The 72089-nt window shown below is 34.0% G+C and overlaps 4 protein-coding genes and 1 pseudogene across 6 annotated transcripts; 3 read left to right on the forward strand and 2 right to left on the reverse strand.

Moving 5' to 3' along the window:
* Positions 1-17347: 17347 nt before the first annotated feature.
* LOC108458147 (ribonuclease 2-like) lies at positions 17348-22309 on the forward strand. Its single transcript, XM_017757434.2, has 9 exons — positions 17348-17669; positions 17784-17812; positions 18163-18236; positions 18804-18905; positions 19024-19027; positions 19707-19798; positions 20812-20973; positions 21742-21811; positions 22056-22309. The coding sequence occupies exons 1-9, from the start codon at positions 17479-17481 to the stop codon at positions 22109-22111; spliced, it is 780 nt and encodes a 259-aa protein (XP_017612923.1). The 5' UTR covers positions 17348-17478; the 3' UTR covers positions 22112-22309.
* LOC108458141 (60S ribosomal protein L5-like) lies at positions 22059-25691 on the reverse strand (annotated as a pseudogene).
* Positions 25692-35060: 9369 nt separating this feature from the next.
* On the forward strand, positions 35061-41937 carry LOC108452851 (auxilin-related protein 2-like). The gene is made up of 8 exons (XM_017750628.2): positions 35061-36057; positions 37501-39220; positions 39314-39446; positions 39547-39647; positions 39746-39811; positions 40582-40671; positions 41053-41229; positions 41369-41937. Exons 1-8 carry the CDS (start codon positions 35492-35494, stop codon positions 41405-41407), a joined length of 2892 nt encoding a protein of 963 aa, XP_017606117.1. The 5' UTR covers positions 35061-35491; the 3' UTR covers positions 41408-41937.
* A 108-nt stretch (positions 41938-42045) lies between these two features.
* Positions 42046-44785, reverse strand: LOC108452857 (uncharacterized). Of its 3 annotated transcripts, none has more exons than XM_017750641.2 (6): positions 44454-44785; positions 44225-44317; positions 43479-43707; positions 43220-43311; positions 42810-42911; positions 42046-42480 (listed from the first exon to the last, which is right to left on the reverse strand). In XM_017750641.2, exons 1-6 carry the CDS (start codon positions 44547-44549, stop codon positions 42319-42321), a joined length of 774 nt encoding a protein of 257 aa, XP_017606130.1. In that variant the 5' UTR covers positions 44550-44785; the 3' UTR covers positions 42046-42318. The 3 variants fall into 3 exon arrangements, with proteins under 3 accessions (XP_017606130.1, XP_017606124.1, XP_017606138.1); XM_017750635.2 differs by having other exon boundaries at positions 42810-42917; positions 44454-44783; XM_017750649.2 differs by having other exon boundaries at positions 42810-42917; positions 44225-44322; positions 44454-44782.
* Positions 44786-46371: 1586 nt separating this feature from the next.
* Positions 46372-49432, forward strand: LOC108452648 (transmembrane 9 superfamily member 12). The gene is made up of 2 exons (XM_017750453.2): positions 46372-46647; positions 46995-49432. Exon 2 carries the CDS (start codon positions 47072-47074, stop codon positions 49049-49051), a length of 1980 nt encoding a protein of 659 aa, XP_017605942.1. The 5' UTR covers positions 46372-46647; positions 46995-47071; the 3' UTR covers positions 49052-49432.
* Positions 49433-72089: the final 22657 nt, after the last annotated feature.

Genomic DNA, 72089 nt, shown 5'->3' on the forward strand with positions numbered 1-72089 from the left:
AGTAAGCTTCATAACCCTTTCTTACATACTTTTGAGCTAACATCGAAGATATCACTGTCGATAAACCATTCAGATCATTAGATTCAATCCGAATAATCTCATCATTTTGGCATCGTAAATCAATAATCTTTCTTTTGCAATTTACAACAGCATCGTGCAAAGTCAACCAATCCATACTCAAAATTATATCGAACTCGTCGAATGGAAACAACATCAAATCGACCGGAAAACACGAATCTTGAATCATCAAAGGACAATTCTTACACACTTTGTCAACCAGAACACACCGGCCCAAGGGGTTTGATACTCTAATCACAAACTCACTAGACTCAACAGGCAAAGTCTTATTGAATACTAGGGTCTCACACACATAAGAATGAGTCGAAACAGAATCAATCAATGCAATTACACTAGTATCATAGAGAGTGAATGTACTAGTAATAACATTTGAGGATGAAGCCTCCTCACGAGCACGTATAGCATAGGCTCTGGTAGGTGCATGAGCCTCGGATCAAACTGTTGTATCTTTAGTCCCTCTCTGACTGCTACTCACATTACTCGTATTTCTAGGTGGTCTACCTTGAGCTGTAGTGTTACCCGATCTTATATTCTGTATTGGATTTTGTTCAGCTAACTCAGGGCATTCACGAACGAAATGATCTATCGATCCACATTTAAAACAAGCCCGATCATGCAACCTAAAACTGCCAGGATGTCGTTTACCACAATGTTTACACTCAGGTTGATTCAGTCTAACATTACCAACACTGGCTACCGAGGTAGCTCTCGTGCTCACAGCTGTTTATCTCGATCACATCTCATATAACCCGTAGTAGCCTTTGAACGGCTAGAATCATCCCGAAATCTCTTTGATGCCGACTGAAATGACTTACTCGATGATCTTTTACGTGAATCTCTAGCTTCAAAATCAGCTTTTCTTTTCTCTTTCCCGAGCTCTTCGATTTTGCAGGCTCACTCAACCAGTACTAAGAACTCTTTTATTTCAAGTATGCCAACTAGCAGTTTAATATCTTCATTCAGCCCATCTTCGAATCTTTTACACATTATGGCCTCAGTCGAAACACACTCTTGGGCATATCGACTGGGTTTCACAAATTTTCGTTTATATTCTATCACAGTCATGCGACCTTGTTTCAATTTCAGAAATTCTTTGCGCTTCTGGTCGATAAATCTCTGACTGATATATTTCTTACGAAACTCAGTTTGAAAGAACTCCCAGGTCACTCATTCTTTCGGAACCACCGATACCAGTGTATTCCACTACTGATATGCGATGTCTCGAAGCAAGGATTTTGTACATTTCAAACATGCATTCAGAGTACAAGATAGCTCATCAAACACACGGATAGTATTATCAAGCCAGAATTCAGCTCGTTCAGTATCATCATTAGTAGCTCTGAATTCTTCAGCCCTGTGTTTTCTGATTTTATCAACAGGAGGCTTATGTAATCTCAACGGATCACTCATTTGAGGTATAGTAGGTATCAGAGAAGGATTAGTCAGGGGTGGAGGTTGTTATGAAGCCAGATTAGTCCGGATATACTGAGTAAACCAGTCGTTCATGATTTGGTAAAAGGCTTGTTTAGCCTCACTCTCTAGGTTACTTAAAATCGGTCAAGAATCAACCAGTGCTGTCCCTTGCGCGGGAGCAAACGCTATACTTTCGACATCATCAGCTACGGCTCTATTTACTATACGAAAGTACATTTTCAAATGTCAGAAGTCATCACACTATCGTAGTATATAATATGGCATGTATAGCTAGACTCACACGCGCTACGTTAGTCCTAGAATCGACTAAACTGTAGCTTTGATACCAATCAAATGTAACACCCTTAACCCTTATCTGCTGCCAGAATGGGGTTACGAGGTATTACCAGTCATAACACAGTTCAATACAATCATTCAGTTCAAAACATGCATAAAAGTTATACCAACTTATTTATGATAATTACAAAACTCGATTAGTAACCATTTATTCAATCATAAAAGTCACAATCACATACATAAGAATTTTATTTATTATTTATTTAATCACTTATTCGATCCAGCTAATAAACACCATATCATAATACCTATACATTATTACTCCAATAGCTGAACCATATGACCAATAATCATAACATTCAAATTTCTAAATAATAATCAAACATGTTTCATAATATCCATTTGTAAACATCTATTTCACAAAAAAATTACTAATCATGCCACATATATATACTTAAGCACATTCACATATGCCATTATGATAAGTCACATTTATGGTATAATATACAATCAAACATTTACGGAACATAAACATATATCTTCATATGGTCAGATATTATTGCATATTTTACCAAGTTCATACGCATTTCACCATATCAACATTAACCATTTTCGGACACAAATAACAATTCATTTCATATCTAATTCACAAGCTAAAAGTTATATCTAAACGTTATACCAAATTACACATATACACGACTAATTCACATGCCAAAAATTACCATATTTTAAAATGCAAACACATAACCAAGACGCTAATCAAGCTCTAAACACAAGTCATATCCATTTCATATTTTACTTCTCATACACAATAATTCATACACAAAACCATTCATCTTTCAATATATATATTCGAACATCCTTAATAACTTCCTTATGTAACATTTAAAGTATAAACACTCTTTACCATACTAAACCGAATCAAATAACAACCATTCATCATATTTCATGAGTATAAATTTCGAATCACAACTAGTTCATAGCTATCACTTATATTTTATCACCTAACCGAATACATAAGTACATAAACAATCTATAATCCAAACACATTCATCAACCACAAATATATATATATATGTCAAGCTTTTATTATTATTTTTTATAGAAGTAATCATAATCCATATACTGTTATTTCATGCCAAAACATATATTATATCATGCATATCACAAGTACCATTCATCCATGGCATGTAGCATTTTAACCAAAATAAACTTAAACCATGATCAAACATAACTGAATTCAAGTATAGAAATCAAGCCATTTTCGCATGGCTTAAATTATATACATACTTCAAACTTAACCGAAAACAACCTAGCTTATACATGCCATAGATTCAAGTTTAAACTTATAAAATACCAAAAATGGTCGATAGTGTGATAGACTTTGTTGACGATCCACGAGCTCGTAAGTTGAATCCAAAATTTATAAAACAGAGATAAACATACACACAGAGAGTAAGCTATCATAGCTTAGTAAGTCATAAGCAAGTAAACAATTCAATGACATAATTAACTCATTTAAACAAAACCAAATTATACCATCATTATCACATTTAATCTCAAACTTACAATTTCATGTATATCATATACTTTCACATATAAACGTTAACTTGGCGAATTTTCATATATATATTAACAAAATATCATTAAATTTTCAAAGCCAAAATATCATTATATAGCCAAGTATACTCACATTCATATACATAAACTCATGAATCAAAATATAACATTACATGTAGACACATAGCATATGGTTGAATATACTATACAAATGTACATATGTTTTCATTAGTAACTTGTATACTTTGTAATTCATATCAAATAGCCAACTTACCTTATTTTCAAATAGGTAATCAACTAACTTGTACCTGATCGTTTTATCTCATTTTACACTTTTCTTCACAACTTATCATTGCCCGTTGAACCATTCGAAATTGAATAGGATACTCAGATAATCATATATATCATACAATGCCAACGTCCCAAACGTGGTCTTACATGCTATCTCATATCGATGCCACTGTCCCAGACAGGGTCTTACACAAATCAAATACAATGCTGATGTCTCAGACATGGTCTTACACGTAACCACATATATCGATGCCAATGTCGCAGACGTGGTTTTACACGAAAACACATATTGGATCCTATCTCATGACATATGTATCCTAGGTATTCCTAAGGTTCGCATGGGGCTTTCGGACGTCATAACTTGGTCGAAACAAATTCATAAACATAGCTCCCAAGTTTATTTACATTTGGCTAACACATATATATTCTCACATATTTCATTTCAGCATATAAAACTCATATTTATTTAAAATAAACAATATCTGTTTGCTTATAAACTTACCTCAGACGATGAAAATCGGAACGGGACGGCTAATCGACAACTTTAGTTTTCCCCCGATCCAAATTCGATTTCTTTGGTTCTTGATCTAAACATATTTAAATTAACCTCATTCAAATATATTTCACTCAATTTAGTCCAAAAACACATAAATGGGTAAATTACCATTTTACACTTGACATTTCACACTTTTTACAATTTAGTCCAAATTGCACAAAACACAAAATATGCAAAATTTGCACATACCATGCTTAGGCTGAATACTCCCATGTTCATACAAGTCCATACATTTCATTTATTTTACATTTTAGTCCCTCAATTTATTATTTTTACAATTTAGCCCTAATTACTCAAAATCATCAAAAATTCCAATACAAAACATGTTAATCTAAAACATGTATTTCATATTTCATCAACTAACATCACAAAACTCAAATATTCATCAATGGAATAACTCAAAATATTCATCAAAATCAAAAATTCAATCATGGGCTTTGTACATTACACTACAACGATCACAAAAACGTAAAAATTATCAAAAACCGGGCTAAAACTCACCTTGAATCAAGCTTGCTAATGGCTGAATGCCTCAAACTTTTATTCTTTTTCTTTCTTTTGTTATTCGGTCAACATAAAAAAAAGATGAACAATGGCTTTTAATTTTAATGTTTTATTATAAACATATTATTTACCATTTTACATATTTAACCTTTAAAAATTAATTACTAAAACACATATTCTAAGGTTACTACCGTACATACCATAATCTCATGGTCAAATTGCATTTTAGATACCTCAAATTAATAAAACAATAGCAATTCAGCCTTTATACATATAACCATCAAATTTTTATTTTACGCGATTAAGTCCTCTTTATTAAATCGGACACTCAAACAACAATATTAAATCATGAAAATTTCACACATATAAATTCACACATAATAAACATAGAAAATAATTTTAAAATATTTTTCTAACTCATATTCGTGGTCCCGAAACTACCGTTTCGAATATGGTCTAAATCGGGCTGTTACATGATTTATCCTTTAAAAACATACCAAAATGTACCATATATAACGTACAAAAATTAGCTCTAAATAGTCATATAATTCATACATAATTTGTGCACTAAAATACCATATTCACCTACACCATAATGACATTTAACATTTGTATATTTGAACTATCATACCGTCATCCAATATTCAAACAAACCAACTAAGTACCAACCACAAAATAGGCTATTAACATACATACCAAACTATGCTATTATGTCATCAAAGTACCAAAACTCAACCAAGTTAATTGGTCATTTCAACATTCAAGCTCATAGGCTATCATTAACCAAAATACCTATATATGTCATTATAACCAAAATTAAATATCCTAAAGTGCCAAAAGAGCCGATGGATAATGTGATATAGCTCTGAAAAGCTTCCAACCCGAACGAGCTTCTGATTCTCTATAAAACGCATAAAATAACACAGAGTAAGCATTTAAGCTTAGTAAGTTTGTATAACATAGAAGATAACTTACCATTTAGTCACATATTAGGTAAGTTAACAAAGCATATCCCAACACAATTTAGCCAAATGCCTAAGCACATATTCACCAACCATATTAGTCATGTAATCACATATATATATGTCAATAATCATGGATGAACACAACAATTTATCAAGTTCCAAATACATGTATCACCCATTTTATATAACTATACATCATGTAACATCATTTCTATGTATTTCATGTATATACCTGTAATAGTTTGTATCGAACTCATATCGTTTCATAACAGAACGTTGCTCGTTGAATTGGTTAGAATACCGTTGGATATTCGGGATAGCTCACACATAGTGTGCTAGCTCATATAACTGAAATCCGTTAATTCATGCACATATATGCTCATGTGAGCTGTGAATCAGTATGCTCATTTGAACCAAAGATCGGTATGCTCTCACGAGCTATAAATCGATATGCTTTCACGAGCTATCAATTGGCATGCTCTCATGAGCTATAAATCGGTAACCCTAATGGCATGTCATTTGTATCCTACGGATTCCTATGGTTCAAATGAGGCTCAATAATCGTCGTACGTCATTGGATATGCAATCGATAATTATGTAGGACAATTCATAACATTATATATATTTCAATTAAAAACATATGAACATGATTCAATTACACAACCTTACCTCGACGAGTATACGTAGATACGGAGGCGATTAATCCAAGACTTTCTCTTTGCCCCGATCTAACTCCGTACGAGGTCTAACTAGATCTATACGGATAAATTTAACTCAATTCAACATATAATTCATTCAATTTAATCCAAAACATATTTTGGAAAAATTACCATTTCGCTCCTATACTTTTAATTCTTTGCAATTTAGTCTCTAGCTCATAAAAATAGAACAATTTCACCACAACCCATTATGGCCAAATATCAATTTGGTCCCTAAAATGTCCTATATTTAATTTATTTCACAATTTCACCATGTAGTATTTTTTATTTTTCAATTTAGTCCCTAATTGACGATTTCATCAAAAATCTCTTTACAAAAGTTGTTTATCTAATAGCAACCATTCATTTTCTATCATCAAACTTCAAAAATCATGTATATTTAACAATGGTAAAACCCTAATAGTTTAGAAATTTCTCAAATTAGTCCCCGGGCTAGCTAGATTAAGCTACATCAATCCCGGAAACATAGAAATCATTAAAAACGGATTAAAAATGCATACCTAATCAAAGAAATAAAGATGACCAAATGAAGCTTCAACAATGGCTTCTATTCTCTCTAATTTTTGGTTGAAAATGATAATGGAAGATGATGATTAATTTGATTTTATTTTAATTTATCATTTATTAATTATTTACTTAATTAACCTTTAAAATTAATCCAAATTTCAAAATTGCCAAGCCATCATATTCTACTATCTCATTATGGTCTAATTACCATATAAGGACTTCCACTTTAAAGTTCTATAACTATTTGATACCTTTAACTATTATAACTCAACTTCTTCACTTTACGCGATTTAGTCCTTTTAATCAAATTGAGCATGTAAACGATAAAATTTCTTAACAAAATTTTTATACGATGTTACTATCATACTGTAGGCAATAAAATAATCATAAAATAAATTTTCTAACTTCAAATTTGTGGTCTTAAAACTACTGTTTTGATTTCACTAAAAACAAGCAGTTACAATTTTGTTTCCCACTAAGGAACCAGCCGGTGCCAACTTAACAGAACTAGAATTGAGGCCTAGCTATTTTTCATTCAGCCAATAAAATTTCCATATTTTCCAATAGAGTCCTTCGAACCTACTATTTCTTTCAAATAACTCCCAAATCTTTCTTAATTTCCAAACCTTAATGTAAATCAGGTGTGACAACTCTCCTATCCTTAAAGGAAATTTTGTCCTCAAAATTTCTTTTTTGACCAAAACCAGAAACGAACTTAAAGTAATACTCTTCTCTTCAATAGCCTCCTACTATCACTGAGGCAAGCGCCTCTCACTTTGCCTTGATTCTTTTTTTATTGTTTTCTATTTCATTGATTCACCCTAAACCTACTCCACTTGATTGGCAAATCCATTTGTACTCAACTCGAAGCGGAAAGCTTGCATATAACCACGATTACCCTGGTGGAAAACTATGGCTTACACTCTTAGCCAGATGATTGCCCAATCAAAACACTCCTTAGCAGACACCCTACGGGCGAAAACCAATTGGCGGATACTTTCTTGAAAAATTAATGTTGGCGAATGTTCCAATTTTTTTTAATACTAAAGTGTTTAAGAAAAACCCTTCCAGGGGATAACAAGTGTAGGATACTGATTGGAGGACTTAAACGATTTATTTCAAATTTGAAAACTTCTTGATTGGGGATATATATCGAGTTGTAGATAAGGGACATCATTACATCTGAAATCACTTTTTTCCCAAAATTTCCTTTCCGTTTAAGTTTCTTTCTGAAACCCTAAGTTTCATTCCTTTCATTTTTCTTTCTTTGCTTTCTCCGTTTTCATGATTGGAGTCTTGCTTTCCTTCTTCCTCGGATAAGTACTCAATTTTTTTCTAGGTTATTTTTCAATCTTCTTTTTTTTTTTTTTTTTTTTTTTTGCAACTATGGTTAGGGCTAAAGACAGTCACCATGAGGGTGGAAAAAATCACGATAGTCACAGTCAGAGGGGCCGTAGGGTGGTTCTACAGTGGGTGTTGGGGCTGGACCCAACAATCGAGAGGTAAACACCTTAGTAGAGACCTCTTTCTTTTAGTGGTCAACGACCAGAGATGAGATGGTCAGACATCTGGGTGTTCGAGGAGTACAAATATCCAATTTTTCTTATTACTTCAATATAGTCCGGGGAGAGTGTCGGCTTAATGATAGCATTGATGGTATCATCCTTCTCCTTTATCTGTTCGAGGCTGGGTTTCACCTCCCACTGCATCCATTCTTTTGTGTTGTTCTGAACAAATACGGATTTGCATTGTGACAACTTGTCAGTTTATCTTGGTGGGATCTCATTGCATACTTCATTGACTATAGTCTGAGGAATTGGCCACCCATTTTGGCATATTCTAACAAATTTATCAATTAAAGGTTACCACTCGAGGTGTCTTAGGTAGAATGGTACACTTCAGTACTCGCCAAAGACGTGAACCAATCGTTAGGAACTAGGCTTCAAACATCCACCTCAACAGAAACAAATTTATCCGTGTGAGTAGGCTGAAGGGTGGGTTTGGTTTCCCGAGACAGTGGTCCATCCCCTGAGAGTTCATCTGTTCTTGTAAGCAACCACTTGACAATGAGGTTGTTGAGGATCAATTTAATCGTCTGAAATTGGGTTGTTTAATAGAGTTAGAGGAGCTCATCACCATTAGGAACGTCTTTTGTTTCTACTTAAAGAATCAATGCCCTAATAGCTATAGGCCCGCGGATCTTGCAGTTGGGGCGGATCCCTAGGTAGTACTATGCGTTGAAAAGGCATGACCCTGTAACACCATTGACGATTTGGCCGCCATTTTGGTGGGAAGGAGAGATAAACCCCCATACCTTTTCTACATAGCTTGCAGGCTGCGTGTACGACGCTGGTCTTCCTCGCCAGTGGTTGTCATAGGTGAGTCTTCTGGTAAAGGCTTGATTCCCGGTAGGGATGACTCTAATCTTGTTGTTGCAGCCACAACACCCAGTGCACCTAGTAGCAGTCGTGTGCCTCTGATCCTTTCGCACTATCCTATTCACGCCCTTGCTCCACGCATACCAACCTTCCACCTTACCGCATGCACCCTTGCGTTCCTTGCACCAAGTCACTGCCACAAATTGTTGCACATCTTGCCGCAACCTTCAAGCCACCACACTACCATCTTCCACCAATCAACCCTAACCCGACACCAATTGTTTCACCTTATTATTATTATTATTAAGTTCTTATCTATTTAATTACAAAGGTGGTAAGAATTCCCAAATTTTAATTTGATTTAATTATTTAACTTTTCAATTTTATGAATTGTTAATATTTTATTCTAATTAAATTTTGAGAAATTATCATTTGTTTCTATCTCATGTAGTATTTAGGTCGAATCATGTCTTGTAAAAGAACTCGATCCTTGGTCCAAGTCCAAGAATCACAAAACAAATTCCATCCCAAAGAAGCCAAGGCAAGATACAAGAGCATATTTAAAAATCAACAAATGCTTCTAAAATCACAAAACAAATTCCATCCCAAAGAAGCCAAGGCAAGATACAAGAGCATATTTAAAAATCAACAAATGCTTCTAAAGAAAGGATTTACTTTGAACGAAAGTAACTATACTGATTTCACGGCGAGCATTCGAAAAGTTACTTAAGCTTTAAAGCGGGAAGTGTTTTGTGAGAAAAGACCAAGTGAGGATAACAAGTTAGTTCGGGAATTTTAGGCAAATTTGACCTCAAGTGCCTTAACTGAAGTTTTCGTCTGAGGAATTAAAGTACCTCTAAACTCGAGTTCTATTAATGAATTTTATGGTTTACCTGATTTCAAAGACGACGAATATTCTTTCTTAATAGAGAATATTGAGACAGAAAATTGCAAGTTATTCTACAAGAACTCATAGTTTTGGGTTCTAAATGGACTGTGTTGAAACACGAGACTCATACCTGTCACAGAGAATACTTGACGCCATTAGCGAATGTATGATTTTATTTTGTCCGATTTAGTCTTATGCCTATCTCACATGAGACTACGATTTAGTAGAACGAATGGTCTTGCTATACTCGATTATGACAGTAAAAACCCTTAAATTAGGCAAGATCATTCTTAAAGAAATTTGAAGCTATGCCGCTAGACTTTCTGGTCCAGCTTATTTTCCCTTTATGATAACAATTTTATGTTTGAAAGCTAAAATTTGTGTGAACGTAAAGAAGATAGGATATAGTCAAGGCACAATCGTAGATTGGGACCTTTTTCGAGTAGCAGGAAATTCTATCTTTCAAACTTAAGCTGAGTCGATCAATGACATCGAAGAAGAGCAAATTCCTATAGAATCAGAACCAGTGCAACCAGTTGAAATTCCTGACTTGGCAGAGTAAACTGAACCAGTTGTCGAACCTGACATGGCTACCCCAACATTTAGAACTCTTTCATCTCACCTAAATCATCGAGATGAGTTGTCAAAGTTGATGGATTTAATGCATCATATGCAGTGGTAGTAACAAACTTATTGGAGATACTAAAAAATACGAGATGACCTATTTAGAGATGCTTTTAAGAAAATGTTTCACAACTTATTTGTTTTTGTGCCTGAATTTCCAGACTTTATATTTGATCCATGGAGTCCAGTATCGAAGAAGGAACGAGGCGATTCAAGCAAAAACAAGGACGATGAAGTAGAAGATGGGTCAGATTCTGAAGGGTCTACAAATAAATAAAAATGGGGGATCTTTTCTTTACTCTATTTTATTTTATTTTTTAGGATATTTTAAGTTTTTAGACTTAGGCGTTCTTAGGATATTTTTTATTTCTCGCATAATAAAACAAGAGGTTGAAATCATTAATAAAATTGAATAATTTGCAAAATAATAAGTGTGGCAATAGATATGTACATGTCTAGGATTGGATCTGTCTATGAAAAACTTGGTATTTAAGCAGTCAAACTTGACTCACCTCCTTTTCCTGGGATCTTACTTGGTGTACAGTATCTATTCACTTCTGTATTTTCATTCCTTATTGTTTTTAACAATGGAGACATTATTCATCTTATATAGGGGAGACTAAAAATTGAAATTGGTTTTTTTTTTTCAGAACTCATTCTTCTTATCCAATTATATTTTGTTCAAAAATGTGAATTTTTGTTAATTATGTTAAACTTTAGTATAAACAAAGTTCTATTATCTCAATAATTGCTATGTTAGCTAAATTATGACATAAATATTACCCTTAATAAAGTATGTAAATTGGACCATGAATTTTTTTCTTAGAAAAGCTAAGCATGCATGAAAGTTTAAGTCTCTAGAATTGACTTAGTAATTTCTTAAGGTGAAATCCTAAGAAGCATGAAATTTTGAAAATGATTTAGGAAATCTTTTATTTGGAATTCAGCCTTTCAAGCCAACCTTAATGAATATTTATCCCTTAAAATCCAACTTTGAGACTATATGGCCTGATTTTATTTGAACCTTGCAATAATAAGTCATCCATTCTCTCATAATCATCTCTAAATTTTCCTAAATACTAGACTCACTCTATCTAAAATATTCTCTAAAATAAGTTTGGGGGAGTTTAGAAAAAGTATCAAATGCTCAAAATTGTTGTACATGCAATAATATGCTCGAATGTGAAAAAAAGAGAGCATATGTACTTGAAAAAATAGATGTACAAGGAGCATGTGTACTCAAATGCAAAATTAGTTGGTGAATTTGAAGGTATTTTATTTTGAAGGTTTGATGCAAGATGAGTTTAGGGTTTTTAGCTTAAAATTATCCATCTTTTACCTACCCCGAGCCAAGGCACATTACAATCTTTTTAAAAAAAAAAAAACATATTGATTTAGATTTCTATGCTGACTACATTAGTGGAGAGAAATTGCTAAACTTAACTTATGAATGCATAATTAAACTTAGGGATTGCAATTTAGTCTTAAATGAAGAAATAAAAGTTAATTGGTAAGAATTTAACATATCTTTATTGAGAAAGCATTTAGATTATTCTTACTATCATGATAATAATTGAGAATAATTCAAACAATATGTATACTTGAGTTGCATAATTTCAAAATTCTTGTTCTTGAGCATAATTACATTAAACTCATAATTGTGAGAAGAAGTGATTTTTGAAGAAAATTTTCAAAGGTGATTTCTTATGACATCTTTCACAATTTGTACATTACTTGGGACGAGCAATGAATTAAGTTTCGGGGTGTGGAAACACAAGAATATATAGACTTTTTTGGCACATTTTGAGCACTAATTCATGCAATTTCTAAGTAATTTTTGTCGAATTTCAAACTTTAATTATAAAATAATTAATTAGCACTCAATTTATGAAACATATTGAATTTTAATTATTTTTATAATAAATTTTCTTTGATCTATTTTCAACAGTTTTGGGTGAAAAATCAGCTTGACAGCCACCTTAAGAAGATTGGACCATCGAAGTGCTTTTCGTATCAATTGACCTAAGAGGATGGTTGATTATTTTCTAGCCACAAATTATATTCCTTGAACACATTTAATAATTATTTTTGATCCAACACAAATTGGGTTAAAATTTATGTGCTAAGTGAAGAGGACTGATCCACTAAGAAAATGGCAGCTCAAACTGTCCAAATTAGCTAACCCAATCAGCTGGTTTTTAGCTTATTTTTACACTTGCAAATCAGCCCTTGAACTTTTCCTAAATGTCGTTCAAACCCTTCCCCTTTTCAAGCATTCTATTTTTAGCCACAAGCTAAAAATAACAAATTTAAGTCAACCACTCCTTCTACCTAGCATGGTCAGCCATGGTAAGGGGGATTGACTGTTATTTTTAACTAATTTTAGCTGTCATCTCCCACTATAAAAAGCCCCCTTCACTCCCTCATTTTTCATCCCTCACTTCACACATCTCTCACACACATCTTTTCTCTCATCTATTTTCTCTTTTTCCCTTCTAGTTGCTTTCCAATTTTCTTTCTTCCCTATTTCCCCTCTTGAAAAAGAGCTAGCACGCCCCTTAAAGCAATAGAAATCGAGTGTTCTTGAAGGCCTTGGATCAACAGAATGGGCAGAAAAGAGAGGAGCACACTAGTCTAGCTTTAGAAGATCATCAAGATTTGTTTTTCTAGTTCCCTTCTCTTAATCTTTTCAGTTTATGTTGTGATCATGATTATGAATACTTGATGCGTTGATGTTCTTGAATTAATTAAAATCACTTAAATTTCATTTGTGTTATATTAATTGCATTTTGTCCACTTACTTTGTTAAAATCATGTTTGTGTTGTTATAAGCCTTAGTAATTTGTTCAATTAAATAAAATCATGCCCATGTTATGCTTTCATTTTAATTGTAAGGTAACAAAATAATTAATTATTAACTGGATTGAAATAATAATTAATTGACACAATATTTAATTGGTGCATATTTAATCTTCTAAAATAGTTGAGAGTTAAATTACGATGGTATTAAACAATACATTAGCCTTGCATATATAACTTGTAAGATTATTATGATTAAATTGTTTCAATATAGGAATATATCGTTACCTCACTTTATCTTGTACTTGCTTATGAAAGTTGATTAACTTTTGAATTGACATAGAAATATGTTTAAGGGATTAATTGATTTAGTATGTATGTGCATTAGTTAACAAAAGACCAAGTTCCCATGAAATTCTCCATAACAACATAAACATAGTTTTAATAATTCTATGTTAAAGAATGAAATTGATCTAACACATTTCTGTCATATTGATTAAACCTTATTTTTTAGAAATCGTGCATTGAAATTTTATTTTATTAGTTAATCACTTAGTTAAATTATTTTTATTTTTAGATCACCTCTTCTAAACAACATATTTTTCATCACCAAATTGTTTAATTTTACATTTCATAAATATTCGTTTGCGCAGTCCCTGTGGGTACAATAACCCGACATTACTTGTTACTTTATTACTTGTTAACGATTGTGTACACTTGCACATTTCCATCGTTCCAGTTAGGCCGTGTGGGTCACACGGGCTAAGCTAATTAGACCGTGTGGGGTACACGGGGCATGTGAGCCCATTTTTGGTAAAATATCGTTAAGGCTGTATTTGAAATGCGATTCGAAATTACTCATTTCGTAGGTTCCAAAATGTGTTATGTATGTATTATGGATGCAAAATCTAATATTCTGCCTCTGTTAATGTGATTTTTGAAAGCATGATGGTATATTCTGATGCGTATAGCATGTATGACTTTTATATATGAAATCTGAAATATTGATATTGTATGCATAACGTTTAAGAGCATGTCTGTGTTATAATTTCTGCATCTAATCTGTGATTTGAGTAATCTATTTAAGCATGATTCATTTATGTGCATCTAAGCATGTAATATATTTTGACATGTGCATTGGGGTGGGATAATGATTTGATGACAGTTTAACTGCATATTGATAAGCCATCGTTGCCAGGCAACCCAGGATGGCGAGTCATGGTTGCCGAGCAACCCAAAATGACTTAATTGGTGGTTTAACCACATATTTGTTCTGGTAGATTAACTATATTTATCTGATTTTGGCGGGTTATCGCATTATTTCTAGCAGCTTGACTGCGCTATTCTGAAAAGTGACATACGCTTACTTATAGGCGTGCGGGGTTGGATGAGTATTTATTACCCTAATTGGTGTGTAGAGATTGACGAAGATGGTATGTAGCGAATAGGGATAGGATCTGAATGTGTATATGTATCAACATCTGTAACTATATTTGTATCTGTATCTTTATTTGCATCTGCATCCGTATCTGATCTAATTATTTATGTTGCATTGCGTAGCATGTTATGTTGTGCATTCTGCACGATTTTTTATTTCTATGTGATTTTGCTATCAGTATTGCTTGTTTGGGCTGAGTTACACACTGAGCTTCTAAGCTCACCTAATTTTTCTGACTTCTCAAGTATCAGCAATATTAAGATCGGTCGGCGTGCAAAAGCTCAGATTGGTTTTACTTGCGTAAGATAATACAAATTGATTATTAAATAAATTTTTTGGATTATTGGACTTTTGAATTAAATTTTTGGATTCTATTTTTGGTTTGATTTTCTGTTGGATTTTTAGTTAGATGTTTTTTTTTGAAAGTTTGTTCGATTTCTGCTTATATAGAAGATGTTTGATTTTCAAAACTAACTAAGTTATGGATTTTTCTGCTGAGAATCAAATTGCAAATTAAGTTTTAAAAAAGACAACCAATTTAATGATTCGACTTTTTTGTTTTGAAAGATAAGAGGAACATTTTGAAAAAAGAATATCAATGGACTATAGATGGGTTTTCTGATAAATAAATAATAACAAGTTTCCAAAAAGTAATTGATAAACAATGATTTGAAAGACAAACAAATTGATTTCGAGAAATTAATGTAACCTTCAAGATCCGATCGTAACATTTAGATTGGGTTTGGGGTGTTACATTTAGTATCAATTTTTATGGGGAAGATTCAAGCTTCTTGAAAATTAAACAATATGAGTTTTTGATACTTAAGTTTGATTTGAGTTTTTGATTTGTTTTTTTTTTTCTTAAATTGTTAAAGAACTTGAAAATTGAAAAATATGAGTCTTTTGATGCTTTGGATTTGACCTAGTTTTCTAAAATTTCTTTCTTAATTGATTTTTTAACTTTCTTTTACTATTTTTTTTTTGTTATTTATTCCTTGATTCTTTTTAGTTTTTACCCACTGAAGATCTCATCTTTTCTTTTATAACAATAAAGAAGAAAGAAAACAAAATGAGGAAAAAAAATTTGCCACCTTCGGTTGATTAGCCATGCATTTCTTAATTAGCTTCATGATAAAGTTCTTGCCTTTTGATACTTTTTTTTATTTATTTGGGTATTGTAATGTACTAGTTTTAGTTTTTTGAATTTTTTTTAATATTTAAATTTATGTTTTCTTTTCTTTTCTGTTTTTGTAATGATTTTAATACAAAAGATATTTTTTTCCCCTGTGGTTAATGGGTGTTCATAAAATGTAGTATACTGTTTTCCTTTATTTTTGATTAATGATTTGTTTATTTGGTTGCTTGTGTGGGATTTTTCAAGCATCCCCGGAAAGTTTTTTTTATTTGGTTCTTCAAGTGTGGAGATGATTTATTAGGTTTTATTTTAAGTCGTTAATTATATTTTTCTCTTTTGACGAGAAATAGATTAAGTCCAGCCATATTTTCCTTCTTAATGGTTGTTTATAGTTTTGATTGGTTTCTTGATTTTAATGAAACAAAAATTTTAAATTAATTTTATATTGTTCAGCATCATATTATTTTAACTTTTTTAAAGAGAAGATAAAAGGAGAGAGGGTAAAGGCAGAAAAAAATGCAAAGAGACTAATTCATGGATTAGAAGAACCATTTTTTCTTGTACAATTTATTATAGGTTGGATTCATCTAGATTGATATCTTTACATTTCAATCTACAAATTATTCGATAAATCCATTTGTAATTCTATGATTGTTATTTTTCTTTTGCTTGTTTTTCAAATTTCTAATAAATTATTGTGGTTTGAATTTTTTCTTAAGACGTGTTGCATTTAATTAGATCTGAGTTTTCTTTTATTTTGCAAGTAAACTTGATTGTATACTTTGAAGATATAATTTTGCTCTATGTTATGGTCAATCTTATTATAAAGATTGAATATTTTAATAAATTCTACGACAGTTAGATGTATTTAGATATCGTAAAAGTTGTTTAAAAAAGATGTTCAACACAATTTTAGGTATTTTACTGCCCATTATATTATGAAATGATTAGAATGCATCACATTCTTCTGTTGCTTAATTCTCATTTTTATTTATAATTTAAATTTATGAATCACAAGGATGAAGAAGAATTTGGAGAGAAAGGAGACCAACGAAGATGAAGGAGATGTAGAAAAAAAAAGTATTTTAGTGTAATAAAATATAAAATATTATTTTCAAATTTCAGAAAATATAAAAATAAAATATTTTTAATATTTTAATATAAAATATTGCACCAAATAAAGCATATACCTCTCAATTATTGCACCAACCAGTTTTTGTTCGTTAAAGCGACAATGGCAAATGACAACTCTATAAAATTCCCCAAAGCCAAAACATTTCATTGATTTTTAAGGCGAAAAAAAGAGGAAAAGGAAAACGAAGAAAATGGCGTCCCTCTCTGCCCAAATCCCTCTCTGCTTGGCCTTAATGATGGCTGCCTGTTTGATGATAGGCATCAATGGAAGCATAGATGGAGCTCAGAGGGAGTTCGATTACTTTGCTTTGTCTCTTCAATGGCCCGGCACCATCTGCCACAAGACTCGCCATTGCTGCTCCTCCAATGCCTGCTGCCGAGGGTAAATCAGCTTTTCAACTTATTCTCTCATTTCTTCTTCTTTTCTTTTCTCGAGGCAAATTTCATTCTTAATTTATTGTATTAGTTTTTAATCTTTTCTTTTTCTACCTGGCAGCTCGAACTCTCCAACTGAATTTACCATTCGTAAGTGTTTGGTTTTCAATATATTAATTATTATTATTTAATCATAGAGACTCTTGATTGAAATCCAATGGATTATCCATAAAATATAAATTTTTGTGCCAAAATACTGCCCTCCGCAGTTTAATACCAGTAAAAAGTAAGAAGCGGCGACGAAATTAAAAAATTGCAATTGTAACCATATTTTAGGTTTCTTGTAAAGGAAGAGAGGTTTTGAGATAGTTTAGGTTTGTCAACTCTTCCATGGTCAATAATGAGCAGACCTTAATTTCCCCTCTAGATGTTAATCCATCACGGACATGAGGAGACTAGAAATGTGCTAATATATTTTTTTACTTTTATCTTCTTGATAGATGGATTGTGGCCGGATTATAATGATGGAACCTGGCCTTCCTGTTGTTACCGATCTCAGTTTGATGTCAAAGAGGTGTGTTGTTTCTGTTATTTAATTTGCAATTTCTTCTTTCCAAAACATGTTTGATTACTGCACCTGGATTGCAGCCTATGCCCTATAGCTTTTGTAACTTTATGGGATCAGCTTATGTATAAAGATGCTTTAAAGCCTGCCCGACAACTTTTTTTCATTCACTTATTTATGCGTGTTGAAGACTGACACCCACGTATAGTGAGCATTTCCTGATGACATAGACTACACCTTGTGATATTCTGTCATTGGTATAATTATTCAGTTCAATAGTTTCTTCCTTCTATTTTATGATATCCATTGTGTAGAGATGTATTAAGTTTATAGCAATAGCATAACTACCTATTTCGGTTTATTTGAAACTTAAAAAATTGAAATAAAAACTTCAGCTGTTATATTGGCACATATGTTCTTCTATATCCTGATACATAGGATAACATCTGCGCTTAAACAAATTCTCTTTCTCCATATATATATATATATATATTATCTCTCTACTTGTGTATTCAGTTCAGTACTTATGACATCTTTTGGCTCTTGTGCCTTATCATTGTTTCTAAATGTATGTAGATTTCAACATTGCTTGATGCACTTGAGAAGCACTGGCCATCGTTATATTGTGGCAAATCATCAACCTGCTTCAGTGGAAAAGGGTTATTTTGGGCTCATGAGGTGGATATTGTCTTATATTTCTTATATGTTTCTAAGTTATTCTCGACCAAGGCAGAAAAACTAATAATTGCTTCGTTCTTGAATCTATTGATGGCGAAATTGGGATGCGATCTGGAAGTGGGGTAAGTATTTTCAGCTTTGTATGATATGATTTTCTTCTTATGTTCACTTTATAGGTTTTCCTCCTTATTTGAAGTATGAGATATTTAAGAGGGCTGATGAGCTTATGTGCCTGCTGCACACCTGAACCCTCTTTGAAATATTTTCTGTTGGTGCAACTTTAGAGCCGTCAGGATGCTAGTACAAAATGACAGCTCTGACCTTATGAAATGAATGGCAGTTTATGAGACATAGGATCAACCTTAAGCAATCAGATGGGTGTAAAGGAAGGGAATCAAACGGAATGCTAATGCCTAGTAGTTGACTGTACTTAAAATGACCTATTTGCTTCTTTCGTTTTCATTGGGCTGTTGAGGCTTTAACCAAAAAAGTGAAAGTTGATTAACATGTTTTATAATTAGACATGATAGATTTTATATGTGATTATTGATCTTGAGAAATGATTATTTATTTTCCTTGATTATAATCTGATAGTACCCGAGGAAGTAATGATGATATTTTATTTAGGTATATTTACCTAACATAATGCTGCTTTCCTAATGAATATATCTACAAATAATTTGGTTAAATTTTGATGAACAAGCACTTGCAAGCATAAAATTTAGGGAGAAAATAGTACAAATACTCTTTTATCTCAGTATTTACCCTTGCTGTTTGTAAGTATTGCATTTTCACTTGCAGAGAAGCATGGAACTTGCTCATCTCCGGTTATTCGAGATGAATACAGCTACTTTATAACAACCCTCAATGTTTACTTCAAATATAACGTCACAGTAAGTTTTAGAAAATCATGTTTTGTCTTATACACCTTGAAATTTCCTACGTGTCTTTGTTGATCAGTTTGTGCCCTAAATGTGCATCACAATTAATTGAGTTCTGCATGTAGCTCTTTCTTTTGAGGGGCAATTTTTATCAAGAAAGCCAAACATATTAACAGTTACTAGTTCTTGCATTCTTATTGAGGTTAACACTAAAGCAGAGAAAGAGAGAGAGTATGAGATATTGGTGAACCTATAACTTATTTTCCGAATTCCTGTTAATTGTACACTTACTGAGAAAAACAAATTTCTTTTTGTTTCATGCCCATGTTCCATGTTACATATCTATGGTTCCCAGCCCTAAAGGATCTAATCTTGGGATTGTCTTTGAAGTGAAGGAGTATGACTGGTCTCTGCCTATTTGAGCAAGTTATTTAGCACTTCAATTGAGTCATGAATCTTCTGTCTTATATGGCTAGGTTCCTTCGAGATCTTATAGGTGCTGCTTGGTCCTAGTAAGAGTTGTTGCATATTTTGTACTCCAAATATATCGTATATTCAACTGGTACTTGTTAAAGTGACTCGTATCTACCTGAATATCAAATGTAATAAGGAGGAGCATAAGTTATGGTTGAAAATCAAGACTTGTATAAAAAAGGTGTCGTTTATGAATCAAGCTTTTTCTACTTGCATGAACAATATGCTTGCTTATCTATGTTAACAGATTACAAAAAATAATTAACTTCACTATTTTGATTTCTGCCTATGCCCTTCAGTAAGTACTCTGTTGCCTACCCATCTTGTTTACCTTTTGTTTGTATCTAAAACTCCAGTGAATAGTTTGCTGATCTCTTCTTTTATAATCTATGAACTATAGCAGAGTAAAGTTTATTCTATCATCTTTTTAGCTGTAGTGTACGAGTAATTAATTGTTTATTTGAATTATTACCTAATATTGGAAATAATATGCCGTTATATCTGTTGACCAATTTGACTGAAAACTTTCTCCTACAACCATTAATTGTCAGAAAATACTGAATGAAGCTGGATATGTTCCTTCTAATAGTGAAAGGTATCCTCTTGGAGGCATTGTCTCTGCCATTGAGAATTCTTTCCGGGCAACACCAGAAGTGATTTGCTCAAAAGAAGCCGTGGAGGAAATTCGCATATGCTTCTTTAAGGATTTCAAGGTCAGCTTCACTCCGTCAACTCATTCTTCACAATTTACATCATTTGTTGTTAGGGTTTAGTTCTGATCGGTTTGGTTTTTTTATTTTTTTCAAACTGTCTGTGATAATTTAGTTTTGTTCGGCTAGGTTCTCGGTCATTGTTTGATTAAGTTTCAAAGTATTTTTCATAAATATTTCTAAATAAATAAGCAATGACCCTTATATAATTTCTTTTTTTGAAAAATAAATTTTTATATAGAATTTTAAAATATTTTGGACATTTTAAATATAAATTATTTTATATCATAAAAAATCAAAATTAATTATAAATTAAGCGAAAAAGAATTCAATGCGCTCCGTATAATCAGAGTTTTTCAACTTGTATTTCAAAAACCATCCAAATGTCATGATTCAGGTCGATTTTCGATTTCTCAACTTTTTTTCCTCTATTTGTTACGGGCTTTTACCCCCATGCGGTTCAGCGTTGATGTGAAGAATTCATAGGATTAGTTTTCTTGGCTAGCATGGACTTTTAGCTGGGTAAAGAACCTCTCTTTTGTCTGTAAGACCGTAAATCAGTATATATCATACTAGTTCCTAAAGAAGCAGCTATCATGATGCGTGCCTGTTCTCCCCCCAAAAAAATCTCAATTTTGTTCAACTGAAAGAAAGCAGCAGAAAAGATCATCAGGACCTTTGATATGGCAGCAGAAGTCTATCTCAAAAATGATTTCTTATACATGAAGAAGCCTCTTCGTTATCTGATGAAATTGTTTCTTCTTATTACAGCCTCGGAACTGTTTGGCTTCAAAGACCTCATGTCCCAAGTACGTGAGCTTGCCAGCCTATGTGTCGATGGGTAAGTTTCTTTGAACTGTAGGCCACTTTAATTACTTTTTACCGTAGATTAACATGCAGCAGACTCCATGACCGCTCAATACTCATTGTAGGTTGTAAATTCCCGATACTGCTCGACCAAATCATAAAATGTTGTGACACTTTTTTTTTTGGTTCAAATTAGGGTTTGCTCATTTCTTGTGTGTATTACAAATTACCCATGTTAACTGGGATTTTAGTTTATTGCCTTTTTTTCTTTTTTGCAGGAAGGGAAGCATCGGAATCTGAGATAGCATGGATATCTGATGATGAAGCTCTGTAAGGTCAGCACTGAAGTTTCTGTATGTAAAAGAATTTAATATATAGTTCAAATCTTATGCTGCATTTTACGTGGCTGTATCAGGGTTCCTCCATCAAACTCTTCATCTTGTTTCATTTAATCATCAAAACTGTTGTCTTATATCATCTGAGCCTCTTTTACATAATCAAGTTGTAAACTTGATATGCTTTGTATGGTTAATGGCTGCAATATTTCTTCCCCTGTTCATTCCATCTATAATTCTCCATGACTTAATTAATCATTCATTCTATAAATACATTTTTACCACCATTAAAATTTATCTAATTTAAACTCAAAATTGCACCTTATGCAAATGAACATAATCAAATAAATTATGTTCTTAAAATAAAAGCCGATTAAATTTGGGCTCAATCGTACAAACAAACAAAACCTAAGGCTACTTTCTCCAATTGGAGGAGCATTTTAGTTAATAAATAAACAACAATTCTGGTTTTCAATGCAAATTCTAGCACCAAAAACCAAAGGAAAGGGGGCAAGACAATTCCCAAAATTGTAATGTTGAGAGTTCACTTCATCTACTTCAGCAACCTAATCATCATCCTTATCGGAATCATTGTCAACTCCAGCAGCTGAATTCAGAGCTTTCAACCTATCGATCAACTTAGCCTTCCTTTCTTCATAAGACAGCTTCTTCAGATTGTACCTGTTGCACAAACACAACGACAACATTTACATCAGCCTTTTAACTTCTTAAAAACCATAATTCTAAACAACAATTTCTGTTTTCATTTTAAGCTTAGAATTTCAACCATCCCTGGTTTTAATTTGGCCTGTCTGAACCATGTTTACAAAATTGATTGCCTGAAGACAAAAGGGGAAAGAAGTTACACCTCTTATGCTCCTTTGGAGGTTCCTTCTTGGATTTCTTTGCTTCAGGATCTGCACGAATAGCAGCATGAACCTTTTTGTACATTCCCTCAATGCTGTCAGGCTGAATGCCTCTCTTTATGTACTCGCTGAAGTGAGACTGGTACTTCTCTGGCTCATCTTCCATCAAATTCTGTCAACTTGATAAAGTGAGACTTGCAGACAGATGGATATGAAATGAAACTATGGCCAAATTGAATGCCTATTACCAAACTTCAGCACATAAAAATATTATTACTTTCCTATACCATCAATTCATTAACTCAAAACAGTACCTTCATGTATGCGGCAACATGACCACCATAAATGTATTTCCGGTGAACTTCGGGGTCAAGTTGCTTACTGCCCTTGTTAAATCCAGCAAATCTCTTCTCACTGAGCGGAATATCAACTCCACCATCCAAAGCTCCCTAAAAGCAAACAGAAAGAATACATGTATGTTAAAGCTTGATGGATACATAGCATGCATGGAAATTTTAATGCATAAGAACGGTTTTCTTCACAGCCACAAATGGGTAGTAAAGTATGATCCAGCTGTCAATAAGAAAACCAAAATAGTTCTTGTAGCACTATATGTACAAAATCGCTCCTTTCACTTCCAAAAATTAACAGCCTAAACAAAATGCAATGTTATGCACACATATACATGATGTCTTAGTATAAAACTTAGCTGGCATAATCATAATAATTCATTACTGAAATTAAGAAACTAGAAGAAGAAAAGCCAAAGAATACAATTTGACTCAAGGAAAAATACTATTAAAAGTGGTTCCACTATACCTTGAGAACACCGAAAACATGGTTACCGGTGGTCGTTCGGACAAGACCGACATCAAGGAGAGCACGGAAAGGCCTCCTGCTCTCTGCTGGTTCAACAGTGAAGTCATCCCCAGTTGCCTGTGAGCAAATTACACACATAATTTGAACATGGTTATTATCCATCTGTCTAAAAGATGTAAACTAAACATATTTCCTCCACCTGAAAAGCATGCTGTATACCTCAACATTTCCTTCATACTCAGTGTCCATCTCCAATTGTTTCAGTACTCGGCGAGCCAAAAGGAGTCCAACACAGTATGCTGCGTGAAAAGCACCATAAATAAGATACCATTCCCATCCAAGTTCAAGAGACCATCATTTTAACATTTACAAAAGTAAATCACACACCTGCAGCATAATTTGTGAGGCCAACTTCAAGTCCATAGTGAGGAAGCTCATGTGAGTAAGTTTCTGCAAGAACTATATCACCAGAAATACTAGCATGTATAATTTGTGCAACTATATCCTTGTTGGTCTAGTAAATGTGTTAAGGTTAAGATACTAACTAGCAGCACAGAAATATTGATATTAATACCCAATGGAAAATAAAGAACAAAATAGCACATCATGCATGAAAGAAAAATAATAGTATTTTAGCCCATCTAATGGCCTATAGAAGTACCCTCAATAAATCAACAGACCAACCTAACAAAAATTTCACTACAAATAACAATACAATTGCTGCTAGCTACTTGCATTATAAACCAAATGAAAATAACAAAAAATAAAATAAAATTCAGACAGAAATTAGGATACAAATCGTGCAACCAAACGGTATTTTGGAGTGTTGTACTTGTTCTTGTCCTGATTGATAAGACGGATCCCGATAATCCGTCTTGCCCTCTAAAAGATTTAAACAATTGTTACAAGTATAACCTCAAGATAGCAAGTATCAGATTTGCATATCACCATTCAATATGTAAGCATAGTTATTATACCTCGCCTTCTCTTGAACTTAACTTGAAATCTCTTGAAGTAGGCCTTACTCTTTTGAGCTTTAACATAAGCCTGTACCATACAACTTAACCAAGTCAGAAAATCCAGGCAGCATAGATGATAAACATCTCAAATGCTAGTCTACCATATGTTGAAAGCAGGCTACAAATGAATACGGCATGTACACAAAGGCCGTAGAAGAAATTCATCGGCTTCTTATGGATAGTCTTGATTAGAAGCAAAATAATTGACATTTATAATACAAAAAAAAGATCAAAAATAAAAATAAATCTGCAGTGGATCGCAGCTTAAAGCTAGTAAACCAATAAAACAGTCAACTATTAAACTTCGGTGCGTTCACAATCAAGAACAATTTGCATTATGTCAAAACTTAATGCATAAAAAATTTCAGGTTCAAAAAAAAAAAAATTAAAAGAAGACACTCAGTAGTACTCTTATGACATAAAAAAATCAAACACAACTTAAAACATCCTTAAATATATTACGAGAAACCAAAAAAAAAAAAAAAGAGTTCTAACTCATTAGTTCTTTTCTCAACAAAACTATACAAAGTTAAAAAAAAAAAAAAGTTCAGCTATCATATTTTCATAAGTTTTCAACTCTTAAGCGATCAAAATTGAAAAAGAAAACAGAGATCCGACATTAAAAACTTAATGTAGGCATTATACACAATGAGATTCAGAGTCCAAATTAAAATATAACATTTTTTTATATATAAAAAAAAAGGAATGTGGAAGTTGAGTGTTACCATGGCTTTGAGCTCAGGGGTTAGCTGCTGATCTTTGAGACTGTTTAACGGGAAAAGAGCGCTAATACTCTTACTCAACCCTAGCAAGGTTTTTTTATTTGATCTTCATCTTTTTGGTTAATTGTCATGTTTTGTCCTTTAAGTTTAAGTGAACGTACAATGAGGTATCTGAACTAAATATATAAATTTATATTTTTATAAAACATGTTACGAGTTAAGTGATTACTAACTTAGTTGGAAAATCGAAAAAAATTGATATGCTTTTCTTAAACTATGTTAATATTATTATAGTGTTTTAGTATATTCATATTTTTATACAATCTTTAAATGAAAGAACTAAAATCACAATTAAACATGTATTTAATATAAAATTTATAGGTAAGCTTTACCACTCCACCTATAATAATTATTGAATAATTTCTTTTAAAAATTATCAGAACTATTTTATTTTTCATTCACTATATTGAATGTAAAATAACATTCTATATATAATTTGATTCATATTGTACATGTGTATCACTTTCTAAATTTTTTTTTTTTTTTGCATTCCCTTTATTTAGCGACCTATTCATTAGTTTGGTTGACATAATAATAGTTTATTAAATATTTTTATTATAAAAATATTTTAATAAATAAGAAGAGTGAGTATTTAATATGCTAACAATGTATTTTTTTATTCCACAATTCTTAACTTTACTCATAAAATTTAAATTTCACTCATAATATACTATATATTTTCCCAAATTAGAATACAATTTTAACATAAATTATGACAATAAGTTTATATTTTTAATAAACATAGTTGATTTAAATTTTATAAGATTAATAATAAACAAAATATTAATTTTGGAGAGGATAAAATATTGTTTTTAATTTATTACTTATGTATACCTTAAATCATTTTATGCAACTAAACAATATAATAATGTTACTTATCTATTCTATTTAATCAATTGAATTATATCATACTTATTATTTTCCTATTCTATTTTCACCAAAATAATTATCACTTTTATGCTTTATTCTATTTTAGCGATTCAAACATGTGGTGTGCGTGAGAAAGACCCCTTAGGGTCAATTCAATATTGTTTCTCAAAAGCACTTTTGGGACAAGAAATATTTTTGAGGTAAAAATATTATTAAATAAGATATTTTTGAGTTTTTCAAAAGTGTTTTTGAGACAAAAAAATAATTTACAAAAATTTTTTTTTTTTTTGCCAAAAATAGAAGCAGAAGATTTTAGATTTTGCTCAAAAGTAATTTTTGGTTTAAAAATACTTTTGAGAAACAATACTAAATTGTTCTTAAAATCATTATATTTAGCTTGCTTTGTCTCTTCCTCGTCAATAGGTTCTTTTTTAATACTTTCTTAGTGTTGTTTAAAAACTAATTTTTTTTGTGGCTTAAAAATTAATCTTGAGGTTTGAGATTTAAGTCTCCTCATATTTTGAGACCCTTTTTCTTAGTTAATTCAAATATCTTTAGGAAGTGACGTTTGTGTATATATTTTGTAAATTTATACATTTATAAATGTAAGTGAAAATATTTCAATGACAGTTAAAACTTAAAAGGATGGATTGTTTTTTTCTTAAATATATTAATTATATAAGTAATAAATTTATAAAAAATTGATATAAAAATTAAATATAATTTTAATTGAAATGATAAAATTAAAATGATAAACACTATATAAAAATTTAAAGACGTAGTTACTTCAATTTATTTATATTCTAAACTAATTTTGTTTTTTGTACCTTTTAAATTGATTTTCTAAAACATATAAATAAATATAATTACATGTTTTTTGATTTTTAGGAAGTGACATACCAACAAAGAGAATGAGGGCAGCTATGAGTAAAATAGAGAAAATTTTCACGTTTCTCGTGTCTACCTAAGATCTTAACAATCACAAGAAAAAATAAATTAAGAAGAATTTTAAGACAACTAGTTTGAGGAATATGTGATCGAGAATTAGGGCTAAACTGAATTATATGCATACGTATATAGATTTCATAAATGCCAAAATCTAAAACTTTAATTTGTTTGTTCATTTGAGATTCTTTTATATATGAAGAAATAAATGTCGCAATAAATGCAAATTCATGCTATACTTTAAAAGAAAAAAAAAATCCTCTAAGGGGTTTTTTATTCGACAAGTGGGGTGTTTTCTTTAGTTTTTATTTATTAATTTTGTTATAAATATTTTTTTATTAAGTGAATATATAAATTTTGGTTAACCATTACAATGACGATGACATATTAAGGTTTCATCAACTTGTATACCATGAAAATGAATGATTGCTCATGTTAGAATATTCAAAAAACGTGATAATGCATTTTAACAAAAATGAAAGGGAGTGAAAACGTATGTCTTCCCATAGGAGTGAGACTAGATGGTTTATTTATATTAGAAGAAACTTTTTAAAGATATTTCAAAGTGCTGCTCATATTTGGGCTAGAAAAAATGATGAAAGGAGGTGCAAAAGTATCTACACGGAATACTCAGGTAAGTGTTTATTCATTACGGATTCCGATGGTCGGGTAAAATTTTTACCCAATTTAGATACACCGAATAACAAAATGAAAGATAATATTGACGAGCTAAAAGTTTTGATGAACTTCATCATCAACTATCCGTTCCGATTTACTATCCTAGATTATAATCATTTCAGATTGTCGGCTAAACTAATAATTTTCTTAGCTATCTCGATTCTAAATTTTTGTAAGCTAATTGCATCTCTCAGATCTTTATTTTAATTTCCACATTGATAGGAACAACGTGAATCCTAAGTTTTTAGTTAATGCTCCTTTTGTTTGGGGATATGCCAATAAGTATTGCTTCCTTATAAATTTAAATTATCTTATAAAGAGAAATGTGCTTGAAATGAAAGCATTTTATAAAATTCAGCATACGTGCAAAACTTGTGCAACATATGTGCAATTATATTAGTATATATATATGGGGAAACCAATACGAATTTATAAACGAAAACCAACATTATCTATTTGGACTTTTGAACGGTAAAAGTAACAATTTATAAGCCTATTGTATTTTGTTATTTGATGTATCTAAATTGGGTAAAATTTTTACACGAGTAACGGAATCTAAAATGAACAAAAATTTATCGGGTATTCTGTATAGATGCTTTTACAACTCCTTTTATCACTTTTTCTAGCCTAAATAGACGCAACATTTTGAGATATCTTTAAAAAATCTCTTCTAATGTAAGTAAGCCACCTAGCTTCACTCATGTGTGAATACCTACATTTCCACTCCCTCTCCTTTTGTTAAAAAATGTTACTACGTTTTTAGAATGTTCTAACGCGAGCAACTATTTGTTTTCATAATAGACAAGTCGATGATACCTTTGTATGTCATTGTTATTGTGATGCTTAGCCAAAAATTTGTACATCCGTAAAGCTGCCTTTTTACCTGTATTAGGGGGTTTTAAAGTTTTGAAGCGAAGAAATTTGTTCGACTTTTCTTCCTTATATTGACAAAAAGGTAGCTTTGTGGATGTACAAATTTCTGATTGAGCATTACTATGATGCTGACATATTGAGGTGTTATTCAGATCTATATCAGGGGGTTTTAAAGTTTTTAAGCGAAGAAATTCGTTCAACTTTTCTTCCATATACAACTAAAAAGGTAGCTTTGCATATGAAATACTAATCAGATATCAAATGCGTGTATTACATACATGTTATACACATAAGATTTTAGATTACATTGGCAGAAATCACATCCTGCTGTTACACATATAACATACATGTTATACACATTACTCATACATAAATCTCATTTAGCAGAAACAAATCATAAAATATCATGTTTTAGAGTCTTATTTATTCCATACGAACCCTAGAGAAGGGCAAAATTTGATTCGCACATGAAATACGACTCTAGGGTAAAATTTCAGAAATTTGGCCCACACGCCCAATTGGTTAGCCTGTGTAACCCACATGACTTCACACATGCTCGTGTGACCCACACGACCCAGTTGACCCAGACAGTGTGGGTTCATACGGTCAGGCACACAGCCTGTCACACAGTCGTGTGGCGCACACAATTCACTTTTCAACTTCGTGCCATTCGCTATTTTTCGGGTTTTTTATTACAAACCCAGGTATTTTCTTATGGAAAAGCAACAACACAAATTTCGATACCTAAAAATATCATTCACCTAACGAATTAGCCAACGAAAAAGAATCGATTGAGAGGATATGGTCCTTGATTTTCCTAAAATATCAATCAAACTAAATACGATCAATCCAACAACAAAACAACCCCAAATTGGCATTAAAACACTTACCCTTGAACTAAAGCAGCACTATCACAAGCTTTAATTCACCCAGAGGATTAATCGCCTCACAATCTCCACCTAGAAATCCCACACAATTATACATATGGAACACAACTCCACAAAAATCCCCAAGTATCAAAAGAGAACAAAAATCCCTAAAAGCGTACAAGATTATTCAGTACATACGCAAGAATCAAGATGTAAACAACACAATCACAACACCCACCACCGAATTTTGAATGGGACAATTAAAAGCGATCAAGAATGAAAAAGAGAATGAGCAAGGAAAAAAAAATAAGAAGAAAAAGTTTGAGAACTTTTATTGGGATTAACATGAAACAACAAGAAAGAGAGAGAATGTATGGGAGAAGCGGGGGAAACATGAAACAAGTGGGAGAAAATTTAGGGAAATCTTTTAAATTTTAATTAATTTGTTAAAAAGGTAGTAATAACAACTAACCAGATTTCTGATAATAATCAGATTTTTGAAAGTTTGAATTTATCTTAAACTCATCCACATAGGTGAAACAAAGCATGAGAATAAAAAAAAACTTCCACTTACTCGTGCAGGGGTTCGATCACAAGACCAAAGGGTAAGTTGAAACCTTATCACTAAATCAACAGGTACATTCTTAACACAAGTTGAGCAAAAATTAAATTGAAGTCAAATGTTCAGAGATAAAGATAGGATAAAAATAACAAAAAATTCAAAGAAAAGTGTAGACACTCAATTTTGCCCGGGCCCAGAAATAAGTCCAAAAACAAAAATAATAAACCCCCAAAAAAAACGAAGTCCAAAGTTCAGTCCAGAATTACAATTATAATTTGGCCCGATCGGAATGGCCCATTACTTAGATTTAAGGTCCATCTACAAGCTTGACTCATATGGAAATATAATCTTCAATGATTTGCAATCTTCGATATGATACAATCTTAGATATGATTGCAATCTTAGATATGATTGCAATCTTAGATATGATACAATCTTAGATATGATTGCAATCTTAGATATGATACAATCTTAGATATGATTGCAACTTAGATATGATATACAATTTTAGAAGATATGAATTTGTAATCTTGGAGATTTAATTTGTAGATATCCTTTAATCTTAACTGTTGATGTAATTGATCTGTACCGTTGGATTTGGGGAGGCTCAACTATAAATAGAGGTCTCTCCCTTCATTGTAAATCACACTTGAGTTTTGGGAAGCAATAAGAATTCTTGAGAGCATTCACTCAAATTTCTCTCCCTCTTGCTTTCTTACTCTCTGTGGTTTGTTCTTATTTTATTCTTCGTCTATCTTAGTTTTTCAACCATTTTTATTTTAATTTCTTCATTTTTCAAATATGTATATTTTTCCTATCTTTTATACATTTGATTATGTATTTTATATATCATAATATTTAACCTTTTATATAGTTTATTTTCAAATATATATTTTCTATGCATGTATATATATTATATAATCATTTCATTATAAATATAAATTCTTTTACACATTTGATATTTTATACATTATTTTTCTAAACGAATATATTTTATATTTTTATATAATTATTATTCTTATAAATATATTTTTATTATATATTATATTTTAAATTTATTATTAAATATCACATTTTTTATATGCTCATTCTATTTATCAATTGTTTATATTATACATATATTTTTAAAACTTATGTTTTTTATTATTATACAATATTTGTTTTACTTTAGAATTAATGTATTATTGTTATGCTATGTATTTCATATGTTATGTAATATCTCAGACTTTTATAATTTACTTTCAAATGCATATTTTTATATATGTACATTGATATATTGTATTATATGCATCATTTCATTTATTAATCCATTCATGTGTACATTAAATTATTGGATTGTATATTTTATATTTTATGTAGATTCTATTTATCCATTTTCTATGCATGTCATCTATTTTTACTCATACATATTTTACACATTAATATTTACCATGTTTTTATATTATTTAATATTTTATTTATGATATATTGTATATAATTAGTGCATTTATTATGCTTTCTTTTGGGTATATTCCTATTTGCTTAGCATAATTATTTTTATTATTCTATTTTACCTCTATATAATGATTGCATTTATATAAAGTGTTATAATACTTTGTAATAAACGCTATTTGAATATCTATGTTTCGTAATATAGAATTGTCACTCTAAAAGGTCATTTAAAACAATATTTAAAAGTTTTATAAAAATAAAAAAGGCAATGCTTATTATTTGAAAGCTTCGAGAAAAGTAGTGTCCTAACTTATTGGGTTGCAACTTTTCTCGTTGAGTTCGAATAGTTAAGTACCCTTCTAAGTTTTTAAGATTTTCTAAATACGAGCAACTGCCTTGGAATTTCAAAGCGTTGTGTCCTAACTTATTGGATGTGGCGATTTGTCGTTTCGAGATAGAGATTTCCAAAAGGTTAACTTAGTGTCAATGTTTTGATACGAGTGAACCCAAAATTTTCAAAATCAAAGTATTTTAAAGAGGATTACATCTTAAAATTTTTTAAATTTCCGACATTAAAGACATTTGATAATCAATTAGGTACTAATTTTTGGGCGTTACGAGGGTGCTAATCCTTCCTCGTACGTAACTGACTCCCGAACTCGTTCTTTTATTTCGTGGACCAAAACTAATGATTTTAAAACAAAATGTTTTAAAGGTGATCCAATCACACCTAAAAAGATTGGTGGCGACTCCCGTTTTCGTTTTTTAAAATCGATTCCCATTTTCCAAAACTCGATTTGAAAATGGTTTCGACAAAAAAGAATCGAGAACCATACTTAACCACTGAAGCAGATTAATTGACATGGTAAAATTTAAAAAATCTAGAACTTAAATTTTTTGGGGCGTTACATCTCTCCCCCTAAAAGAAATTTCGGCCTTGAAATATACTTGATTCAAACAAATGCGAATATTGCTGTCGGTTCGAATCTTCAGGCTCCCATGTGGCTTTAACAGTACCATGATTCCTCCACAAAACCTTAACTAATGAAATAACCTTTCTCCTTAAGACTTTAACCTTGATCCAAAATTTAAACCAGCTCCTCTTCAAAAGTCAAATCCGGTCTCACCTCAATCTCCTTAACAGATAAAATATGAGATGAGTCAGACCGATACCACCTTAACATAGAGATGTGGAACATATCATTTATACGATTTAACTTCGGAGGTAACTCTAACTGATAAATAATTGACCCAACTCGTTTCAAACTCCGATAAAGCCCAATGAACCTAGGGCTCAACTTGCCCTTACGTCCAAATCGGAGGACCTTTTTCCACAGAGATACCTTAAGGAAAAACCTGATCTCCCACTGCAAACTCAATATCTTTCATCTTTAAATTAGCATAAGACTTCTGTCAGTCAAAAACTGCTTTAAGTCAATATTGTATCAATCTAACCTTATGCTCAGTCTCAAAAACGAAATCAGGACCCATAATCCACCTCTTACCCAAACTCAATCCAACACAAAGAGGTGCGATACTTATAACCATATTAAGCCTTGTAAGGTGCCATTTGAGCACGAAACCAAAAGTTGTTATTATACACAAACTCAGCTAGTGGCAGAAACTCCTCCCAACTACCACGAAAGTCAATGACACAACTTTGTAGCATATCCTGCAGAATTTGAATCACTCTCTTAGATTGCCCATCAGTCTGCGGATGGAATGTAATACTAAAGTGTTGAAAAGGGTCATTTAAAAGCCGAGGATCGAACCCAAGGCGGAATGAGACAACTGGAGGCTGGAATCTACGAATAAGAATTTCTTTTCCTTCAACTCTCTTTATCATTTTTATTATTTTCGTAATCACAATTTCAGTCAACTTTAGATTCTGTTTTTTATTTTTTTCCAAATCAAATCTTTAATTCTGTTATTTTTTTATTTTTTTTTGTCACGCAGGTTTTCTTGGGTACGATTCTGCCCAGGATTTCGAGAAACAAGCATTCGTATAATCCGATCCCTGAGGATTCGACCCTATTTCCCCTTTACTATTCTTTTTCATTATTTTACAGGGAATAGGATATTTTTGGTGCTCTCAACGACCGCATCACCTAGGGTCGTACTTGATGTGTGAACCAAATTTTTCCCTTCTGTAGGGTCCGTATGATATAATAAGACTGTAAAACATAATATTTGATGTTCTATTTATGTTAAACAAGAATGTGTTGGCAGTTTAATAATCTACTTTATCTGGTGGGCGACATGTCTATTCTGGTGGCTTTGCCATACTTTTCAGAATTTGGTATCTAGACTGTTACTTTTCTGAAAAGTGACATATATTCACTTAGTGGTGTGTAGGACTGGATGGGTATTTATTACCCTAATTAGTGTGTAAGGATGGTCAGAAATGGTATGTAATGGATGGGGGTAGGATTTGTATCAGTAATTGTTCATAAAATGTATATGAGCATATATCTGCTATATCATTTATTAAATCATGTGTGTTTGATTTCTTATTTAAAATAAGTTACACATTGAGCTCGGAAGCTCACTTTCTGTTTGTTTGCTCTCAGGTAACTTAGGACGAATCAGTGTGGCGAGAGCTTAGTTATTAATAACTGAATTTCTTTTAATTTTGTTCAATTTAAATAAGATTTTCCTTTGGACTGTTTTTGGACTTTCGGGGATTGTTTTATGTTTCGGATTTTATATTTTCATTTTAAACTATAATCCAAACTACAACATGTTGAATTTCAAAACTAATTTACATTTTTTTTCAAAACCTTATCTAACTTAGGAATTTTTGCTACAAAACTAAATGATTGTATATAAGTATGCTTCTGCAATTTTAATGAAGTTTTTGGACTTTCGGGGATTGTTTTATGTTTCGGATTTTATATTTTAATATTACACATGCGATACCTTTGGAACAATAAGAATAATAATAGTCTTATTTATCTCTGCCATGCTCATAAAACTATCCAATACAAATAAACAAAACTTAAAGTCATTGATTTAATGTGTATAAATAAATAATTAATCTTTAAATTAAATAGTAAAATTCAAATTTTATTTTGTGATTAAAAAATGGAACTTGTAAACTAATTATACCAAGTATTACTTTTTAATTTTGGAAATTTCATGTTCATGGGGCAAATTACACATATTCAAAAATATTGTAGATTTTTGTATAAATACTAACATCTTCAAGGTTTCTACGGATAAAAGAAGTACCAAAGTGAAAATTCAAAAAGCAAATCAATGATAAGATTTTCCATCTTTTTATTTTTTAAAACAATTTTCAAAAATACAAAATAAAAACCGGTCTGAAAATCGGGCGGAGACACAAGAGAGTGGGAAGCCGTTGAGAAGGAGAGAAAAAAAAAGGGGGAAATAAACTAAACAGCCAAAACGCAATTTTTTGTCTCCTTCCCTCCCTTTCTTTGTCCCCATTTTTTTTTTCAAATCTGAAAGAATAAATTAGAAATATTATTATTATCTATATTTTTGCTCAATATTATTTGGCAATAGATTACTCGCTCCCCTTTGTTTTTCTTCCTTTATGTTTGCTCAGATCTAGGACTTGTCGGAAATTTAGTGGCGAAAGGGATTGGGCAAATCGGCGACGTAGTAAGAACCGCCGGTTCTATCCGAGAATCTGAATTGAAATGGATGATTTTCCAGGTTTATTAGCCAAAGATTTTGGGGTCAAGCCCCAAGGGAAGTCGGCCCCGATGGCACCTTCTAAAAACCCTTCTTCGGGTTCCAATTACGGGTTCGGATCCGATTTTACCCGATCCTCATACGGCAACTCTAAATCGTCATCCAATTCCATTTTCGACGACGACGGCTACCGTGGACAGCCTAAATACTCTTCTGAGTCTCGAGCCACTAGCGCGCAAACGCCGTCGTTCGATTACGATTCCTTTTTCAAGGACCCGAAGCCGCCGGTTTTTGACAAGCCTGTTTATGACGACGATCTTTTCGACGGATTGCCCGGGATCAAGAGCTCCTCCACGGCCGCTAAATACGACGACGTTTTTGCGGTCTCGGGGTCTTCTCCAAAGCATAAATCGTTGACTAGCTCGCCGCTGGATGCTCTGCTTGGGAATCTGGGGAGGAAAGAGACCGAGATGAAGTCCAAGAGCGAGAGAGTGAAAGCAGAAAAAGGTGCACCTTTATTTGATGATTTGCTCGCTGGTTTCGGTCAGAGTAACTCTGCAGCATCTGCAAGGTATCTTCCGGTTTGTAAAGGCTTTGATTTTGGGATAAATGCATATTATACTATTTCCATGTTATGTTTGGTTGAACTTGCATCGTTCGGACACTTCGCTATAGGTATTCGTGCTGGCTTTTTATATTAAAGGGTACTGGCGATTTATGATATGTTTGCATAAATGCTTATATGTGCAATATAGTGTAAGGTTCTGAGACATGGCTGTGGTTTTGGCAATTAGCATGCAAAATGGGGCAATGCATTCACTGAGATGAGCATTTTTAGTTACATATTTTTGTAGTTAAGATTAGCTCTTGTTTGCTGTAAGACTTTAGTCAAGGCTATTTGCTTACTGGTTTTGTATGTTTTAAATAATTTAATGTCAATCGTTTGTCTGGAAAACCATACATGCAAGGTACTTTTGTGTGATTTTCTGGAAAACGACTAAAGATGGTAATTTACTTGCTAAAATTGACTTAGTTGACTTGGTGTTTCTAGAATTATTTTTCATTTAGTTGCTCCTTATTGTTTGGTTTCTCAACTGTATAGCATAGCTTCTTCCTATATTTAATGCAATTAAAGCTTCAGTTTACTATCTTCTCTAGAGAGCTGTGATTAATTGGAGTTTATTGACACTGTCAATGATATGATCTGAGAGCTGATCTAATGGAGGTAAAAAAAAGTCTGTATGTTGTAATGAAGTATGTTGTAATGAACTTGAAACTAACATTGTTCACTGGTTTTTCAATTCTTTTCCCACTAGGAAAGATATTCACTTTGATGCAGTTACATATTTGAGGGAGCTTCTCATTTGGAGCAGCAAATGCTATAGACATCTACATTTAGGATCAGGAGGGCTAGCTTATGATTGTTTTGGGGTTTTTAATTACGATACACTTCACATATATATTAGAATTGGACTCATTGAGCACTCATTGTGCACATCTCTGACCCTTCTTACTCCTAATCACGTTTGAGGAATGCTTGTCATTTCTATTTTTCATTAAGGTGGCAAAGTTCCTAAATCAATTTCATTTGCTAGGGTATCATTCGGTTGGTTATCCATTGTTGTTGGAGTTAAGATGGGACAATAGGTACTGCCTGAAATTTTTGAGATTTTCTTATGTATTTGGAAATCATTTAATGGCTATTATTCACAGTGTTTGAGCTGTTGCCGGACATGGCAGAGGTAAATAAACCAAAGAAATAAAACTTACTTTTGTTACAATTGTGATTATGCTTAATTGGAAACAATGTCAGCTTAAGTTTGAAGAAAGGGCAATAAAAGGGTTAAATATGTTATGGTACTTTTCTACCCAAAATCTTTGTTTGAAGCTTGAGACGTTGTATCTTTCTTTGTGTTCAATATCTTTTCTATGAAGTCTTATTTATCTCTTGTTTATAATACTTGGCTAAACCTTGTAAAATATTAGCTGATATTGTGCTCCATCCTATGGGCAGATCAACTTCAGAGTCTAGCCGGTCTCAGAAACTAGCCTCAAATTCAAGCAAGACTGGCCCTAATTTGATGCAGAACCCTTTTGTTGTCTTAGAACCGAAACTGGACCCTGCAGATTTATCCACAGGGTTGTTTGCTGACCCCCCTGGAGTAACAAGTAAACTTAATGGATTTGGGAAGTCTGGAGTAGAGAGCTCATCTGGAAGTGGGGGAGTATTTGATGATATTGATCCTCTTGATGGTCTTGGAAAATCTGTACCGCTCGGATCATCCGAGATCAATAAGAGAGGGAAGGATAGGAGTCCTTTAAGCACTGATAGCGGACAAGAAGCTCCTGTTACTAAAGAGCAAAATCATAGGGATTATGAGAACCGTACAAAGAAGAGGATGCCTTCTATGGACAATTTTCTTGACTCTCATCAACCCATGTTTGACATGCCCAGTCTGTCAACTGATTTTCATAGCTCTGTTGGTCGAGCTACTAGCCCTCCCCCATACATGAACGTCGATTCTAATGCGACTAGTTCCCGGGTACATTCAACTCCCAGATCTGAGGTGAATTTTGATGCATCTGATGATGTTTGGCTCACTGTATCAGAGATTCCACTCTTTACACAACCTACTAGTGCTCCACCCCCTTCAAGACCCCCTCCTTCAAGACCACCACGAGTTTCAAAGACAACGGCAGGCTCATTTTCTTCCACAAATGCAAAAATGAAGGTAGATGATTTTTCTTGTTTCCAGAATTCAACTCAGTACTCACAACGGAGCTCCCAGTCAACTCGTGCTGCAGCAAACTGCTCTGTTACATCTCAAATTGATGAACTTGAAGAGTTTGCAATGGGTAGGGCCTGGAATAATGTTGAACAAGCTGAAGGTTTTCCTGTTGATGATTTTGAGACTAGTTCTGTTGCTGCTGCTTCTGCTGCTGCCATGAAAGAGGCAATGGATAGAGCAGAGGCTAAATTTAGGCATGCAAAGGAAATGAGGGAGAGAGGAAATTTTAAGGCTGCCAGAACTAAAGAAGCTGATCAAATGGATAAAGATGAGAGAGATATGCAAGATGCTTTTGATAGAGAAAAGCAAGAGAGATTGGAGCGCGAGAGGCAACAAAGAGAAATGGAGGAGGAAGAAAGAGAGCAAAGGAGACATGAATTGGAGAGGGAAAGGGAGGAGAAGGAGAGAGAACAAAGAAGCCTTGAAAAAGAGAGGGAGAGAGTCTGGGAGATGGAGAGGGAAAGGGAAAGGGCTAGACAAGCTGTTGAAAGGGCTACTAGAGAAGCACGTGAAAGAGCAGCTGCTGAGGCTCGTGCTAGAGCTGAAAGGGTTGCTGTTGAAAAGGCAGCTGCTGAAGCTCGAGAGCGTGCGGAAAGGGCTGCAGTGCAGAGAGCGCAAACTGAAGCCCGTGAAAGGGCAGCTGCCGAGGCTAGAGAAAGAGCAGAAAGAGCTGCAGCAGAAGCAAGGGAAAGGGAGGCAAGAGAGAGTGAAACACGGGAGAGGGCTGCATCAGCAAAAGCTGAAGCTGAAGCAAGGCGTAGAGCAGAAAGAGCTGCTGTGGAGAGGGCTGCTGCAGAGGCTCGAGAAAGAGCAGCTGCAGAGGCTCGACAAAGAGCTGCTGCTTCTGCAAGTGCAAGCCAGCAAAATAATGACAATGATCTTGAATCCTTTTTTAGTATGGGTTCTCGACCAAGCAGTGCACCAAGGCCAAGAGCTAACATTTTGGTGAGAATCTAAGGCTGTCGTACTGTACTTGTGTACTGATTTATGCTGTAGTGCCAGCCCTCTAGTATCTAATCTGAACTGCTGCTCTTTCAGGATCCTGTGTTTGATGGACAAAACAGGGGAGGGCCTGAAGTAGCTAAGAGAACATCTGTTGGATCTTCATCTAGCATGAAGAAAGCTTCTTCAACTACAAATATTGTTGATGATCTAAGTTCTATTTTTGGAGGTATTTGTAAATCGAAGATATAATGATCTTTGTAATTTGTACTTTCATATTTATTCTTCTCCTTAATTGATAACTGACTAAACTACTTTGCTTGTGAAAGCTGCTGCATCTTCATCTGGTGAGTTCCAAGAGGTTGAAGGGGAAACTGAAGAAAGGCGAAGAGCCAGGTTGGAACGCCACCAACGAACGCAGGAGCGTGCTGTATGTATTCTGTTACATGATTTTATTTTATCTTTGCCCTCCTGTCCTGTTATAAACTACTTGCTGGCCTGGTTTACTATTGAGTTCTGCATATCCAGGCAAAAGCACTGGCTGAGAAAAATCAACGTGACCTTCAAGTGCAAAGGGAACAAGCTGAGAGACATGTAAGGGGATGCAGTAAATGTTGTTTCTTTTCCTATTATTTTCTTCATCCTTTAATTTTTAAGTGTGTTTTTGTTGGAGTTTATTGTTCAATAGGTCCAATCATAAAAAACTTTTTACTCTGGCCCCGCCCTTCATATCATGCAACTTGCACAATGGCATTACTTTTTATATGTTGCAAGTGTGTTTAGGTCTGTGGTTGCATTTGGTTTTTCTTCATTTCTTCAGTCTTACCTTCAGTTGGCTTCAAAATTATAAATTGTAAAGTTCACTCGAGGATGGTTTACATATTCACTTATATTTATACCAACATATGAAGAAACTGGGTGGCTTTAATTTATGGTTTTAGCTTACATGAGAAAAAGTGATAACCAGAGTATTTAATCCTAGAATATGATCCTGCTGAGACTTCTAAAAAAGGTATTATTGATAAGTTAAAACTTGGTCAAACTTTTGTTGCCCCAGTATTGCTGGTGGGATGAGTTGGGGGACTGGCAAATTAAGTTTTTATATGAACCTCAAATTAAATTAACCGTCACATCTGGCCTTGCACCTTTATTTGATGTAATTAGATTCTTAAGTAATGGAATGTATAATGGTGCATAATTCGCTGAAGAAATTAATTCATGCTTTTATTGTGCTGTGTGATAATATATGCCTGGAATTTAACTAGTCTGTCTATATCAGTGAGTTTCTACTTGTACATGCACAGATCTGCAACCCTTTTGCTTTTAACTATTCTCTCCAATAATGATTTATGGGTTTATTTCAGAGAATTTCTGAAACACTTGATGTTGAGATCAAGAGATGGGCTGCTGGGAAAGAGGGAAATTTGCGTGCTCTACTATCAACCATGCAATATGTATGTTACGCTGTTGCTTACTACTGCTGTTCTTTTTTCTTCTTTTTTTTTTCTTGGTTCTCTCTTGCAGTTTTTACATACTAACAAACTATATTGCATTCCCCGTGTTTTCCTTCTGCTATGTGCCATGTACAGTTCTCACGTTATTGCCTCATTTCAACTGTCTGATGTACCTTTTTGAGATGTTTTGTTCATGCAGTAGATGACTTTTAAGGGAAATTATAAGATAGTTGCCGTAGGAACAGTGAGAAATGAATTCAAACATAAGAACATCTTGTGGCTTAACTCTATCCTTTTCCTGATAACCTCCTATTTCATGACAAAAGTGATATAGTTACTGTTATACTAATTTGTCTCCTGAACCTGTTCTGCGATGATTAGGTTCTTTGGCCTGAATGTGGTTGGCAACCTGTTTCTTTGACGGATTTGATTACAGCTGCTGCTGTTAAAAAGGCTTACAGAAAGGCTACACTTTGCATCCATCCTGATAAGGTTCAGCAAAAAGGTGCCAATCTTCAGCAGAAATATATTTCAGAAAAGGTGTTCGACTTACTCAAGGTACTTGACTCTTGGTGCCCTATTTCAGTTTATTGATTGCTATTTTTATTCATATCATTCTTCTTAGATGGGTGATAGTGCTGCATATCTTTCCATCTTGTTTACCTCACACCGTTTTCTTTATTTCAATTTTAAATAGGAAGCATGGAACAAGTTCAATTCAGAGGAACTTTTCTGAGTTTGAATTTGTGTAGAGGTCGTTATTTGGCAAGCTATGCCTCGGGAGTTGAATGCATAACTGTTCCAGCAACTATATCAGTATCTGTTGCTGTTGTTGATTCATTATACCAGCTGGTAGAACGGAGCATATGATACCAGCTTCAAAGTTTTGTGAGGAAAGTGAAGGGTGAAGGTACTCTTCTTTTGTTCAGATTGCTGTACATTAATCTTCTCCAACTGATGCGCCACGGGCAATTGATTTATTTTGAGTTGATGTAGATTATCATCCACCCCATCTACTCGGAGATCATTTTTTGTAGTTAATTCTTTTACAATGTATTTTTTTCCCCACTTTCTTTTGGGTGGATAATAGAGCATTGATTAGATTATGTTAGTGAATACCGATTATTGTTCTATTGATGGTATGAAATGTGTATGGAAATTGATTTGTTTTTGGCATAGCATACGATCTGTTTTTAGTACAAGAATGGTGGAAAGTGACAAGAATTTTATTTGCAGTCTAGCAGATATGCATATTCGTCGGCTAAATTTTTATTATAAGGTTTCAATTTAGCATACCCGCACTTCCTTTTTCTGGCTAATAGCAGTTATTGTTTCTGTGTATTTTAATGTATCATTTTACATTATGTAAACCGATTTTTTTTTATGCTTATATTTATTATCAAAGTTATTATAATGTATCACAAAAGATTGTTTTGAACAATATTCTTCTAAAACAAAAGATGGAAAAGCAGAGCAAAAGGACAAATTTACGTTTCACTGTAGTAACACTGAAACTAAAATGGAAGAGAGAATAGTCAGATAAAATGGAAGCATGACAAAAGGGAATAAACTAAAATCGAAACTAAAACTTCGGGAAACAGAGACCGCTGATGCTCTTATGAACTATGAAGCAGTTAGAACAGGAAGTTAAATAACAATCTCGAAGGTACTGCAGTCCTGGCAAAGGATGTACAATGCAGTTAAACCAAATTTAGTCTCAAGGCAAAACTTGGGTTTCAATCTGCACCCTCGTTCCAAATGATCCACATGTGCTTCAGCTAATCGATCCCGTAGAACATCCAAATTAACCTGAAAATAAGACCAGAATGTGGACAACTCATTGAAGCTTAACTTTAGATATCACTTGTCAGACATTGGTATTGGACAGTTAGATATCTGTGCCCTCGGAGGATCATATCTCTGTACTCGTATCTAAATATATTCGAGCGCATACTTAATGTAAAATGAAGAGTCACAGCAACATAGGTTAAGTTTCTTTTTGTTTTTTGTTTTTTTTCTAAAATGAAGGGAGCTTTTCGAATGTGATACATTGTGCAAATGATATAGTTATAACAAATGAACTGGTTGGACAGCAAAAGAAACTGTATGAGAAAAAAAGAAAAAGTTAATAGGATAACCTCATCATCTCTGTTAAGCTGAAGTTTGCAAAGGGTACAATAAATAAGTTGATGATTCTGTTGCAACTCTCCTCTCTTACAGATGGGGCACCATATCTGTTTCTGCACCTAACATAAACATCAGAAAATCTTGTTGATTTCATTCATTTGAAAAACTTAACAGATGATGGTGAAAATTGAATTTTGATACTCCTATGAACTATAATACAGAACCACATATAAGAATTAAGAACATAAAAGATTAATACAACAACACTGATAAAGAAATTTCCTGGAAGCAATCAGACAACGTTGCCTAGAAAAACATCTTATTGCACCTACAAAACATTATGTATTAAATGTTCACTACGGGTTAACAATACTAACACTTGCATAGAAAAAGAAACATGAATAGTTTACTGTCACTGTACCTGCTCATCATTCAATTGCATATGCTCGTAAACTGCACGGGCCAAGTATTCATCTTGTTCATCTTCCCAACTTTCTATTCCTTCTTTTGGTTCTGCAAGGAACTAAAGTAAACATTTGAACTCAAAAAGGATGACTTGACCAAATATAAGTCATGCATTTACATGATCATTCACCCACCTATAGAAAGATACGAATACAGGTGCAACACTAGGACAGAAGCCTTAACAACAGTGGTTTTGAAGTGGGACTATTAATTACCTTTTCCTGCTGGCTCCCTCCTGAGATCCTCATAAAATATTCTTTGCATTTCTAACAGTATCTCTTCGCATTCACCTTGATATGCATCTTGAAGGCCACTGTATTCCCATAATTCATCAGGTGCAGAGGAAACAGAGTTTGAGCTTTCCAAGCAGTCACTTATTGGTGAGCCTTTAATTTTTTTAAGTTCATCAGAAACTATGTCCTGAAAGGCAGTTTTTATAAACTCCTGAAACCACAAAACACAAATTAAAAATAATAAATAAGTGATGTACTAATAAACTCACCTGCATGAATTTATTTCAAGAGAAACAGAATTATAAGAAATCAAGAAAAAGCACCTGAATTCAAAAAAAATACCAACAAATATTACAAGCAAATTTCACCAGGCTATATAATCCTATGTTACTTGGACTTGGATATGCTTGTTAAATACAAGTATGCATCTGTCATGAACACGTTTAATCTTTTTTCCTGAAGTTTTTCATGTAATTGGAGAGTTTTGGAAGGATTTTTCTGTCTGACACAGGCATGGATGATGGAAGACAGGTATTTGAAGAAAAAATAAAGATTGAACCAACATATATTTTATCAAGAGAAGCTAAAAAAGTAGCAAGGGTACAATTTTGGAATAACTGGGAACCTAAATCTTATATTCCAAGTTCAGGGTAACGTAATAATATGCAGCAAAAGGCAATAAATATATAGAAGCCAGATAAAATATGAATGAAAAAAAAAAAAAAAACCTTGTGATTTAAAGATTGGGCAGCAGGCAACCTCATTTTCCAAAGCAAACGAGTGCGGTCTTCTCGTACCCTTTTGTAACAATTTTCTCTCAACTACACTTCATCATCCACAATTTAAATAATATTCATCCAATTTCAAATTTTCAACAGATAAAAGAAAGGTAAAATGATAAAACCTAAAACCCAAAAATGAAAAACCCATAATTAATACTTAGAGAGGGAGACGAACCTTGTGTTTCCATAAGGAGTAATTGTTGAAACGGGGATGAGTTTTGAGGGAAGGTCGTTGGATTATTGGGCAAGTATCTTCCATCTTTCGTTCCATGTTTCAGGAGCTATCTCCAAACTCGAAAAAGCCCAGCTGAATTGGTGGGGCAGAGAGAGAAGACCGTGAATCGTTGCGAAGAAGCAAGTCGGAGGTTGGTTGTTGATGTAGAAGATGAAAGAATTCCATTTTATTCCACATAATAAATTGTGCAATTGGTGCCTTGGTGGGGGTGGCTTTGGGTCTACCCCTGAGTTGGCCCAAAATTAATCCTACAGCCTAAAAGGCCTAAAGGTCCCCATATCCACCCATGATTTTGTTAATATGCTGAATGAAATATCTATTCATTTTTAAAAAACACTTCCTGTACTTGTTTTTGTTTAAATCAAAATTAAAATCAAAATTTATACACTTGTGAGTTTTTGTTTGTCTTTTTTTAGAAAGCATCTCAACATGGGTGCAATCAATTATAGTTTTTCAAAGTTTTTTTCCGTTTGACACTTCATGCACATATCCACTGCAATCATTCTTATGGCAGAAAAGTTTAGCTAAGCTTAAGATGCTTGTTTATATTTATTATTCTCTTCAAAATATTATTTTTCTGAGAAATTATTTCAAAGCATTCATTTGTTTTAGTTTTTGATTTAAAATTTATTTCGAGGCATAAAATTAAAATAGTAGTTCAAATGAGTAATATCCAAAAGTCCCTAAATACTAAAGAGAGAATGATAAGAGTTTACAAACATCGCTGATTGGTGGAGTAAATTGTAGCTGTTAATACAAAAAAAAAAAAATCAATTTTTAGATTTTTGAAAATTTATGTAGTTTTTTTATTTTAGAATTTTAATTTTTGAAATTTTATATAAATATAAGTTTTTAAAATAATATTTTATAGTTTCAAAAATAAATTGTGAATGTTTAGATTTTAAGAATTTTTATATTCTTATATATTTTTGGGATTTGTTTTGATTTTATTTCTTAAAGAATCTTAAAATATCAAATTGATATTTTAATTATAATTTAAGTAATTTAGATATTAAATTTGTAAGTATCATTAATAATTAGGTAACTAATGATATATTTGAGGAATAATGACTACTTTATTTATTAGCAAGTCATCGAGGTGACTTAAATGATGAATTTCGAATAGTTATAATCTTTCCATAATAAAATGATCAAAATATAAATTTATTAATAGTTAAATGATCATAGATGAAATTTATCTCAAAATTTGATGGAAACAAAATCTCACCTCCATTAAAATTCAACCCAGCGGATCTAGCCGAATTACGATGGGAGCGGTGAAAATATATATATTTGGTTTAAATGTTGTTCTTAGTCCCTATACTTTGTAAAAATTATGAATTTAGTTTTTATATTTTAATTTGATCAATTGTAGTCCTCTATCTTTTCAAGTTGATCAATTTTAATCCCGTACTTTTTGGCTTTTGAAATTTTAGTCCTAGCAGTTAAATCCGTTTGAGTAAGTTAAATTACTAATCTTCTACTATGCGTATAATCATAGCTACAGCCCATATTCTCCAACTGGATCATTTTAAATCTCTATAGTTTTTAACTCTTGAAGTTTCAATTTTTACACAAATAACAGTTGATAATCCATTGACTGGATGTTTGATGAGTAATATGTAAAAAAAACAAACTGATATGACATTACACACATGATAATAAGTTTGTCACATTAGATTTTATAAACAATAGAATTTAACTTTATGAATCTATTAGCTATAGTTTGGTGATAATTGAATTTTTAAAATTCAAAAAATACAGGACTAAATCTATAACTTTTTGTAAAATACAGAGACTAAAAACAGAATTTAACCTATTAAGTTTTGGAGGCCGCCCCACACAAGAGTTCTGTCAATTCTTATTTCATAATTTATAAATTCAAGATTTATTAAAACTTCCCATGTTGGTAGATTTGTGACTCATATTTTATTATAATTTTATAAATTACCCATTCTCCTCCGTTTTGCTCTCTTCAATATATTCGCTTCATTCCTACTAGCTTTAAAGTTAAACCACTGAAACAAAGTGGAAAAAAAATATATATCAAAGAGAAGCAGAAGCTTCGTTCTTACGCGTTTTCTGTTCCCAAAGAGCCGAATCACTTTCAACTGGAACCCTAGACCTGTCTCAGGTTCTTTATCCTATTCTTGTCTCTCTGCCTTTTACTTAAATGGGTTTTTGGTTCTAGATCTAATCTTATAATCCTTCTTTTGTTCAGTACTTTGATCTGTTTTGTGATTTTTTTTATTGATATGAACGTTTAATACTTTTCGTTGTTTAAGGAAAAAAAATGATGCTTTTTGCATTTTGGTATATGGATCTACTGCTTTCAAAGCTAATGCAATGAAATTGTTTTTTTTTTTTTTTAATTTTTTGGTACTTAGGAATCTCAGTATCGTTTTAATGCTTTTGTTGCGCTAGTTAATGTTGAGTTAAATTTGCGTGGAAACTGATTGTTGAAAACCTGTTTGTCTGTAGATTTTTCCTCCTTATACTGAATGCTCAGTCTATAGTAGCTTAGATTCGAACCGTATATTGCAAGATCTGCTATTATCATGGCTTTCTCGGAAAGGAAGATGCCCGGAATCTGCTCGGTTTTTCTGTTAGTGGTTCTATTTGCCCATTCTTGTCATGGGTTTTATCTGCCTGGAAGTTACATGCACACGTATTCAACTTCGGATACGATAGTTGCCAAAGTTAATTCATTGACTTCCATTGAAACCGAGCTTCCCTTTAGTTATTACAGTCTCCCTTATTGCGAACCTCTCGGTGGAATAAAGAAAAGTGCCGAGAATCTAGGTGAGCTTCTCATGGGAGATCAGATTGATAACTCCCCTTATCGGTTTAAAATGAATGTGAACGAGTCCCTCTATGTTTGTACTACCAGCCCCTTGAATGAGCATGAAGTTAAGCTTTTGAAACAGAGGACTCGTGATTTATATCAAGTGAATATGATTCTAGACAATTTGCCGGTTATGAGGATTGCAAAACAAAATGGGGTTAGTATTCAGTGGACTGGATTCCCAGTTGGGTTTACTCCACCAAATAGTAATGATGATTACATTATCAATCATCTCAAGTTCAAGGTCTTGGTTCATGAGTATGAGGGAAGTGGTGTGCAGATAATTGGAACTGGGGAAGAAGGGATGGGTGTCATCTCCGAAGCTGATAAGAAGAAGGCATCTGGTTATGAGATTGTTGGTTTTGAAGTGACTCCATGCAGTGTTAAGTACGATCCAGAAGTCATGACTAAGCTTCACATGTATGATAGTATCTCTCCTGTGAACTGCCCCTTGGAGCTAGACAAGTCACAGATAATAAGGGAACGAGAGAGGATCTCTTTTACTTATGAGGTTGAATTTGTTAAAAGTGATATTAGATGGCCATCTCGGTGGGATGCTTACTTGAAGATGGAAGGAGCACGTGTGCACTGGTTTTCAATTCTAAATTCATTGATGGTGATCACTTTCTTAGCTGGTATTGTGTTTGTCATATTCTTAAGGACTGTGAGGAGGGATTTGACAAGGTATGAGGAATTGGACAAAGAAGCTCAAGCACAAATGAATGAGGAGCTTTCTGGATGGAAGCTTGTTGTTGGTGATGTTTTTAGGGAACCAGATTGTGCGAAGCTTCTCTGTGTGATGATTGGAGATGGAGTTCAGATTACAGGAATGGCAGCAGTCACTATAGTTTTTGCTGCTTTTGGTTTCATGTCACCTGCCTCACGAGGAATGCTACTGACAGGGATGATTATTCTTTATCTTTTCTTGGGTATTGCTGCTGGGTATGCTGCTGTACGACTCTGGAGAACTCTCAAGGGAACTTCGGAAGGATGGAGGTCCATTTCGTGGTCGGTTGCATGCTTCTTTCCTGGAATTGTGTTTGTTATCCTCACAGTATTGAATTTTATTCTGTGGGGCAGCAAAAGCACTGGTGCAATTCCCATTTCTCTGTATTTTGTACTCTTGTCTCTCTGGTTCTGCATTTCTGTGCCTCTCACTCTCGTGGGAGGATTCTTAGGGACCAGAGCTGAAGCTATACAATATCCTGTACGAACCAACCAGATTCCAAGGGAGATTCCTGCACGCAAATATCCATCTTGGCTTCTTGTTCTTGGTGCTGGGACCCTTCCATTTGGAACCCTGTTCATTGAACTCTTCTTCATCCTTTCTAGCATCTGGCTTGGCAGGTTCTATTATGTATTTGGCTTCTTGCTTATAGTTCTTCTACTGCTTATCATTGTTTGTGCTGAAGTTTCGGTGGTCCTTACCTACATGCATCTCTGCGTTGAGGACTGGCGATGGTGGTGGAAGGCTTTCTTTGCTTCGGGTTCAGTTGCACTCTATGTGTTCCTATACTCCATCAATTACTTGGTGTTTGACCTACAGAGTTTGAGTGGTCCTGTGTCAGCTATTCTTTATCTTGGCTACTCAATGATCATGGCAATTGCAATCATGTTGTCTACAGGCACCATTGGCTTCATCACATCATTCTATTTTGTCCATTATCTTTTCTCATCTGTTAAGATCGATTAAAAAGGTTCCATTGCGATCTTCAGCTACCATCCTGAAGAAGACTTTGGCCTGTAAGAGGATGATTTCTCTCAAGTTGCCTTTGGTAGCCGATCATGTATCACTGTATCAGTATATCAAACAGGCCCTCAATGGTCATTCGAAAATATCTGTTATATTGGTGGCTGTTGAGAAAAGGAAAAATTTGTGATGTGTAGTCGCATACTTCCGTCCTGCTCTGCCATTTTCATTTTCCTTTACTGCAGTTACCTAGTTATTGGTTTTTGTTGGATTGCGCACGGCTCAATTATTTTGATGTTCTAGAAAGTTGTAATTTTGTTGGATTGTAAAAACCTTTAATCTTTGATCTTTCTCATATTTTTAATCAAATAGAAGGGTTTATTATATCCTGCCTAGTTGATTTTTGTTTTCTTGTTGAATTAATTGTTCTTTAATTGATTTGACCAGAAATACATCAAGGTAATGGGTGTTATTATTGATGTGTTAGTATAAATTTAAATTTGAAATTAGTAAAATTTGTCTGATAATAATTTCAGAAGTCTGGGAATCTCGGAATAGAATATACACATCTCATCCAATCTTTTATGTGACATATCATAATGTTATCTGTAGAATCTTTTCAAAAAAATGCTTAAGAAATATTTTTTTTTTTTTACTTGTCATGGCCAATTTTTTACAACGTTTTGAAGTTATATTTCATATTCGGTGATAGAATTTCCTATAAAATGAAGACATTTTTTGTAGAGGTTTTCATGGTTAAATTTTGACCAAATTATTTTCATAAGGTCATTGTTGATGTTAAAAATTTGAAGTTTAAAAATCGACTCAACAAAGTAAATTAGTTCAAGTAAGTGTCATTTTAATTTGGATAATGAGTACTTATTTTTCTATATAATGTTTTCATTTTAAACATGTGAAACAAGTTTTTTTCGGGGTGAAAGTGAGTAGATGAATTAGAGCCGTTATTTATTATGATGGTCAAATTTGTGACACCGATATTGAAGTCATTTTTATATCAGTCCAATCTACAGAATTAGCTTTCAACCAAAAGCATAAAATTTAACGAGCTTCGATCAAGAATTAGAAGGAAAGTATCGACTTCAAGCTGGAGGAAAATTTCGAGCTTGAAATATAGATATTTAACGTCACTGAACCCTATTAGATATGATATAGTTAAGGCAAAGGCGACATGAATGTTGAGGCGATGCTCGATAGGCATTGCTTTAGTGGAATTGCTAAGTGACCCGAATTCAACAACAATTCCAGTAAATTTGTTTCAGGAACAACAAGCAGAAAGTCCAACTACACGGTTGTGTGGTGGTTTCATAGTGTTGTTAAAAGCTCCAATCAGGAAATGCCATAATCATTAATGGGAAGGCATTCCTCGGTTTCAGCCGTCGATTTCAACTTTAGCATACAGTTGGGTTTAGTTGGTTACCCGAATATGGAGATCTTGACACAATATACTATGAGTGCTTTTGATTTCAATTTCAGAATGCTGATGTTCTATGCTGGAAATACTTATGTGGGTATGTCGTCAAGTTACACTGGTGGGCGATCCACAAGTAATATTGGTTTTAACTTAAGGTTTACAAGAACGGATGATATACTCCCTACAACTTGCATCGACGAAAGGACTATTGGAAAATCGGGTTTGGAAAAGCAGCAGAAAATAAATTTAGAAAAAAGCTAGAATTTTAAAATTTTTCCAAAATTAGAATTTGGTTGTGATATCTAAAGTAATAAACACTTAATCAAAATTGTACATTTTCGATTCGCCTAGGATTAACGCTTCAACTAAGTAGTCTTCTCCACTATCCTCAAGCTCACGTCTACCAAGTGTGGGCTCGCTTTGAATAAAAAAGATTCTCAAAAAAATTACCAGTGGGGTAATTTCATAATTTCTCTAAACTTTTGGGCCAAATTATAAATAAAAAAATATCTCTAGAAATTTTCTAAAATAATTTCTCTAGATAATTTTCTCTCTACAGATTTCTCTTGAATTCAAATGTTTGTAAATAATGACTCAATGCTCTCTTTATATAGGGAGAGTTTAGAGAACTCGATTATGATTAAACTTAACCATTTTAATATTAAATTAATATAGTTAGATTAAATTTATTATTAAATCTTATTAAATTAATAGAATATTTATCTAAAAGTTAAACATTAAATTAATAAGATACTATTAAGAAAAATATTAAATCTAATTTAATATTAAATCTATTAAAATAATATTATTTTTGAAAAAATTAATCTAAAATCAAATTCTCTAATAAAGTCCCAGTAATAGTATAATTCTTCTACTGCTCAACCACCAAAGAACCATCACTGTCGATCATTTTTCGACCATCGAAATGCAACCGTCGTAGCCTCTAGCACCCTGAGCTGGTTAGTTTCTATTGGTTCGGTCCGGGCTAGGGACGGCCCTACTGGTCCAATCCAACCACTAGTTGGACCGTCGATCCAGTTTCACGTACCAGGCCAACTCGACCAATTTTAGGGTCTTGGTTTTGGTTTTGGGCTCTTGAACCCAATTTATGATCTCATGTCTAATTTTCAAGTTCAATTACCCATTAGACCAATTGTCTGACTTGAAAATTAATTTTTAATATCATATTAATTTTAATTAATTTGATTAATTACTTGGTCAAAATTAATTTTTCCAAAAATCACTTAGATTTTTCAAATTAATTTTTCAAGACAATTCTTTAATCAAATTCTCTAGTTGAACAATTCTTATTACTGCCCAATTTAATTCCACATTGAATAAATCAACTCAATTAAATTGTTTCCAAAGTCGTAAAATTTTCTTTTGATTCAAATGCAATCTGATCGAGCTTTTGTTGAGCTAGCGAAGAGACCAATCGAATATATACAATTAGGCTCTAGTAATAGTAATTATGTCCAGAAGCATCATTCCGATAATTCACAATTACTTAATTATGGAGTCATTCGACAAGAAATACCACGATTGGAAACTCCTTATTGTATATTCTTTACGAAAGTAATTCATTCAACTGCTTTGTCTAATAACCTCGTCATGTGTGTGTTACCCTCATAAGATATCCTTGATTCCTTTGAGTTAAATCCGTTAACTCAATACAATCTTATTTTATCTCATTTTCATCATTGTGTCTTCTTAATGATTAATATGATCAATGTCAATAAATAATTGTAATAAATTGCTCGTTTGAGAACAAGCAATTCGTGGCCATGTTCCATATTTATCAATCCACACAATGCAAATAAGAGGATATCGTTAACTCTTTAATTGAGTTATGAATTTCACTGTTACTACCGTACACAAGTCATGTACCCAACATACTGGCTATCGGCTCGATCATCTTTAGAGTATAAGCCTCCACTAATATCAAAGCACATGAGTTACATACACATGGTTAGTGACTAACTCAAGATTTGGGTAAATCACACCTTGAACGTCACAAGTTAATTAATTCACAAACTGATTCAGAATTAATTCATCTCGAGTCCAGTCCAATGTATCATTCTGCCAATGAATATATCTATGTCTCTACTTGTGGAGTCAATTGCTCTGATAGCCGAGACTAGCCATCTCCTCAATTGGAATTGTAGACTACATAATAATCCTTCTCAATATTTGAATCAAATGCTCACTTTGATTCTTTTACAGGATTATAGACTTATTCAGATTATCTACTAAAGTAAGTTGTTTCACAATGTAAACGTTTTTACAATGCCACTTATCATCAGTTTAAACTTAGACAATCAATGAGCTAATATTTACTTGTCACAATTTTTCTATGCATACAAAATATGAAATACAGAAATACAAAAGACATAATATTGAAATGTGAGATTAACTCTATTTATTTATTCATTGTTCAAATAAATAGAAAACAGTTACATGTTTACTACAATATGGACACATTTCCCAACAGGGACATCCAACACTAGAGATGCAACTATGGCTGATAACGGAAGAGGAATTTGAGAACGGAAATGGAACTGAAAATAAAAAGGGATCTAAAACTGATTATGATCTAATTCTGGAGCCTAGGCTAGATGTTTTAGAAATTGTATTATTTTTTGAACCAAAGGTAGTTCCTACTAAACTAGAAGGGAGTGGTTCTAATGGTGAAGGTCTGGACAATACTGGAGGAACCCATCTAGATTTTACAATATATGCATCTCCATCCCACATGCTTAATGTTAACCTTGATGTTGAAGGTAAGTTAGAGTTTCTAGAACATCCTCATAGAAGACCGGGCCATGTGAGTTCTTCTACAAATTTTGAGGTTACAAGTTGGAAATGTAACTCCCAGTTATCTCTATTGACCCCAGATTTAAGGAAGGTTAGGACTAAATTAAAAGGATTACAAAATTGTTGAACTCCACTGGGAAATTCAGAAATTTTAATGGCTAAATTATGGCTAGTTAGATTTCAATTCTGGTTCAGTTAGATGGGAATCGACTGGTTCTATAGTGAGAGAAAAAATGATTAAGGATGAATGGTTGTGATGTCGATGAAGATCGTGCCAAAGGAGTATATAAATAAGTGTGTGTGGATATAAATTTTTTTCAATTCTGTCTACCGATTTATCTTTTCATAGCATCATCTTCTTTAGTTGCTCTGAAGAAGAATAAGCTATAGCTAAAGGAAGTTCTGCATGTCACAGCAATCGTATGAATTAAAGTATAGTAGTAGAGAAATTGAGGAATTGGTAAGTTTCCTTACCTTTCTATACTTGTAGATTGAAGAGAGAAGTATAGTAAGAAATATTAAAAGCTCTTGAATAATTATGGATTCTGGGTTTTAAGGGTTGAACACCTTTGGCTTAGATGATAAATGGTTGTCATGCTTAGCTACTAGGATAAAAGAGGCTTTGGCATTTGGACAAGCTAAGCTGTCAAGGATAAGAAAGCACAGTGAGTTTCTGTACTCAATTTCTGGAATAATGTATGATCTCTTGTGTTTGCGAATACTTGTTATGCTTGGATGAGTAGGTTTATAAGTATTCGCAAGTGTGTTAATATGTATGAAATGGTTTTAAGTTTATGCTTGAAAAGTAGCGAACTCTATGATAAAATGTTTATGAATTTCATGTGATGCATGCTTACATATATTGTAGAGTATGTAAGGGAAATATCATCGGGTTAGATGAAGTTAGGATTGAGAAGGGGTGATATTGTATACCGCCATACGGTGTTGTTGATACAAACCATGATGTGTGAAGCTCTGGGCCTTGCAGAGGAGACACTTCGTTATTCGAGTATCAAGGTAGTTATGGCGAACTGGAGGAATGAGCAAATGAATACGGAAATGGAATTCCATTAAGATATCGCCATATGGGGTTGATAAGTGCAAACCGTGATGTGTGAAGCTTTGGGCCTTGCAGAGGGGACACTTCAGTGTTTGAGTGTCAAGGTTAATTAAGAAATGGAATGATATTAGTTGATCCTTTGGGGTGACACTGTAACGATGATTATTAGGTTTCATAGAGCAACACTGCGACAATGGTTAGTAGGCTTTATGGGGCGACATTGCAATAGCGGTAAGGTCCTACGGGACAACACCTCAAAAAAGGTCTAACGTGTATGGCCACGGCTTGGCTATGGCAACTAGTATAGTCCGTCGAGATAGTAAACATGGGGCAGTCTGTCGGGACATTAAACACGGGGTATATTATGTAAGGCCATATCTCGACTATGAGAACAGATGGAGTCCGTCAGGATAGTAAACACAGGGTAGTCCACCGGGACAATAAACATGGGGAAGTCTGCCAAGATGTAAACCATGGGGTTACACATTCGAGAAGTCCGCAGTTTAGTAGACCATGAGATACGCTATGGTATAAAGTAGAGTTTTCGGTGTGCCTGGTGAGATAAGCCACAAGAATGAATGAGCTTGGTGTGTTTGGGGAACATAGACCATCGTGATAAGAAGAGAATTCGCCAAAGGCCATGATTAGTAGAGCCAAGGAAACGTCTCAAACCAAGGACACATTGTACAAGACGAGTGTAAAACTTAGAGATTGACCCCAATAGTAGTATCTGTAGGCTTATAACCATTTGGGCTATGGTTGTCTAGTCATAAATGAAAAACGTTTCTGATGGTGATAAGTCTCTCCAACACAAAAGATCGACCCAACTTTACTCGATCAATTCGTCCTTCGCAATCTCATTATCTAGAGGTTGCCTACAAGTATAAACAGATTCGGAAGGAATAGACCACTAGGTTGGGAACCCAAATCCACCCCACAGATTACACCTCACCTGTATGAACTTGTTTCTGTTAAGGTGAAGGTTTGAAGCCCAATTTTTTATTATGGGCTCACATCCTTGATGAGTACTAAAATGGGCCAACCGAGCAGAAGACCCTTAGGTGGTTACTTTTAACTGATAAATTTGCTGAAAAACACTAAGGAAGGGTGGCTCACCCTTCAGGTTACAGTCGATAAAGTAGGAAACAAGGGTCTACCAAGATAAGCTGGCACGTTGCCCCAGCACAATTCTATACTCATTAAGAACGATATAGAAAAAGGGATGAAGTGGGAGATGAAACCCAGCTTCAAATAAATACAAGAGAAGAAAAACGTTGTCGGAGTTGTCACTTTACCGAGATTCACCTTGGAATAAGCTAAATTCATAAGCGAAGTTTGAAAATTATAAACTTATGACATTTAGAAACCGGACCATTTCTTTCTGTGTTGTTGAGCACTGGAAGAAAGGGGTCTCCACTAGGCTATTCACTCACGACCACTGTGACTAGCCCCATCTCCCTCATTGTTAGCCCCCAACCTCTCCTACCACTGCCATAATGGCTACTACCCTCGTAACAATTGTGTTTGATTTTGACTATTTTGGTGGGGGAAAGGGATAATGAAAGAAATAGAAAAGACTTAAAAAAATTGCCTAGAAAACTTACTAAGAAGAGGTCAAAGGAAGGAATAGGAGCCCAAATAAAGAAATTAGAGAAGACCAAGAGATAAACTATGGATTTAAAAGGAAACTGAGTCAATAAGGAGTTAAAGAGTAATTTCAGATGAAATGCCTCCCCTCCCAACATTTTGATTTAAGTAACCAAACGTTTAAGAGATGTTTTGTTAATTTGAAGTAAACGATTGAAATTCTCAAATCCGTATTTGAGACTTGTTGAGTTAGAGAAGGTTTTCTTTAAAACCCTCGATAACTGGAAAGGCAGGAATGTCTGCTAGAGTTAAACCTTATTCGAGTATCGCCATATGACCCAAGTTAATTTAGAAATCTACTGCTAGTATTTTGCAGAACAAAACGCTTAGCTGATGTTGCAAGTAAGAATCTACCAAAGTGATTACGAAATAGTCCTTGTGTAGTTAACTCCCTTATATAGAATAAGGATGGAGCCACAGTTTGAGTGGAATAACTTCAGGATGAAACTATAAGTGTTAGCGCAACGTTAAGATAATTAGAGATAGTAGAGGAGTCTGCCTCTAGGTATGCAAAGGATTATCAAGCAAAAAGGGGAAATCTGTTTGAAGGTTGCCCTAAATCAAGGTAAAAGAGGAAATTTCGAGGATGAAATTTTCTTTAAGGGTGGTGGAGTTTTAACACCCGGTTATCTCTGTTGACCCAATATTTAAGGAAGGTTAGGACTAAATTGAAAGGATTAGCAAATTATCGAACTCCATCAAGAAATTCATAAATTTTAATGACTAAATTGTGATTAGTTGGACTTCAATTCCGGTTTAGTTATTTGGGTGCCTAATGGTTCCATAATGGGAGACAATATGATTAAGAATGAATGGTTGTGATGGTCGGTGAAGATCATTCTAAAGGAGTGTATAAATAGGTGTGTGTGGATACGATTTTTTTTTTCAATTTTGTCTACCAATTTATCTCTCCATAGAATCATTTTCTTCAGTCACTCTAAAGAAGAATAAGATATAGCTAAAGGAAGCTCTGCATGTTGCAGTAGTCGTGTGAATTAAAGTTTGGTAGTAGGGAAATTGAGGAACTGGTAAGTTTCCTTACCTCTTTATACTTGCAGATTGAATAAAGAAATATAGTCAAAACTCTTAAAAGCTTATGAATAAATATGGATTCTGGATTTTAAGGGTTGAACACCTTTAGTTTAATCGATAAATGGTTGTCATGCTTAGCTTTCAGGACAAATGAGACTCTGGCGTTTGGAGAAGCTAAGCTTTCAATGATAAGAAAGCAAGACAAGTTTCTGTACTCCATTTCTGGAATTATGTATAATCTCTGCTGGTTGCAAATACTTGTTATGTATGGATGAGTAGGTTTATAAGTATCCACAAGTGTGTCAGTATGTATGAAATAATTGTGATTTTATGCATGAAAGTAGTGAACTCCATAATAAAATGTTTATGAATTACATGTGATGCACGTTTACATATATTGTGGAGTATGGAGGGGAAATATCATCGGTTTAGATGAAGTTAGGATTTGGAAATGGTAATTATATATACCACCACATGGTGGTGCTGACGCAAACTATGATGTGCAAAGCTCTGGGCCTTGTGGATGGGACACTTTAGTGTTCAAGCATCAAGGTAGTTATGATGAACTGAAGAAATGGACGAATGAATACGAAAATGGAATCTCATTAAGATATCACTATACGGGGTTGTTGAGTGTAAACCGTGATGTACGAAGCTAAGGGCCTTGCAGAAGGGACTCTTCGGTGTTCGAGCATCAAGGTTAATTAAGAAATAGAATGATATCGACCAGTATTTTAGGGCGAAATCATAATGGCGATTATTAGGTTACATAGACAACCATCTCGATGATGGTTAGTTGGCTCTATGGGGTGACATTGCGGCAGTGGTAAGGTCCTACGGGTGACACATCAAAAGAGGTCCAACATGTAAGACCATGGCTTGGCTATGACAACCAGTATAGTTCACCAAGACAGTAAACACATGGTAGTCTGCTGAGACAGTAAGCACAGAGTCGTCCGCTAAGACATTAAACATGGTGTATATTACGTAACACCATAGCTCGAATATGACAACATATAGGCTGCCGTGTAACACCCCGAACCAGAGACCATCGCCGGTGTCGGACACGAGGGGTTAACGAGACAAATCCTCTTAAAGTACCGACCAATTTGGCATTTCTAGACAGGCTGGAAAACTGCGTCACTGTCGCCTTAAAAATCATATCTCGAGTTTCAAAACTCGGAAACTGATTCTGTAAATTTTCCCTTAATTTAGACTCATATATCCATCCATGGATTTATTTCTAGAATTTTTGGTCGGGCCAATTGGTACAGTTTATTAGTTAAAGTCACCCATGTTACAGGGGTCGACTACACTGACCTTCGCCCGTTATAACTTGAATATCTCTCTGTACAGGGCTTTAATACTGGTTTCGTTTATTTTTAATGAAACTAGACTCAAAATGGAATCTGCACATATAAGGCATGACTTCTAATTCTTTCTGGATAATTTATAGTAAATTTTCAAAGTCGCGACAGGGGACCCAGAAACCGTTCTGGCCCTGTCTCACGAGAACTTTAATATCTCTTAGTAAACTGATCATATGATCGTTTTGTTACTTTCATATGAAAATAGACTCGTCAAGGTTTGTTTACATAACTTATTCACTATTTAATACCATTCCTACAAATTTTTACGATTTTTCAAATCCGCACCACTGCTGCTGCCTGCATCTATCTTCAAGGTGAACTTTACCTATCTTGTGGTTTCCATGGGCCAACTATAATTTTGACATACATAGGTCCACATATGATCATATTTAGCCATTCCAATGGCTGATCATGTGACCAACACTCTCATTCCAAACCATAATCACATCATGAAAACAAATATAATTACAAAGCACAAATGGTCAAATTCCATCCTCCACTTTTACGAACCATTTTCGCATGGCCGTACACATATACATCACAAAGAACTTAAAAACAATCGAGGGTAGTCCTATACATGCCATATCCAAAGTTCAACCAAAAGAGTACCAAAAAGGGGGTTTGATAGTGTGGATGACTTCACTTCAATGATCCCGAATCCGATCGCTAACGAGCAAAATCTATAAAACAGAGAGCCAAAGCAACGGGGTAAGCATTTTTATGCTTAGTAAGTCTCAAGCAATGAAATCGGCTTTAACTAAAGCATTACATTCACATAGCCAAATGAATCATTTCATTAATACACATTCACATAATCATACTTACTTCACACTTCATCATTATATACATTCACAAGATATCAACCAATTCAAGAGCTGAAAATTCGTTAGTCGATTGAACGAATATTATTCAAACGTATCGACTTTTCCAATGCACATGTAAACATACCTTATCCTTTGGGCTTTTCAAGCGTACTAATTAAATTTATTACAGCAACCAACGCTCACCTTCAGCCCAAGCTTCTTCGGAATACAACCGGATATAATCACACGCACGAATGCCTTTGGGTCTTAGCCCGGATATAACGACTTGCACAAATGCCTTCGGGTATTAGCCCGGATATAACAACTTGCACGAATGCCTTCGGGTCTTAGCCCGGATGTAGTCACTAGCACAATTGCCTTCGGGTCTTAACCCGGATATAATTACTAGCATAAATGTCTTCGGGACTTAGCCCGGGTATCATTCAATTGCTCATGCACACATACATCAATAATCATTACACATCCATGTTTCATTTTCGTTACTAGGGCTCAACACAAACATATCACTAGCATAATCGCCTTCGGGACTTAGCCCGGGTATCATTCAAATACTCATACACACATATATCAATAATCATTACACATCCATATTTCATTTCACATAATTCGAGTAGGGTCATTTCTTGAAGACTTACTTCGGATGTTGTCGAACTGCTTCAACGGCTATTCGATCACTTTTTCCTTCCCCTTATCCAATTGTGGCCCTCTAAGCTCTTGAGCTTTATGTTAACAAATAAATTGATTTAATCGTTTTGAATATCAAAAGGGGAATTCAAGGTACTTAGCCCTTATAAGGCCGCACACACTTACATCCACATACTTAAGCTCAATAATTATAACATAGCATCAAGCACTCATATGGCCGATTATACTTAGTCATACTTGCACAAAATCAACAATAAATTTCGAGATTTTCACACCATATAAGTACTAGGCCGAATATACATGCAAATTTCACAAACATTCTTCAACCATTTCTTCTTTAAACAAACATATTTATCATTTACTTCATAACCAAATCATCATATGCAAACACATATACACATATAGGTGCAAGGCCGAATTTCAAGGTGTTCATAACCATCAAAAACACAAATTTTAACTAACATGCAAGAAGCATAAACCATGCTCATGAGCATGCCATGGCCGAATACCTCACACACCATACTCATTTTAAATTTTTGGTCATGGTTAAACAAAGGACTCAATGCCCTACTCAAGAATACTAAAAAGAAATTTCAAGAGTAGTCAATCCATCATTACATGCATCATTAGCAAGCTTCACATTTAGCATGCAATGGCTTCAACACAATATCAACCTTGGCCAAATACCATTTCTATGGCATAACAAGGATTTGAACCATGGCTAACATGAACATCAAGTTAGCAACTAAAACATGCATGAATCTCATGACACAACCTCATACATACCTTAATCTTGATGCAAGTATAGCCAAATCTCCTTCTAGATCTCTTCTAAACCAAAATGGAGCAAAAATCCTCCTTTTTCCTTAGTATTTTCGCCAAAGAAGTGAAAAATGGATGAACAAAATTTCTTTCTTTCTTTCTCTACAACTCACGGCAAGGGGGGCATCCATGCTCATCTTTTTTTTTTTGTTCATTTCTTTAATGCTAATTTTATTTTATTTCTTCATACATAACTCACTAACCAAACATGTTGGAAACATGTTTCCTTGCCCATCAACACCTACCTTGGCCGGCCACTATGCTTCTTTTGGGGAAATTTGACATGCAAATCCCTTATTTTTGCATGCATGATCAACTAGTCATCCCACATCTTCCCATCATACTTTCAAAGTTTACTACTAGGCCCTTTCTAGTGAAATTCACATTTATAACACTAAATCAAATCATCAAAATGTCACACACAATTTAACACATATCATAGGCATCAAAATAAATTTTAAATTATTATTATGCCTTGGTTTTGTGGTCCCGAAACCACATCCCGACTAGGGTCAATTTTGGGCTGTCACATGCCGTGATAGGAAACACGAGGTAGTTGACCAGCTGCGCATGTACGTATTAAAATAAAGAATCTATAAAATAATTTTTTAAAGCCTAATTTTGTAGCAAGTGTACAGGTCAATCCTAATATTTATAGTTCTGATGGAACACGAAGTATTTCAAGGGGTCGAACCTAAAGTAGATAGTGGTTGAGAAATAACTAGCATATACAATAGCGTCTAAATGCCTACTAATACAATTTCATAGTAAGACAATTTATAACAAGAAATTAGAAATGCTACTCTAAGGACTAAATTGAAAATAATGTAAAACTAAGGGACTACCCAATAAATAAATAATAGAGGTTGGTTGACTTCGATGTGGTTAACCGGTCCTCGAACAAGGGACTTAAATCATGTAAATTGCTAAATGGCCATTTTTCTTTCGATGTTAATTTTATCGATTTAGACGAATTATCTACAATTTATCTTCTGATCTCACCAGTTAATTTGAGACTAATGAACGAGTGCATAACAAGATTACCTTTCGGTCTCACTTCCCTAGATATTCCCCTAGGGCCGTCGCTACCTAAGCTCTAAGGTCTATTCGATTTAGTCCTTTGTCCAAAGGTTTTAGTTTACTCACATCTCCATCAACCAACCTTCTTTGTGGTTTAGCTACTCATGCTCAAAGTAAAAGAAATGGACATGGAAATGAAAAACAAAGCAACAATTAAAGTAAAGCTTAAGAAAAATGTGAAAGTTGAGATTTTTATGCAAAAAAATTTAAAAAGAATGTAACACCCTACACTCGGCCTGGTTGTCAAGCCCGAATATGGGATGCCACACCACTATCATAACAAGTGGAAATCTTATTGTAAGCAAAACATCATTTATTATAATATGCTTGTAAGTTTCAGGTCACTTAATTGGTTAATTAACATTATTACATGCAAATCATACCATAAACAGTCTTAAAAACGAGTATTAACATGCACAGGGTCCATTTAGCAAAATTCTCAAACCAGGTCCGTAAGTATCGATACTGACACTAGGGTATCAAATTTTCTCTGTGTGGTATCGATACCACATGGAAAAATGATACCAAACTTGCATTCTGTTTCTCAACTAAATCCCAAAGTCTAAAAAATTATCAGTACCTTCATGTAGTATTGATAAATTTACCCTGAGTATCAATACTCGAGAAAAAATATCTGTACGAAATCTCTATTCTGACTTCCTGCATGTTTCAAAACATGGAGGTATCATTTTTTAACATATGAATATCGATACCTCTACTCTAGACCCAAGAAATGCAACATATATAAGTAACTAACCCATTCCAATTTAGTTTCTAAACATCATACATCAATTACTTTAACAAATAATCATTCAACGACCTAATTAAAAATTCAATATCGTAAAATTGTGTTCGAGCAAGTGACATCAATCCATTCTCATGTTCATGGACCCAAGCATTACAATAACATGTAATCCTTAAAAACTGAACCAAAAACCAATATAATGTCTAGAAATCAACAGGTCTATAACAAGTCTACCACATTGCCTTATTCCCAGAACATAACCAAAGAATAAACATCTATGAATAACGTAAAAGGACTTGCTTGGATCACCTCTTAAAAAGCCACACCACTCACACCAACACACAACTAATCTGCAGAGTTTAAGAAGGGAGTAGGTGAGCTTAACAAGCTCAGTGAATGCCTAGAACAACTACCATGCAAACAGTTCATCAAGTATTAACAAAACAACCATATAGCATAACTTTAACAGTTCCAAATTTAGTGTCATAATATACTACTCGTGCATTATTATTATTTCTTTTACATGGTTAACATATTAACTTTTAAACATATATTCTATTACACATATAATTACCTAACATTCAAGCATATATCACAATATTCAAAACATCTTTATAGATAAATCGCATTATGGTTACATACTCATTTAGGCATACATCACATTTTACATATACATTTTAAGATAATTTGGCACTTTAGTTATAAAACATAAAAGTGAGCTCTACCAGCACTCATTGGATACACGGATCTCAAACACACCATATAAACTCATAAAGTCAAACATGTCCCAAAAGTGAAGCATAAAGCTAACACTCTCCTTATTTCCCCTCACATGTCTTGTTGAATAGAGCTTAGCTCACATTCCTTTATCGCCCAACATGTCCCAAAGCCTCAACACCCAAAATCACAATACATATAGGTGAGTACTCACAATCCTATGGCATGCCAACTATATCCAACGGTTTCAATAATCACAATGCCAAAATATCTGAAATCAAACACATATCACTTATCGATTATCCATGCACAATCACTACATATTTGCATCTTTAGAAAAATATTGTCACTAACATTTAACATATGCATAACATGTACACATTAGCAATGTCACAATGGTTATCATAACCACATATGACATGCTATAGCATCTCATCTCAATTCACAAATTCACAAACCATAATTCACAAGATAACATAGGTATGAGAAAAAATTACACTCAGAATTTAAAGTAGGGGTTTAGGCTACAACTAAATTCCCAAATAATGTATTGAATCATGTCCATAAGCAATTATTCCAAACACACACCAATTACGCTTTCGTCGAAAAACTGAAAGCTCAAACTAGCTTTTCCTGGCCTTTATCTCTACTTGTAGAAAGTTCTATCGAATCTGGAACTTCAATACAAAAAACTCACACAATAATACATCCAAAAATTAGCCAAGGACTCATTACAGTCATACAAAACATAGCCTTAAACTAAGTTCTCATGTAATCGAAACTTATAACATAACAAACTTTAAATTCGAATATCCCGATATATACTTAATATTTTTGACTAAAACCAATTTCATTCATCTTATAATTTTCCTATGACTAATTCTTAACCTTTAAACTACACAAAACTACTCAATTCAATATATCGACTTTTTGGACATGTTTTTATGAGTATTTTCTGAAATTTCATTAAGCCTCAAGAAGTCTTTAACGAAACTTCAAAGTAGGTTTAGAAACCTTATAATCATGTTAAAAAGTTTAAAAACCTTCTAATCATGTTAAAACAAGTTGAAAAACACTTTGAAACCATATTTTTATCCACAAACTCGAAATTCACCATTAAAGACCCCGATTTTCAGCTTTTATTTAAAACACGTGATTTAATGGCTAAAAACTTGGATTTAAAGACTAAATAACATTTAAAACTAATTATAAGTTGAAATTTTACCTTAGTTGAAGAAAATCTATTCGTTTAATCAAAGACCTGAAAAACCCGAAAGCTTGGCAATGGAGGAACTATGGTATTTTTGGATGTTTTTCTTTATCTTTTATAGAGGTTTAATGTTCAATGGTGATAGAAATCAAAGAGGATTAAGAATTGGATTTCAAAATTGATTTAAATAGCAAGGGAGAATCAAGGGATGGTAAACACAAAATGTGGTCTAATTGCTTCTTAAAAACTCACAGTTTGACTCTTTTACAAATCAGTCCTATTTTCAAAATTAAAGGTATTTAAACTCATTTTTTGAAATTGATTTAATTTTCTAAAAACCATAGTAAAAAATATTACTGATAAACCATGTCGCAAAATTTCGAACACTCCAAGACTAAAATTCCTAAACTACTCCTAAAACACCTAGGCCTTATTTTGGGGAGTTACAAAGAAGAAAGCTTAAGACCATGGCTTAATTATGACAACTAGTATAGTCTACCGGGATAGTAAGCACGGAGTACTCCATTAGGACGTTAAACTTGGGGTATATTGTGTAAGACCATAGTGGAGTCTGCTAGGATAATAAACACGGGGTAGTTGACCAGCTTCGCATGTGCGCATTAAAAAAAACTTATAAAACAAATTTTTAAAGTTTTATTTTACTGCAAGCCTATAGTTTTGATGGAACACAAAGTATTTCAAAGGGTCAAACCCAAAGTAAATGGCGATTAAGCAATAACTAACATACACAATTGAGACTAAGTGACTACTAATACAATTTTATAGTACGAAAATTCATAACAATAAAATATTGCAAGAAAATTAGATATGCTATTCTAAGGTCTAAATTGTAAAGAATGTAAAACTAATGGGCTATCCAATAAATAACTAATGGTGGTTGGTTGACATCAATGTTGTAACGCCCCAATTTTCGGGAATCCTATGAATGTTGGCATAGGTTTAATTATGTTAGTGGGCCTCTAAAAAGCCCAAGCTTAAGATAGAACTCGGTAATTTTAGTTAATTTTTGTTCCATAAGAAAAAGGGAGTGAAATTATGAAATAGGACTTATGTGAAAATGTTTGAAAATGCTATAGGCTAAATTGAAGTGGCCAAATAAATAGGAGTGCAAAATAGGAGGATTTGCATGACAAACCTCCCATTTTACATGAAGTGGCTAGCCATCATGTTGTTGTAGACAATATGAGTACTTGATATCCATAATTTATGGTACAAATTGATACAAATTGATAATGGGTTAGGTAAATGTTCCATGATAATGGATTAGGTAAATATTCCATGATAATGGGTTAGGTAAATGTTTCATGATAATGGTTTAGGTAAATGTTTCATGATAAGAAATTCATGTCTTTTGTATTAAAGAATTAAATGGATGAAATATGAAGTTTTATTAAAAGAAAAAGGGGTGAAAAGAACAAAGTTTTGTCCATCTTTGTTCATCCTAGCCTAAAGTTAGAGAAGAGAAAGGAGAGGAGAAAGCTCTTAAATGTTCGGTCACTTGGGGAAGAAAATTGAAGGTAAGTTCATGGTAGTTTGCTTCTATCTTGATGTTCATGAGTTCTTCTTGATTCTATCTTAACTCTTGAAGCATATTTTGATTTTTAGTTGTGTTGTGAGCATTTAGTCATGAATTAAAATGAAGGAAATGGTTGTTGTTTGATGTTCTTTTGATGAAAAATGGAAGATAGGTGAAGTTGAGCCAAACAAATGAGCATGCATGTGCCTTAGATGTTAAAGGGAAAAATCAGCTAACATGTGGTGCTTTAAAATGATGAAATGGAGATTATACTTAAGTAAAATCATAGATATGTGATGATTGATTGGTGATATACATGTTTAAATAACATGCATGCAAGTTAGGTGTGAAAGAGTGATTTGGTAATAAATCTGCTTGGGACAGCAGCAGTAATGTGAACTTGGAAAATCACCATAAATTGTGGGAGAAGAATTAGAAGCTGAATAAAATATGTAATTAAAGCTTAATGAGTCTAGTTTCAAATGGAATGAACGAGAACATATTTTGAATTCTGTACAATGAGAAATTTGATTCGTAATGAAGAGTGGTCAGATTAGTCAAACAGTGAAACATGGAAAATTTAAGAAAAATCTGGTATTGATTGGCCATACCAAAAATTCTGAAAATTTAATGGATAAAATATATATGAGTCTATTTTCAAGAAAAATTAACGGAACTTGATTTGGAGTTTCGTAGCTCCAGCTATAAATAATTTAGTGACTGTTGCTCAGGAAGACAGCTTGCAGTGAAATTATGATTATGTGGTAAACATTGACAAAAATTTGTTAATGAGTTGCTTATTGATTTCTTATAAGCTTACTATGATCTGTAGGTGTGGTTGGCCGAATATTGTAAGGGATTAATACGTAGTTCAGATTTGAATAGTTAGATTAACGTGTTAGTAATCCAATTGTAGGCGGTTCGTGTGTGGATCTCGTCAAGATATCGTCGCAAAGCAGTGTGTAACTAACACCCTCTTTCTTAGTCTAGATCGGCAAAAGCGAAAAGTCGAAATGTCGAAAACGGTATTTTGTAGATTTGCGAGTGTGCGAATGCTCGTGAGGTAAATCGATTAATGTTTTTGGTAAGCTGCAAAATTTGACCGCAAAGTGCATGATTTCGCCCTCAATATTTTTGGGCTTAATGGGCCAAAATTGGAATGATGGGCCAACGGCCCAATTCGGTAAGAACCCTCAAGACGTGATTCTCGTAGTACGTGAAAGGTAGGAATATGCATGAAAAACCCTAAAATAGATAAATTACGAAATACCTTTAAAAGTGGGAAATTTACGCTTTACCCTAGTAGATAAATTACCAAATACCCCTAGGTTAAATTGACCTAAATGCATGTTTGATTGTTGTTATTTATTGCATGCCATGTTGTTATTATCGATGCATGGGATTGGGATATTGAAGGAGGAAGTCTCGAAAGTGGCTTGTCCACGTCTTGGAGGCTTTGCCTCAATTTATCGTTAACCGAGCAAAGTGGTCAAGAATCGTGGAGTGTTAATTGGGTGGGTTGAGCTATCCCCACATGGAGTGTATGGCTGGTACGGTGGAGTGTAGTGGTTGGTGGGTTGAGTAGTCTCCCCAAATGGGCTTGCATATGTTTACCGATGTTGCATGTATTTTGAAATGGGCCTATGGGCCATATCATTATCTGAATAAGGGCTAAGGCCCAGTTTATTGTAATCTGAAAAGGGCTCGCCCATCATCATTACCCAAATGGGCTTGCATATGTTATTGATGTTGCATGTATTTTGAAATGGGCCTATGGGCCATACTATTATCTGAATAAGGGCTAAGGCCCGGTTTATTGTAATCTGAAAGGGCTCGCCCAAGACCATCATTACGAATGGGCTTAGGCCCAATAGGTTTGAGTGACTTGGGCTTTGAATGGGTTTTCCTTACACAATCGAGTTTCCCCAAACTCACCCTTTTATTTTCATCCACGCAGAAATCCCCAACCATAGAGGGCTTGGAGTCGTGAGGGAATTGAATGGCCACCCGCTCGAAAGTTTGATTTTCTTCGTGAATCGGACATCCTTTTATTTACGTTTCAAGTTTTGGGCTTTTAAATGTAATAAGGCCGCTTAATTATTTTTATGAAGATAGGCAATACTTATATTTAATCTGTTGAAATTGGATAGTTTTAGGCGCGTTTTCAAAAACAACAGTTGATTTCAAAATAACACGACAACAAGCAAAGCTTCCGAATGAAAGTATTTTCCAAAATTAATCACTTTTCCTAAAAATGACTTAATCAAATCGGTTTCCTAGAAATATCCATAACGTTAAGGTGTGGCAATGGCGGTATGCATGTCTAGGATTGGATCCGAAGGAGCTTGGTACTTAAGCGATCGATGGACTCACCACCTCTTTTCCGGTTTCCTACCGGTGCACGCTTCCATTCACTTTAACCCTTAATGAATTAATCTTTTGAACATCAAGTACGATTTTCTGGACTTAGAATGGAAATTTTTTTTTTATGTTTTTGATGTGGCATGCCGGATCCGGCCATAACTTCTGGGCCGGGTTTGGGGTGCTACATTTAGTGGTATCAGAACCCAGTTGCAACAACTCGGCTGTGGAATGGGTTTACAAAAACAAAGATTTTTGAAAGCGAAAATTTTAGAAAGAATGCGAAAAACTTGATTTTCAAAATTTAGATCTTTAGAAGGTGGCATTCCGAATCTCCGGCTCAAGTCTGTAAGTATTCTGAATTTTTCTGAATATTTTCCTGAATTATCTGTCTGTATTAAAATCCTACTAGGATACTCTAGATAGGATGATACTGAAACCATAAAAAAATCTGATAAGAGACTAAAACTGTAGCTAGACTTCGATTCTGCGAAAACAAACTCTGAACTATTGTCTGATTCATAAAACATCTGTAATAAACACTGGAATATTAATTGATGCATAAAAATTCGTAATCAAGATAATACGATATGAATACAAGAGCTACTCGTGGAAGAGGCCGTGGACGTGGCCGAGGAAGGGCTCGAGCGGTATCTTCGTCTTCGGGACATATGTCGGCGGCAGATGCACCAGTACCACCGGCAACAAAGGTAGAGTCTCATGACCGCGGTGCTGAGGATGATTCCCTGTCACAGGCAATGCTTCATGTTCTGGAAAGCGTTGCCGGAGCAAGTTCGGGCAATGAAATTCAGGGATCAATTTCTGAATGTCTTCGGGACTAACGGAATGGAGATCTTTAAGGGCGTGTTTGGTATAGCCCCGAATGTGGCGGAATATTGGTTGGAGGCCACAGAATGGATTATGGACGACTTGGACTGCTCTGAGGAGATTGTGAGTGGGGTATCTGTACTAAGTCCTTTGGGTCACTCGGTTAGGGTAGACAAACTGTATAGGGATATACCCTTGGAAACTCAAGCTAAGATTTTCCCTAGAGATCTGATAGAGTTACCGTTCGGAGAGTTTGATCTCATTTTGGGAATGGACTGACTTGTTAAGCATAAGGTGACTCCGGATTGTGCTGCTAAATGAAAGGTGTTAAGGACCACAAAAGATGAGGAGGTTATGGTGATAGGTGAGCGAAGGGATTATTTGTCCAATGTGGTGTCGGCACTAAGAGCCGAAAAGTGGATTCGGAAAGGTTGTGAGGTCTATTTGGCATTTGTAAGTCAGTCAAAAGAGGAGGGACTGACAGTGGATAAGGTTAGGACCGTAAAGGAGTTCTAAGATGTTTTTCCGGAGGAGCTTCTAGGATTGCCTCCGAATCGAGAAGTTGAGTTTGGAATAGACTTGTTGCCTGGAATGGCGCTTGTGTCTATCGCACCGTATAGAATGGCACCAAGGAGTTAGTAGAGTTAAATGCTCAAATCCAAGAGTTGTTGGATAGGGGCTACATTAGGCCAAGCGTGTCTTCATGGGGAGTACCAAAGCTATTCGTGAAAAGAAGGATGGTACGATGCGGATGTGATTGATTATCGCCATTGAACAAACCGACGATTAAGAATAAGTATCCACCGCTAAGGATTGACGAGCTATTCGACTAGCTTAGAGGAGCTTCAGATTTTCCAAGATCGACCTTCGATCCGGATATCATTAGTTAAGGGTCAAGGAGGTAGATATCCATAAGACAAAGATTCGTGACTCGGTATGGTCATTACGAGTTTTGGTTATGCCATTTGGACTAACGAACACTCTGCAGCGTTTATAGATCCGATGAATCATGTGTTCCAACCATGTTTGGATCGGTTCAGTAGTCGCCTTTATTGACGATATCCTGGTATATTCTCAAACCAAACGAAACATGATGAGCATCTCCGTATAGTCTTGTAAGTATTAAGGAGAAGGAACTCTTTGCGAAGTTCAAGAAGTATGAATTTTGGTTGAGGGAGGTAACCTTCTTAGGACATGTGGTCTCTGTGAGGGATTAAGGTGGACCCTCGGAAAATTGAAGCGATTTTGGAGTGGAAGCCACCTAGGTCAGTGTCAGAAATACGAAGTTTTCTAGGACTGGCATGATACTACAGAAGGTTTGTAGAAGGTTTTTCTGTGGTGGCAGCACTTCTGATAAAACTCATAAGAAAAGGAGTACCGTTTGTATACACTAAGAAGTAGCAGGAAGCTTTTGAGAAGTTGAATAAAGTTCGATGAAGCACTGTGTTAATTCAATTGAGTCCGGGAAGGATTTTATCAGTACAAAGGCGCATCACACGTGGGTTTAGGCTGCGTGTTAATGCAAGAGGGTAAGGTGGTTGCATATGCATCACGATAGCTTAAGCCTCATGAGGGAAACTATTTGACTCATGATTTAGAGTTGGCAACAGTGATATTTGTACTTAAGATTTGGAGACGTTACTTGTACGGAGAAAGGTGTATTATATACACTGACCATAAGAGTCTTAAGTATTTGTTGACTCAGAAGGAGCTGAACCTTAAGCAAAGGAGATGGATTGAGTTGCTTAAGGATTATGACTGTTCGATCGAGTATCACCCAAGCAAGGCTAATGTGGTAGCCGATGCTCTAAGTCGTAGAGCTATATTTGATCTCGAGAGCAATGTTTGCTCGTCTCGAGTCTCAGATGATGATGGAAGTCTGCTGGTCGAGTTACAAGTGAGGCCAACTCGGTGGATCCGATTAAGGAAAAATAGTTGAACGATGAGTCTTTGGTCGCTCGTTTTCAACAAGTTAAGGAAGGGAAACTTCGAGTTTGGGAGCCGAAGAGACGATGCAACAAGCAATACCTTCATCTGTTTGATTAGGTAAATTTCGAGGACGAAATTTCTTTAAGGAGGGTAGAGTTGTAACGCCCCAATTTTCGGGAATCCTATGAATGTTGGCATAGGTTTAATTATGTTAGTGGGCCTCTAAAAAGCCCAAGCTTAAGATAGAACTCGGTAATTTTAGTTAATTTTTGTTCCATAAGAAAAAGGGAGTGAAATTATGAAATAGGACTTATGTGAAAATGTTTGAAAATGCTATAGGCTAAATTGAAGTGGCCAAATAAATAGGAGTGCAAAATAGGAGGATTTGCATGACAAACCTCCCATTTTACATGAAGTGGCTAGCCATCATGTTGTTGTAGACAATATGAGTACTTGATATCCATAATTTATGGTACAAATTGATACAAATTGATAATGGGTTAGGTAAATGTTCCATGATAATGGATTAGGTAAATATTCCATGATAATGGGTTAGGTAAATGTTTCATGATAATGGTTTAGGTAAATGTTTCATGATAAGAAATTCATGTCTTTTGTATTAAAGAATTAAATGGATGAAATATGAAGTTTTATTAAAAGAAAAGGGTGAAAAGAACAAAGTTTTGTCCATCTTTGTTCATCCTAGCCTAAAGTTAGAGAAGAGAAAGGAGAGGAAAAAGCTCTTAAATGTTCGGTCACTTGGGGAGGAAAATTGAAGGTAAGTTCATGGTAGTTTGCTTCTATCTTGATGTTCATGAGTTCTTCTTGATTCTACCTTAACTCTTGAAGCATATTTTGATTTTTAGTTGTGTTGTGAGCATTTAGTCATGAATTAAAATGAAGGAAATGGTTGTTGTTTGATGTTCTTTTGATGAAAAATGGAAGATAGGTGAAGTTGAGCCAAACAAATGAGCATGCATGTGCCTTA

Source organism: Gossypium arboreum, chromosome 7 (assembly GCF_025698485.1).
Source record: "Gossypium arboreum isolate Shixiya-1 chromosome 7, ASM2569848v2, whole genome shotgun sequence".
Lineage (NCBI taxonomy): Eukaryota > Viridiplantae > Streptophyta > Magnoliopsida > Malvales > Malvaceae > Gossypium > Gossypium arboreum.

Bases quoted from the DNA above. Each gene is read 5' to 3' on its own strand.
- LOC108458147 (XM_017757434.2), top strand. From the start codon at position 17,479: ATGGCGTCCCTCTCTGCCCAAATCCCTCTCTGCTTGGCCTTAATGATG. The intron at 18,237-18,803 runs GTGTGTTGTTTC...AAATGTATGTAG, and splicing joins CTCAGTTTGATGTCAAAGAG to ATTTCAACATTGCTTGATGC. The intron at 20,974-21,741 runs GTCAGCTTCACT...TTCTTATTACAG, and splicing joins GCTTCTTTAAGGATTTCAAG to CCTCGGAACTGTTTGGCTTC.
- LOC108452851 (XM_017750628.2), top strand. From the start codon at position 35,492: ATGGATGATTTTCCAGGTTTATTAGCCAAAGATTTTGGGGTCAAGCCC. The intron at 39,447-39,546 runs GTATTTGTAAAT...TGCTTGTGAAAG, and splicing joins TCTAAGTTCTATTTTTGGAG to CTGCTGCATCTTCATCTGGT. The intron at 39,812-40,581 runs GTAAGGGGATGC...GGTTTATTTCAG, and splicing joins GGGAACAAGCTGAGAGACAT to AGAATTTCTGAAACACTTGA.
- LOC108452857 (XM_017750635.2), bottom strand. From the start codon at position 44,549: ATGGAACGAAAGATGGAAGATACTTGCCCAATAATCCAACGACCTTCC. The intron at 43,312-43,478 runs GTAATTAATAGT...AGTTCCTTGCAG, and splicing joins GAGGGAGCCAGCAGGAAAAG to AACCAAAAGAAGGAATAGAA. The intron at 42,918-43,219 runs GTACAGTGACAG...TGTTTATGTTAG, and splicing joins TGCAATTGAATGATGAGCAG to GTGCAGAAACAGATATGGTG.
- LOC108452648 (XM_017750453.2), top strand. From the start codon at position 47,072: ATGGCTTTCTCGGAAAGGAAGATGCCCGGAATCTGCTCGGTTTTTCTG.